This window comes from Pseudorca crassidens, chromosome 3, assembly GCF_039906515.1.
Source record: "Pseudorca crassidens isolate mPseCra1 chromosome 3, mPseCra1.hap1, whole genome shotgun sequence".
NCBI lineage: Eukaryota > Metazoa > Chordata > Mammalia > Artiodactyla > Delphinidae > Pseudorca > Pseudorca crassidens.
Genome location: NC_090298.1, coordinates 128679254 through 128751342, shown reverse-complemented (window position 1 = coordinate 128751342; position 72089 = coordinate 128679254).

The following is a 72089-nucleotide window of genomic DNA, read 5'->3' as shown; positions in this document are numbered from 1 at the left end:
ATGTGAGCGACAGCATTGAGGTGGGGGTGACTGAAGCAGCTAAGCAGGGGTGAGAGTACTCAGAGAAGGGATCAGACAGCACTTGGAAGTAGGATTGCAGGATCATATGGGAGTTCCATTTTTAGCTTTTTGAGGAAACTCCATGCTCTTTTCTTTAGTGGCCATACCAATTGACATTCCCACTAACAGTACACCAGTGTTCCCTTTTCTCCGTATCCTCACAAACACTTGGTATCTCTTATCTTTTTGATAATACCCATATTCCAACAGGTATGTGGTGGTATCTCACTGTGGTTTTGATTTGCATTTCCCTGATGACTAGCGACGTTGAACACCTTTTAATGTACTTGTTAGTACATTTGTATGTTGACTTTGGAAAAATGTCTCTTCAAGTCCTTTGCCCATTTTTTTTTTTTGCAGTACGCAGGCCTCTCACTGTTGTGGCCTCTCCCATTGCGGAGCACAGGCTCCGGATGCGCAGGCTCAGCGGCCATGGCTCACGGGCCCAGCTGCTCCATGGCATGTGGGATCTTCCCGGACCGGGGCACAAACCCACGTCCCCTGCATTGGCAGGCAGACTCTCAACCACTGTGCCACCAGGGAAGCCCCTTTGCCCATTTTTTAATCACATCTTTTTTTCTTTTTTAATGCTTTTGAGTTGTATGAGTTCCTTATATATTTTGAATATTGATCCCTTATCAGATATATGATATGCAAATATTTTCTCCCATTCTGCATTGATTATTTCTTTTGCTGTGCAGAAGATTTTTAGTTTGATGTAATTCCACTTATTTATTTTTGCTTTTATTGCTAATGCTTTTGGTGTCATATCCAAAAACTTGTTGCCAACACCCGTGTCAAAAAGCTTTTCCCCTATGTTTTCTTCTAAGAGCTTTACAGTTTCAAGTCTTATGTATATGTCTTTCATTTATTTTAAGTTAATTTATGTGAGTGGTGTAAGATAGGGATCTAATGTTATTTTTCTGCTTAAGGTTATCCAGTTTTCCCAACACCATTTATTAAAGAGACTGTGCTTTCCCCATTGAATATTCTTGGCTCCACTTTCAAATATTAGTTGACTGTATATGTGTAAGTTTATTTCTGGGATCTTGATTCTGTTCCATTTGTATATGTGTCTATTTTTATGCTAGCACCATACTGTTTTGATTACTATAGCTTTGTAGTATGTTTGAAATCAGGAAGTTTGATGCCTCCAGTCTTCTACTTCTTCCTCAGAATTGCTTTGGCTATTTGGGGTCTTTTATGGTTCCTTACAAATTTTAAGATTGTTTTTTTCTATGTCTGTGAAAAATGCCATTGGAATTACGATAGGGATTGCATCGAATCTATAGGTGACTTTGGGTAGTATGGACATTTTAACAATGTTAACTCTTCTGATCCATGAACGTGAGATATTTTTCTATTTATTTGTGTCTTCTTTAATTTCATATTGGTGTATATGAAACTTCCTTGGTTTAATTTATTATTTTTGATGCTATTATAAATAGAATTTTCTTTATTTTTTCAGATACTTTATTATTAGCATATAGAAATACAAATGATTTTTGTATATTGATTTTGTGCCCTGCAACTTTACTTAGTTTATTTGTTCTAACAATTTTTTGCTAGAGTCTTTAAGATTTTCTATATAAAAGATCATGCCATCAACATACAGAGACAATTTTATTTCTTCCTTTCCAATGTGGAGACCTTTTATTTCTTTTTCTTGCCTAATTACTCTGGCTAGGATTTCCAGAACTATGTTGAATAGCAGTGATGGAAGTCAACACCCTTGTTTTGTCCCTGATCCTAAAGGAAAGGCTTTTAAACTTTCATTCTTGAGTATAATGTTAACTGTGGATTTGTCATATATGACCTTGATTACATTGAGGTATGTTACTTTTAAATCCAATTTGTTGTTAAAAAAAAAATTAGTGGAGTATCGTTGATTTACAATATTGTGTTAGCTTCAGGTGTACATCAAAGTGAATCAGTTATACATATACACATATCCATTCTTTTTTAGATTCTTCTCGCATGTAGGTTATTACAGAATATTGAGTGGAGTTCCTTGTGCTATACATTAGGCCCTTATTAGTTACCTATTTTATTTATTTTTTTTTATCATGAATGGAACTTAAGTTTTGTCAAATGCTTTTCCTTCATCTACTGAGATAATGATAAATTTTTTGTTTTTAACTCTATTTATGTCTTCTATCACACTGAATATGTTGCAGCATTCTTACATCCCAGGGATAAATCCCTCTTGATCATGGTGTATGATCCTTTAATGTGCTATTGAATTCAGTTTGTTAGTATTTTCTTGAGAATTTTTGTATCTATATTTATCAGGTACACTGCTCTGTAGTTATATTTTCTTATAGTATTTGTGTCTGGCCTTGATATTAGGGTAATTCTGGCATTATAAAATGAGTTTGGGAGCATTATCTCCTCTTCAATTTTTTAGAACAGTTTAAAAGAATTGGCATTAAATATTTGGCAGAATTCACCTGTGAAATCAAATTGTCCTAGGCTTTCCTTTGTTGGGAGGTTTTTGGTTATTGTTTTAATTTCCTTACTTCTTTTTGGTCTGTTCAGATTTTCTTTTTCTTTATGACTCAAACCTCTTAGTTTGTATATTTCTAGGAATTTATCCATTTCTCTAAGGTTGTCCAATTTGTTGGCATATAATTTTTCATAGCTGTCCCTTATGATCCTTTGTATTTGTGTGATGTCAGTTGTAATGTCTTCTTTTTCATTTTTAATTTTCATGTATTTGAGTTTTCTTTAATATTTCAAAAAGTATATCTTAGTTTTGTTGATCTATTGTATCAAAACAAAACAATATTGTTTTCCTATTCTCTACTTCATTTATTTCTGCCATGCTCTTTGCTATCTCCTTCCTTCTGCTAACTTCAGACTCCCTTTTTTTCTACTTTTATAGTTCTTTGATGTGTAAAGTTAAGCTGAGATTTTATTTTTTAACATAGGCATTTATTAGTGTAAATTCCCCTCTTAGCACTACTTCCTTAGCACTACTGCTATATTCCATATGTTTTGGGTATGTTGTATTTCCATTTTTGTTTGTTTCAAAAATATTTTTATTTCCCTTTAGGGTTTATCATGGACCCTCTGAATGTTTAGAAGCATGTAGTTTAATTTCCACAATTTGTTAATTTTCCAGTTTTCCTCCTGTTACTGATTTCTAGCTTTAAACCATTATGGTCAGAAATATTTGGTAAAATATTAATTTCAATATTTAAAAAAAAGTTTAGACTGTCTTATGACCTAACATATAATCTATTCTAAAGAATGTTCCATGTGCACTTGAGAAGACTGCATTCTACTGCTGTTGGATGGAATGTTCTGTGTATTTCTGTTAGATCCATTGTCTAAAGTGTAGTTCAAGACCAAGGTTTTCATTTTGTCTGGATGATATATCTATTGTTGAAAATAAGGTATTGAAGTCTTCTACTCTTATTGAAAGTTGTCTTCTACTCCCTTTAAATCTGTTAATATTTGCTTACTATATTTAGATGTTCCAGTGTTGTGTGTGTATATATTTACAATTGTTATATCCTTTTGAGTTGATCCCTTTATCATTATATAACAACTTTTTGTCTCTTATTATAGTTTTTGACTTAAAGTCTATTTTGTCTGATATAAGTATAGCTACTCCTGCTTTCTTTTGCTTTCCATTTGTGTGGAATATCTTTTTCTCTCTTCATTTTGAGTCTATATGTGTTCTTGAAACTGCAGTGACTCTTTTATTGTCTGCATATAGTTGCAGCTTGTCTCTCTCTTTTTAAATTCAATCATCCACTCTGTGATTTTCAATTAGAGAATTTGATCCATTTATATTTAAAGTAATTACTTATAGATAAGGACTTACTATTGCCATCTTGTCCATCATTTTTTGGCTGTTTCATAGTGCCTTTTTTGCTTTCTTCCTTTCCTCCTGCCTGCCTTTGTGAATAGATGATTTTCTGTAATACTCTAACTTCCCCTTCTCTTTATTTTGTGTGTGTCAACTATTGGTTTTTGTTTTGTACTTACTTTGAGGCTTGCTTGAAATATCTTATCAATATAACAGTCTATTTTAAGCTGATAACATTCCACTGTCCTTTGTATAACCTGAAAACTGGGAGGTGGATCCGGAGATATATATGTTTTCAGGATATACAAAGGACAGTGGAAATTATCAGCTTGATTAAACTCAGGTTTGACCCCTTATGAATGATTATTTGTGGTTTTAAGTTCTTTTACTGGGAGATACCTAATATCTAGTTTTTGTTCTTTCTTATGTTAGCATCTATTGATGCTTAATACCAGCATACATTAATTCACTGCAGTCGTAAAATATAATCTTAATTATGTTATGTTTTGTGATATACTTGGAGTATAATTTTATAACAGAATGTTTCCTCTCATCCACTAGTTACTAATAAAAGAATTCATATAGGAAAGACAAGATACATGCATGTTACTTTTCTTTTACATATCTAGATTTTAAAATATGACAAAATGTTGTCTGTCACTCTCATAGAGTGAACATTACTATTACAGATGGTCCCTGACTTTTGCTGGTTTGACTTGGGATTTTTTGAGTTTACGATGGTGCAAAAGAGATATACCTTCAGTAGAAACTGCACTTTGAATTCTGAATTTTGACCTTTTCCTGGGCTAGCATTATGAGGTACTATCCTCCCTCATGATGCTGGGCAATAGCAGTGAGCCACAGCTCCCAGTCAACCATGCAATCACAACCGAAACGTTGGAACCATTCTGTGCTCAACCATTCTGTTTTTCACTTTTAGTACAGTAGTCAATAAACTGCATGAGATATTCAACAACTTTATTATAAAATAGGATTCTTATTAGATGATTTTACCCAAGAGTAGGCTAACATAAGTGTTCTGAGCACATTTAAGGGAGATGAGGCTAAGACATGATGTTCTGTGGTGTATCAAGTGCATTTTCAATTTGTATTTTCAATTTGTGTTGAGATTATCAGGACATAACCCCATCATAAGTTAAGGAAGATCTGTATAAAATTGTGAATACAACACATTTGAAAACCTACAAGAAATGTCTAATTTCCTAGAAACATAACTTGCCCAAACAGGTCCTTGTGAAGATAGAAAGGTTTAGCAGATAATTTTCCATGGCGGGGGGTGGGGGAAGTAACAATGAGATCCTTATAGAAAATAAAACAACATAAAACATTGAGCACAAAGGATTTTACAGAATTTTAATAACCATTTAGAATACTAAAGCCTAAACTATTTCTGACCATAATAAATACAAATGAACAAAGTTTATCAGTGATAGTAAAGCCTGATTTTTTTCAAGTTCACAAGATACTACAAACCTCGTGCTTAAAATAACAATGCAAAAAAACCTAAATAAAATATTATTAAGCAAAATTTAATTAGAAATCATATATCATGACCTGGTAAGGTTTATTTTAGGAATGCAGTAATAATGTGATGTTAGGAAACCCTGCCCATTTAATCCATCATTGTAATAGAAATAAGGATAAAAAATTATATGATCATCTCCATAGATGCTAAAAACATCTGTTTACAAAATTTAACATCAATTCCTGATAAATTACTTATTAAAAAGATGTTAATCGGTGTCCTTAACGTGATAAAAATGTATACATTACATTCTCAAAGTCAGCATGTATTCACAGTTTATATCTCAAGAAAAATAAAAGACAGCATTTGAATTTACAATTTTGTCAAAAATAAAAAAAACACCAAAGAATACATTTAGCAAGACACATGCAAGACTACTGTAGTGTAAACTGTAAAACCCTGTTGAGTGAAATAAAGGAAGCTCTAAATAAATGGAGAGTTATATAATATTCATGAAGTTTAAATTTCAGTGTTATTAAAATATCAATTCTCCCCAAAATGACCTGTAGCCAGGTTTCTTAACCTCAGCACTCTAGACAGTTTGGACTAAATAATTTTTTGTTTTCAGGGGAGTGGGTTGGTGTCCGGTGCATTGTGCAATATTTAGCAATATCCCTGGACTCTGCTTACCACATACTTCCCCCAGTTAGGACAACAAAAACTGTCCTTAGACATTGTTAAATGTCCCCTGGGGAGTGAAATCACCCCAGCTGAAAATCACTTATCTCTAGGTCAATGCAATTTCAAACATAATACCAGCAGAATGTTTGTATAAATTAACAACATTAAAAAATTTATATGGATAAACAAAGCACCTAGACTAACAAAGCACTTACCCGCCAACCCCACAATAAGATTAGTTAACATCCATCACCATACACGGTTAAAATTTTTTTTCTTGTGATGAGAACTTTTAAGAGCTACTCTTTTAGCAACTTTCAAACATGCAATATAGTATTATTAACTATAGTCACCATTTTGTATATTACATCCCTATAACTTATTTATTTTATAATTGGAAGTTTGTACCTTTTGACCCTCTTTACCCATTTTGCCCACCCCCTAACCCCAATCTCCACCTCTGACAACCACCAATCAGTTCTCTATATCCGTGACCTCTCTGTCTCTTTTTTTTGGTTCCACATATAAATGTGATAATACAATATTTGTCTCTCACTCTCTGACTTATTTTACTTACCATAATACCCTCGAGGTCCACCCATGTTGTCACAAATGGCAAGATTTCTTTCTTTTTTAATGACTGAATAATATTTCAGCAAGCATGTGTGCAACTAATATATATATATATATATATATATATAAAAATCACATTTTCTTTATCCCTTCTTCCACTGATGGCCACTTAGGTTGTTTCCATTATCTTGGCTATTGTAAATAATGCTGCAATGAACATTAGTGATTTTGTTCCTTAAGATAGATACCTAGAAGAATTGCTGGATCATATGGTAGTTATGTTTTTAATTTTTTTGAGCCATCTCCATACTGTTTTCCATAGTGGCGGCACCAACTTACATTCCCACCAACAGTGCACAAGGGTTCCCTTTTCTCTCCATCCTCTCTGACATTTGTCATTTCTTGTTTTTTTGATAATACTCATTCTAATGGGTGTGGGGTAATATCTTGCAGTGGTTATGACTTGTATTTCCCTGATGATTAGTGATACTGAGCACCTTTTCATGTACCTGTTGACCAGCAATATCTATTCACATCCTCTGCCCATTTTTTTGCTATTTAATTGTAATCCAAAGCTCTCTCGAAAAAGAAGGACTACCTTACTACAAACCTTTCTATAAAAATATAGTAATCAAGATGATGTGGTAGTGGAATAAGTTTTTTTTTTTTTTTTTGCGGCACGTGAGCCTCTCACTGTTGTGGCCTCTCCCATTGTGGAGCACAGGCTCCAGACGCGCAGGCTCAGCGGCCATGGTGCACAGGCCTAGCTGCTCCGCGGCATGTGGGATTTTCTCGGACCGGGGCACGAACCCATGTCCCCTGCATCGGCAGGCGGACTCTCAACCACTGAGCCACCAGGGAAGCCCTGGAATAAGTATTGACAAATGGATTAGTAGAACAAGATCAAATCAACTCAGTCTTATATGGCCATTTGAGTATTGACAAAGATGCCAAAGAATTCCAATGAGGAAAGAAGTGTCTTTTCAACAAACTTTCCTGATACAACTAGATCTCCATAAAGCAAAAAGATGAACAAGATGAACCTTGACCCCATCTTACACCAAACAAACACAAAATCACCTAAATTAAGAGTCAAATAGCATGTTTTTAGGGGAAAAAAAGAAAAATATTTTCAAACAGGAAAATATTTTCTTACTTAAAAATACTGAAGTTTCTTGGATGGAACATAGAGGAAAATATCATAAAAGTAAAAATTGATACAATGGACATCTTTAAAATATTTTTCATCAAAAGATGTTATTAAAAAATGAGTAGGTACAACACAGGTTCTGAGAAAATATTCACAAAACATATATCTAACAAAAGACTAGTATCCAGGACACGTAAAGAACTCCTACAAATTAATAAGACAATCTAATTTTTAAAAAAGGGCAAAAAATATGAAGAAGGCGATATAGCAAGTGGGAGTATAAAATAGTACAACCGGGGCTTCCCTGGTGGCGCAGTGGTTGAGAGTCTGCCTGCTGATGCAGGGGACGCGGGTTCGTGCCCCGGTCCGGGAGGATCCTGCGTGCCGCGGAGCAGCTGGGCCCGTGAGCCATGGCCGTTGAGCCTGCGCGTCCAGAGCCCGTACTGCACAACGGGAGAGGCCATGGCAGTGAGAGGCCCACACACCATAAAAAAAAACAAACAAAAAAGTAGTGCAACCACTTTGAGAAATGTCTGGTTCTTTCCTATACAACTAACGATTTACTTAGACTAAGACCCCACAATTCCACTCCCAGATTTACCCATTAAAAAAAAGAAAACTAATGTCAACAAAAAGATTTATGTGTAAATTTTCATAGTACCTTCATTCATAGTAACAAAAAGGGCAAACAACCCAGGTGCCCATCAATAGAAGAATGAATAAACAAACTGTGATATATTCATGTAATGTAATACCATTCAGCAATGAAAAGGAGCACAATACAACTACATGAAACAACGTAAGTGAATATTATGTAAAATATATACAGTTTAATTCTATATAAATGATGTTCCAGAATAGTGAACACTAGGAAGGATTGGTGAAGATTTACTAGAAATAGATATAAGGAAAAATTCTGGGTGATAATAATATTCTACATCTTAACAGTTGTTTGGGTTACACACATATATGCATTTGTAGAAATTCAGTAAACATACACTTAAAATGTGTTCATTCAGTATGTTAATTTATATAAACAAAAAAATGAACATTAATGAAATGCATGCTTAAATATTGAGACAGGTGTCTCTGTCTTCAATTTAACTTGAAATCCATCAAAAATGTTACTTTCATAGAGGAGGATAAGGGTAAATGTGGTAAAAAGTGTAGAAAATGTTAATAGTAGAATCTAGGTGGCAGCTATACTGAGGTTCATTATAAAATTCAACTTTTCTGTTTATCTGAACCTTTACTTGATAGCATGTTGAGGAAAAAATTAATGGAGTAACGTATATAAAATATTCAAGAAAAGAAAACATGACCCTCAGGTTTTCTTTTCAACCAGTCTGAGCTTCAGTATAAAGACCGAGAGAAATCATGAATATGCGGAATATTTTTCCTTTAAGCACTTTATGAGAGTCTATTGGAGAACAGGCTCAGACATCTAGAATAACTAGAGAAGTGAGAACATAAGGGTTAATGTAGAATTATAGCTATGAATTTTAAGAGAAATGATATCATCACAATCTTACAACCTATAATAAATTAATTGACCTAAGTTAACCATTCTCAAAATGTAGTGTACCTAATAATCATGTGGGAAATCTGTTAAAACAAAAAATTCTTGGCCACACCTCCAGAGACCCTGATTTATGTGTCTGCAGGAGAACCTATTAACTTGCATTTCTAATGAGCTTTCAGGTGGTACTGATGTCACTGGTCTACAGAATACACATTAAGTAGCACTGATATAGACCATGGCTGTTAACATCAGAAAAGGAAAGACAATCAAATATGGGCCTGCTAACTGAAATGCACTATGCCACCTGTGGAATTGTTGTGCAAAAGCAAATGGAGCTAGAATCGAAATAAGTCTCTATATCTTATTTCCATTATATTGAAAATATAAGAGCTATAGAAACGTATTAAACAGTGCCATGGAAATAATTTCAGCCAAGTCGAGACTATGGGAAACTCTACAGGACCAAGGACCTAGTTACTTTCACAAAAATTTGCAAGGAAATAAAAGAGATGAAGAGAGAAAAACATAGTTTAAAAGAGAGTCAAAATTCATATCAACCTATTACAATATCTGGACCTTATTTAGACCCTAACGTGGAAACAAATGATAAGGAAAAGTGATAATACAAGTGAGGGAATTTGAACACTGGCTTTGTGTGAGGCTATTAAGAAAGAGCTGTTATTTTTTAGGCATACCACAGATTCATTATGATCTTAAAGAAAACAGGTCCCATCTTTTCTAGATATATTAAAAATATTTACATATGAAATTATATACTGTCTGAAAACTTCTTTAACTTTGCTGAGGTGGCAAGTGTGGGGTAGATTAAACAGAGTTAAGTATGAGTTACTGAAGTTGCGTAATGGATGCATGGAAACTCATCATACTACTCTCCCTACTCTGGTAAACATTTGATCTTTCCACAATAAATGTTTTAATTATTTTTAAAAATTATAATAACAAAAGAATAACTCATTACTTTGCAAATCATCGGGCAGTGTTGTTAAGAGATTCAGTCATTAAATGACAAATATAGGGTGAACCATTGCATAATGGGCAGATTGAAAACAACTGTCCGAGTCTATTTCATGTTGTAAAAAATTCCTCATAGAATTCTTAGAAAAGGTTAATTTACCAGTCAGCAGGAAATACCCAAGAAGCATAGGCTGAAAGAAATTTGAAAAATAAGCTTACACCTAGATCGACAAGAAAATCATTGAAATTTCATTAAAACAAAACAAAACACTGCTGCTCCCCTCCATTCTTCCATTTAGGTCTGGAAAATGTTATAGCAAATTCCCTGTCTCCAGTTCAACATTGCAGTTATTTTTTAATGTATTACCTACTATTATTTGCTTCCTGGCTAGGTTAAGGGAATTAGTTTGCACTGCAAATTTTGATTTTTTTAGGGTAAAGATAGCCAAGTAAAATGAAAAAATTCTTTTTACCTAACTTAATATTAGAAGTTTAAATAACATGGGTTTTTTTTTTTCTTCATATTTAGGTAAGGCTGCTTTTCACTTGATGATAGATACTTATACATTCTTTTTTACTTTTCACTTGCAAGAGGATTTATTTTATTTTATTTTTGACCATCTTTATTGGAATAAAATTGCTTTACATTGTTCTGTTAGTTTCTGCTGTATAACAAAGTGCATCAGCTATACGTATAAATATATCCCCAAATCCCCTCCCTCTTCCATCAACCACCTATCGTACCCCACTAGGTGGTCACAAAGCACCAAGCTAATCTCCCTGTACTATGCGGCTACTCCCCACTAGCTATCTATTTTACATTTGGTAGTACATATAAGACCATGCCACTCTTTCACTTTCTCCCAGCTTACCCTTCCCCCTCCCCAAGTCCTCAAGTCCATTCTCTACCTCTGCGTCTTTATTCCTATCGTGGCCCTAGGTTCTTCAGAACCATTTTTTTTTTCTTTTTCTTTTTCTTTAGATTCTATATATATGTTCTAGTATAAGGTATTCGTTTTTCTCTTTCTGACTTACTTCACTCTGTATGACAGACTCTAGGTCCATCTACTTCAAAACAACTCAATTTCGTTTCTTTTTATGGCTGAGTAACATTCCATTGTATATATGTGCCACAACTTCTTTATCCATTCATCTGTTGATGGACAGTTAGGTTGCTTCCATGTCCTGGCTATTGTAAATAGAGCTGCAATGAACATAGTGGTACATGACTCTTTTTGAATTCTGGTTTTCTCAGGGTATATGCTCAATTGATTGCTGAGTCATATGCTAGTTCTATTTTAGTTTAGTTTTTTTTTTTTTTAACCTCGTTATTGGAGTATCATTGCTTTACAATGGTGTGTTAGTTTCTGCTTTATAACAAAGTGAATCAGCCATACATATACATATATCCCCATATCTCCTCCCTCTAGCATCTCCCTCCCACCCTTCCTATTCCACCCCTCTAGGTGGTCACAAAGCGCTGAGCTGATCTCCCTGTGTTATGTGGCTGCTTCCCACTAGCTATCTATTTTACATTTGGTAGTGTATATATGTCCATGCCACTCTCTCACTTCGTCCCAGCTTACCCTTCCCACTCCCCGTGTCTTTAAGCCCACTCTCTAAGTCTGTGTCTTTATTCCTGTCCTGCCCCTATGTTCTCCAGAACCATTTTTTTTTTTAAGATTCCATACATATGTGTTAGCATAGGGTATTTGTTTTTTTCTTTCTGACTTGCTTCACTCTGTATGACAGACTCTAGGTCCATCCACCTCACTACAAATAACTCAATTTCGTTTCTTTTTATGGCTGAGAAATATTCCATTGTATATATGTGCCACATCTTCTTTATAGATTCATTTGTCAGTGGACATTTAGGTTGCCTCCATGTCCAGGTTATTGTAAATAAAGCTGCAATGAATATTGTAGTACATGATTCTTTTTGAATTATGGTTTTCTCAGGGTATTTGCCCTGTAGTGGGATTGCTGGGCCGTAGGGTAGTTCTATTTTTAGTTATCTAAGGAAACGCCATACTGTTCTCCATAGTGGCTCTATCAATTTACATTCGCACCAACAGTGCAAGTGGGTTCCCTTTTCTCCACACCCTCTCCAGCATTTACTGTTTGTAGATTTTTTGATGATGGCCAATCTAACCAGTGTGAGGTGATACCTCATTGTAGTTTTGATTTGCATTTCTCTAATGATTAATGATGTTCAGCATTCTTTCATGTGTTTGTTTGCAATCTATATATCTTCTTTGGAGAAATGTCTATTTAGATCTTCCGCCCATTTTTGGATTGGGTTTGTTTTTTTGATACTGAGCTGCATGTAAATTTTGGAGATTAATCCTTTGTCAGTTGCTTCATTTGCAAATATTTTCTCCCATTCTGAGGGTTGTCTTTTCATCTTGTTTATGGTTTCCTTGGCTGTGCAAAAGATTTTAAGTTTCATTTGGTCCCATTTATTTATTTTCCTTTTTATTTCCATTTCTTTAGAAGGTGGGTCAAAAGAAGGATCTTGCTGTGATTTATGTCATACAGTGTTCTGCCTACGTTTTCCTCTAAGAGATTTATAGTGTCCAGCCTTACTTTTATGTCTTTAATCCATTTTGAGTTTATTTTTGTGTATGGTGTTAGGGAGTGTTCTAATTTCATTCTTTTACATGTAGCTGTCCAGTTTTCCCAGCACCACTTATTGAAGAGGCTGTCTTTTCTCCATTGTATATCTGTGCTTCCTTTATCAAAGAAAAGGTGACCGTATGTGTGTGGGTTTATTTCTGGGCTCTCTATCCTGTTCCATTGATCTATATTTCTGTTTATGTGCCATTACCATAGTGTCTTGATTACTGTAGCTTCTAGTATGGTCTGAAATCCAGGAGCCTGATTCCTCCAGCTCCAATTTTCTTTCTCAAGATTGCTTTAGCTATTCGGGGAATTTTGTGTTTCCATACAAATTGTGGAATTTTTTGCTCTAGTTCTGTGAAAAATGCCATTGGTAGTTTGATAGGGATTGCATTGAATCTGTAGACCGCTTTGGGTAGTAGAGTCATTTTCACAATGTTGATTCTTCCAATCCAAGAACACGGTATATCTCTCCATCTGTGTGTATCATCTTTCATTTCTTTCATCAGTGTCTTATAGTTTTCTGCATAGAGGTCTTTTGTCTCCTTAGGTAGGTTTATTCTAGGTGTTTTATTCTTTTTGTTGCAGTGGTAAATGGGAGTGTTTCCTTAATTTCTCTTCCAGATTTTTCATCATTAGTGTATAGGAATACAAGAGATTTCTGTGCATTAATTTTGTATCCTTCTACTCTACCAAATTCATTGATTAGCTCCAGTAGTTTTCTGGTTGCATCTTTAGGATTCTTTATGTATAGTATCATGTCATCTGCAAACAGTGACAATTTTACTTCTTCTTTTCTGATTTGGATTCCTTTATTTCTTTTTCTTCTCTGATTGCTGTGGCTAAAACTTCCAAAACTATGTTGAATAATAGTGGTGAGAGTGGGCAACCTTGTCTTGTTCCTGATCTTCGTGGAAATTGTTTCAGTTTTTCAACATTGAGAGTGATATTGGCTGTGAGTTTGTCATATATGGCCCTTATTATGTTGCAGTAAGTTCACTCTAAGCCTACTTCTGGACAGCTTCTATTATAAATGGGTGTTGAATTTTGTCTGCATCTCAATCGATGCAGACTTTTTCTGCATCTATTGAGATTATCATATGGTTTTTATCCTTCATTTTAGTATGGTGTATCACATTGATTTGCATATTTTGAAGAATCCTTGCATTCCTGGGATAAACCCCACTTGATCATGGTATATAATCCTTTTAATGTTCCACTGAATTCTGTTTGCTAATATTTTGTTGAGGAATTTTGCATCTGTGTTCATCAGTGATATTGGCCTGCCGTTTTCTTTTTTGTGACAACTTTGTATGGTTTTGGTATCATGGTGATGGTGACCTCATAGAATGAGTTTGGGAGTGTTCCTCCCTCTGCTATATTTTGGAAGAGTTTGAGAAGGATAGGTGTTAGCTCTTTCCTAAATATTTGACAGAATTCCCCTGTGAAGCCATCTGGTTCTGGGCTTTTGTTGGCTGGACGATTTTTAGTCAGAGTCTTAATTTCAGTGCTTGTGATTGGTCTGCTTATATTTTCTATTTCTTCCTGGTTCAGTCTTGGAAGGTTGTGCTTTTCTAAGAATTTGTCCATTTCTTCCAGGTTGTCCATTTTATTGGCATAGGGTTGCTTGTAGTAATCTCTCATGATCCTTGTATTTCTGCAGTGCCAGTTGTTACTTCTTCTTTTTCATTTCTAATTCTATTGATTTGAGTTTCTCCCTTTTTTTCTTGATGAGTCTCGCTATTCTTTATCAATTTTGTTTATCTTTTCAAAGAACCAGCTTTCAGTTTTGACCTTTGCTGTCATTTCCTTCATTTCTTTTTCATTTATTTCTGATCTGATCTTTATGATTTCCTTCCTTTTGCTAACTTTGGGGTGTTTAGTTCTTTCTCTAATTGCTTTAGGTGTAAGGTTTGGTTGTTTGAGATGTTTCTTGTTTCTTGAGGTAGGATTGTATTGCTATAAACTTCCCTCTTAGAACTGCTTTTGCTTCATCCAGTAGGCTTTGTGTCATTGTGTTTTATTTGTCGTTTGTTTCTAGGTATCTTTTGATTTCCTCTTTGATGTCTTCAGTGATCTCTTGGTTATTTAGTACTGTATTGTTTAGTCTCCATGTGTTTGTATTTTTTACAGTTTGTTTTCCTGTAATTGATATCTAGTCTTATAGCATTGTGGTCAGAAAACATACTTGATACAAATTCAATTTTCTTAAATTTACCAGTGCATGATTTGTGACCCCAAGATAAGATCTATCCTGGAGAGTGTTCCACAAGCACTTGAGAAGAAAGTGTATTCTTCTGTTTTGGATGGAATGTCCTATAAATATCAATTAAGTCCATCTTGTCTAATGTGTCATTTAAAGCTTGTGCTTCCTTATTTATTTTCTGTTTGGATGATCTGTTCATTCGTGAAAGTGGGGTGTTACAGTCCCTCCTATGATTGTGTTACTGTCAGTTTCCTCTTTTATGGCTATTAGCTTTTGCCTTATGTATTGAGGTGCTCCTATGTTGGGTGCATAAATATTTACAATTGTTATATCTTCTTCTTGGATTGATCCCTTGATCATTATGTAGTGTCCTTCTTTGTTTCTTGTAATAGTCTTTTTTTTAGGTTTATTTTATCTGATATGAGAATTACTACTCAAGTTTTCTTTTGATTTCCATTTGCATGAAATATCTTTTCCCTTCCCCTCACTTTCAGTCTGAATGTGTCCCTAGGTCTAAAGTGGGTCTCTTGTAGACAGCATATATATGGGTCTTGTTTTTGTATCCATTCAGCCAGCCTATGTCTTGGAACATTTAATCCATTTACATTTAAGGTAATTATCAATATGTTTGTTCATATTACCATTTTCTTAATCATTTTGGGTTTGTTATCGTAGATCTTTTTCTTCTCTTGTGTCTCCTGCCTAGAGAAGTTCCGTTAGCATTTGTTGTAAAGCTGGTTTGGGTGGTGCTGAATCTTCTTAGCTTTTGCTTGTCTGTAAAGGTTTTAGTATCTCCATCAAATCTGAATGAGATCCTTGCTGGGTCGAGTAATCTTGGTTGCAGGTTTTTCTCCATCACTTTAAATATGTCCTGCCACTTCCTTCTGGCTTGCAGTGTTTCTGCTGAAATATCAGCTAGTGACCTCATGGGGATTCCCTTGTATGTTATTTGTTGCTTTTCCCTTGTGCTTTTAATACTTTTTCTTTCTATTTAATTTTTGATAGTTTGATTAATATGTGTCTTGGTGTGTTTCTCCTTGGATTTATCCTGTATGGGACTCTCTGTGCTTCCTGGACTTGATTGACTATTTCCTTTCCCGTATTAGGGAAGTTTTCAACTATAATCTCTTCAAATATTTTCTGAGTCCCTTTCTTTTTCTCTTCTTCTTCTGGGACCCTTATAACTCGAATGTTGGTGTGTTTAATATTGTCCCAGAGGTCTCTGAGACTGTCCTCAATTCTTTTCATTCTTTTTTCTTTACTCTGCTCTGTGGTAGTTATTTCCTTTTTTTTTTTTTTTTTTTTTATCTTTCAGGTCACTTATCCATCCTTCTGCCTCAGTTATTCTGTATTGATTCCTTCTAGAGAATTTTTCATTTCATTTATTGTGTTGTTCACCATTGTTTGTTTGCTCTTCAGTTCTTCTAGGTCCTTGTGAAAAGTTTTTTGTATTTTCTCCATTGTATTTCCAAGATTTTGGATCATCTTTACTATCATTACTCTGAATTCTTTTTCAGGTAGACTGCCTATTTCCTCTTCATTTGTTTGGTCTGTTGGGTTATTTCTTTGCTCCTTCATCTGCTGTATATTTCTCTGTCTTCTCATTTTCCTTCACTTACTGTGTTTGGGGTTTCCTTTTCGCAGGCTGCAGGTTCGTAGTTCCCATTGTTTTTATTCTGCCCCCAGTGGGTAAGGTTGGTTCAGTAGCTTGTGTAGGCTTCCTGGTGGAGGGGACTGGTGCCAGTGTTCTGGTGGATGAGGCTAGCTCTTGTCTTTCTGGTGGGCAGGACCATGTCCAGTGGTATGTTTTGGGGTGTCTGTGAACTTAGTATGATTTTAGGCAGCCTCTCTGCCAATGGGTGAGGTTGTGTTCCTGTCTTGCTAGTTGTTTCTCATGGTGTGTCCAGCACTGGAACTTGCTGTTCGTTGAGTGGAGCTGGGTCTTAGTATTGAGACGGAGATCTCTGGGAGAGCTCTCGCCAATTGATATTATGTGGGGCCAGGAAGTCTCTGCTGGTCCAATGTCCTGATCTCAGCTCTCAAACTTCAGCAGCTGAAGCCTGACACCCTGCCAGAGCACCAAGACCCTGTCAGCCACACAGCTCAGCGAAAAGTGAGAAAAATAAAGAAAGAGAAAAATAAAATAACATAAGGTTATTAAAATATGTTTAAAAATTATTAAAAGAAAAAGAAGAGAGCAACGAAACCAACATAAAATCCACTAATAATAACAAGTGCGGGGCTTCCCTGGTGGCGCAGTAGTTGAGAGTCCGCCTGCCGATGCAGGGGACACGGGTTCGTGCCCCGGTCCGGGAAGATCCCACATGCCTCGGAGCAGCTGGACCCGTGAGCCACGGCCACTGAGCCTGCGCGTCCGGAGCCTGTGCTCCACAACGGGAGAGGCCACAACAGTGAGAGGCCCGCGTACCGACAAAAAAAAAAAAAAAAAAAAAACAAAGTGCTAAAAACTAATCTAAGATAAACATATAAAGCAGAAAGTAGTCAGTTGCATACAGCAAACCCCAAGTCTAAAATTGCTCCCAAAGTCAATTTTCAGATGCTTTATTGTCTATTCAGGTATTCCACAGATGCAGGGTACATCCATTTGATTGTGGACATTTAAGCCACTGCTTCTGAGGCTGCATGGAGAAATTTCCCTTTCTCTCCTTTTTTTCTGCACAGCTCCTGGGGTTCAGCTTTGTAATTGGCTCTGCCTCTACCTTTACGTCGCCTTCTGGCATCTGTTCTTCACCCAGACGTGATGGAGTTAAAGCGACGGCTGTTTAGGGGGCCCTGGCTCACTCAGGCCGGGGGGAGGGAGGAGTACAGAATGCAGGGTGAGCCTGCGGCAGCAGAGACTGCCATGATGTTGCAACAGCCTGAGGCGTACCTTGCGTTCTCCCGGGGAAGTTTTCCCTGGATCACAGGACCCTGGCAGTGGCGGGCTGCACAGGCTCCCGGGAGGGGAGGTGTGGATAGTTACCTGTGCTTGCACACAGGATTCTGGGTGGCTGCAGCAGCAGCATTAGAGTTCCATTTCCATCTCTGCTGTCTGTGCTGGCTGCCGCAGCTCACGCCTGTCTCTGAAGCTCATTTAGGCAGTGCTCTGAATCCCCTCTCCTCGTGCACCCTGAAACAAAGGTCTCTTGCCTCTTAGGCAGGTCCAGACATTTCCCCAGACTCCTTCCTGGTTAGCTGTGATGCCCAACCCCCTTCAGGCTGTGTTCACGCAGCCAACCCCAGTCCTCTCCCTGGGATCTGACCTCCGAAGCCGAGCTTCAGCTCCCAGCCCCCGCCCGCCCTGGCGGGTGAGCAGACAAGCCTCTCGGCCTGGTGAGTGCTGGTCGGCACCGATCCTCTGTTCAGGAACCTCTCCGCTTTGCCCTCCGCACCCCTGTTGCTGTGTTCTCCTCCATGGCTCTGAAACGTTCCCCCCGCCCACCCTCCTGTCTCTGCCAGTGAAGGGGCTTCCTAGTGTGTGAAAACTTTTCCTCCTTTATGGCTTCCTCCCAGAGGTGCAGGTCCCGTCCCTATTGTTTTGTCTCTGTTTTTTCTTTTTCTTTTGCCCTACCCTGGTACATGGGGGGTTTCTTGCATTTTGGGAAGTCTGAGGTCTTCTGCCAGTGTTCAGTAGGTGTTCTGTAGGAGTTGTTCCACGTGTAGATGTATTTTTGATGTATTTGTGGGGAGGAAGGTGATATCCATGTCTTACTTCTCCACCATCTTGAAGGTCCCCTGCCAGTTATACATTCCTGAGTTGCTTTGCATAATAAAATGTATACTAAACAGTTGTTTTAAGATACACAATTGTATAATGTGTCAGTTGTTCTCCAGAGGGACAGTTTATACCATCATGAGCGCTACATAAACAGACATTTTCCAGGCCATCACAATTAACTGATATTATCAAAGTATTTCATAATTGTCAGTTTACTGGGGGGGGAAATGTTCTGCAACTGTATATCTTTAATTCCCAATGATGCTGAGAATTATTTATTTTATTTTTAATCACATTTATTTTATTTATTTATTTATGTTTGTGTTGGGTCTTCATTGCAGGGCACAGGCTTCTCATTGTGGTGGCTTGTCTTGTTGCAGGTGTGAGAGCTTCAGTAGTTGTGGCATGTGGGCTCAGTAGTTGTGGCTTGCAGGATCTAGGGCGCAGGCTCAGTAGTTGTGGTGCACAGGCTTGGTTGTTCCACGGCATGTGGGATCTTCCTGGACCAGGGCTCAAACCCGTGTTCCCTGCATTGACAGGCAGATTCTTAACCACTACGCCACCTGGGAAGTCCATGCTGAGAATTATTTAGTGTGTACGTTTGCACTGGTCTTTAGTGAGTTGGTTTTTCATAGCCTTTGTCTCTTTTTTTAATGGATCACTTGCCCATTTTCATTGATTTGCGGGTCTTACTGATGTATTCTGAGTTCTTAATTTGTTAGATAAATTGCAAATGTATTCTCCCAACTGGTTGCTCTCCTTTGAAATGTGTCTTTTTTAAAAGTTTTTATTTTTGAAGTACAGTTGATTTTTAATGTTGTGTTAGTTTCAGGTATACAGCAAAGTGACTCAGTTATAAATACAAATGTATATCCAGTTTTTTCAGATTCTTTTTCTCATTTAGGTTATTATAGAATATTGTGTAGAGTTCCCTGTACTATACAGTAGGCCCTTATTAGTTATCTATTTTATATTTAGTAGTGTGGGTATGTTAATCCCCATCTCCTAATTTATCACTTCCCCTCACGTTTCCCCTTTGGTAACCATAAGTTTGATTTCAACAGATCTGTGAGTCTGTTTCTGTTTTGTAAATAAGTTCATTTGTATCATTTTTTATTAGAATCCACATATAAGTGATATCATATGATATTTGTCTTTCTTTATCTGACTTACTTCACTTGGTATGATAATTTCTAGGTCCATTCATGTTGCTACAAATGGCATTATTTCATTCTTTTTACAGCTGAGTAATATTCCACTGTATATTTGTACCACATCATCTTTATCCATTCATCTGTCAATGGACATTTTGGTTGCTTCCATGTCGTTGCTATCATAAACAGTGTTGCAGTGAACACTGGGGTGTGTGTATCATTTCAAATTATACGCCCAGGAGTGGGGATTGCTGGATCATATGGTCATTCTATATTTAGTTTTATAAGAAACCTCCATACTGTTCTCCATAGTGGCTGTACCAATTTACATTCCCACCAACAGCATAGGAGGGTTCCGTTTTCTCCATACCTTCTCCAACATTTATTGTTTGTAGATTTTTTGATGATGGCCTTTCTGACTGGTGTGAGGTGATACCTTGTTGTAGTTTTGATTTGAATGTCTCTAATAATTAGTGATGTTAAGCATCTTTCCATGTGATTTTGGCAATCTGTCTGTCTTCTTTGGAGAAATGTCTATTTAGATCTTCTACCCATTTTTTGATTGGGTTGTTTGTTTTTTTAACACTGAGCTGCATGAGCTATTTGTATATTTTGGGGATTAATCCCTTGTCGGTCAGTTTATTTGCAAGTATTTTCTCCCATTCTGTGGATTGTCTTTTCATTTTGTTTATGGTTTCCTTTGCTGTGCAGAAGCTTATAAGTTTAATTAGGTCCCATTTGTTTATTTTTGTTTTTATTTTCATTACTCTAGGAGGTGGATCAAAAAGACATTTGCTGCAATTTATGTCAGAGAGTCTTCTGCCTATGTTTTTCTCTAAGAGTTTTATAGTGTGTGGCCTTACATTTAGGTCTTTAATCCATTTTGAGTTTATTTTTGTGTATGGTGTTAAGAGGTGTTCTAATTTCATTCTTTTAACATATAGCTGTCCAGTTTTCCCAACACCACTTATTGAAGAGGCTGTCGTTTCTCCGTTGTAGATTAATTGACCATAGGTGCATGTGTTCAGGCCTCCCAAAAAGAGGGGCTGTGTAGATATTCTTGCTTTCAGTCGAAGACCCTGAAGAACTAAGCCATTATGAGTGAGCAAACCAAAATAGAGCAGGGCTTACAAGACGAAAGCTCAGCCATGAAAAATTGTCATTCCTGATTGGATTCAGGTGCTTGTGCCTCTAGTCTAACTTCCTGCCAATAAGAGAACTAATTCATGTCTGGAAAAAGACATCGCCATCCTGAATCTCTGAAATTTTCAATATGAAATGTCTGGCATTCAATAAAAACTTACTAGGTTCATAGTGAGACAAAGGGATATCTTCAGGTGAAACAAAAATAAACTCAGAAGTACAGGAAGAGATGAAGAACACAAGAAAGTGTAAATATATAAACAAAACTATATGAACACTGATAAGTTAAAACAACAATGATAAAGTATTCTGGAGTTTTAAATATGTAAAGTTTAATTTAAATATATGATAGCAACAGCACAAAAGGTATGAAGGGGCTAAAGGTAAGAAGGGGTTAAATGATACCTAAATGTTTTAAGGTACTTTGGAAATTGGAAAAAAGCCTGAATTTATGATAAATGCTAATAAGTTAATAAGGCATAGTAGCATATCTCGAGTAATTAAAATAATTTAAAAGTGTGACAAGTGACAAAATGAAAAGGAAAAATCAGTGAGTAAAGCAATAATAGATTAATTTTTGAATAGAAAGAAAAGGCAGAGTAACATGAGGAAAGTAACTTGAGATAGCTGACTTAACTATTTGGACTTAAATGTATCATTCTACTCACTGTTTAAGTGTTCATACTGAATCTTACTGGACTACATATTCCACTTAAAAGATTAAGTTTGTCAGACTGGACTTAAATTACGTTATATTGCTTACAAGAGACACAATTTAAGTAATAGGAACACAGAAAAAATTGAAATTAAAGGTACATAAGAAAGTGTACTATGTAAACCCTAAATGATGAGAACTAGTATGATTGATTATACTAATATCAAAAAGTGTAAAATTTAAAAGAATTACTAGAGATTATGTGAAACATATCATTATGATAAAATACTTAATCCACACACATACACTCACAAAATAAACATAACTCCAAACTATAAAACTAGTGAAAGAACCTGGCATATGTTTAAAATGGATAACCAGCAAGGACAGGGAACTCTGCTCAATATTCTGTACCAACCTAATTGGGAAAAGAATTTGAAAAAGAATAGATACATTTATATGTATAACTGAATCACTTTGTTGTAAACCTGAAACTAACACAACATTGTTAATCAACTATACTCCAATATAAAATAAAAAGGTAAAAGAAAAAAGAACCTGGCATAAGGAAAAGAACTAGTCAAATCAATAATCATTACAAGAGATTTTTAGTATCTCTCAGTAACTGACAGAACAGAAAGGGCAATAATGATGCAAAGATTTTTAAAATACAGCTAACGAAACGGATCACACACAGACACATATATGTAAAAAACAACTGCAAAATGTGTAAGTCTACATGGAATAGTTATCAATATTGACCAATTGCTAAGCCATTTAATCAACTGTGAACAAATTTGAAGTTTTAAACACACATAGTAGGTTTTTTTAACTAGGCAGAATTAGACAAAAATTAGTAAAAAAAAAATTAACTAATTTTAAGTTAACTAAGTTAACTTTAAAAATCCTTAAATGTTTAGAAATTAATCAGAACATCTGAGTAACAGTACTTGACAAAAGTCAACTTAGTACTTGACAAAAGTCAACACCCTTTCATGATAAAAACACTCAACAATTTAGGAATAAAATGAAATTTCCTCAACTTGATGATGGACATCTATGAAAAACTATGGCTATCATCAGACTTAAGTGTGAATGTCTGAAACGTTTCCTTCTAAAATCAGGAACAGGACACAAATATTTATTCTCATTGCTTCTACTTAACATTGTACTGGAGCTTCTAACTAGGTCAGTTAGCAAGAAAAAAAAAAGTGATTCAGATTGGAAAAGAAGTAAAAATCACTATTTGCAAAAAACATGATTTTATATAGAGAGAACCCCAAAGACTCGACCAAAAAAAACTATTAGTGCTAATAAATTACTCAAAAGATGCAGATACAGATCAATAGAAAAAAATTAGTTACATTTTTAAGAACTAACAATGAACAATCTGAAAAGGAAATTGGGGAAACAATTCTATTTAGAATAAAATGCGTGAAAATATCTTTTTAAAATAAGTGCAATACTCGTACACTAAAGCCCGTAATACATTGTTGAAAAAAAATTGAGGCAGATCTAATAAATGAAAATTGCTTCATGATCATGGATTGGAAGACTTGACATTGTTTAGATAGCAATTTCCCCCAAATTGATCTTCAGATTCAATGTGATCCCAGTCACATTCCCAACTGCCTTTTTTGGAGAAATAAATAAGCTCATCATAAAACTCATAAGAAAATACAAGGAGCCCTGAATAGCCAAAATAATATTGAGAACGAAGAACAAAGTTGGAGGATTTACACTTCCTTATTTCAAAACTTACAATAAAGTTACAGTAATCAAGACAGACAGTATGGTACTAGCATAAGGACAGACATATAGACCAATGCATTAGAATTGAGAATCCAGAAATAACCCCATACATCCATGGTCAACTGACTTTTTGACAAGGGTACTCAGACCATTCAATGGGGAAAGAATAGTTTTTTCAACAAATGGTGCTGAGACAACTGCAAAAGAATGCAAAAAAAAAAAAAAAAAATGAATTTGGGCCCCTATCTCACACCATTACAAAAATTAGATCAAAGTGGATCAAAAGTCTAAGAGCTAGAACTAAAAACTCCTTAGAAATAAATACAGATATAAATCTATGTTACTGCAGACTAGGCAACAGTTTCTTAGTTATAATAGCAAAAAGCACAAGGAATAAAAGATAAAATAGATACGTGGAATTTCATCAAAATTAAAAACTTTTGAGCATCAAAGGATACTACCAAGAAAGCAAAAGTACAATACACAGAATGGGAGAAAATACTTGGTGGACTTCCCTGGTAGCGCAGTGGTTGAGAGTCCGCCTGCCGATGCAGGGGACACGGGTTCGTGCCCCGGTCCGGGAAGATCCCACATACCGCGGAGCGGCTGCGCCCGTGAGCCATGGCCGCTGAGCCTGCGCGTCCGGAGCCTGTGCTCCGCAACGGGAGAGGCCACAACAGTGAGAGGCCCGTGTACCGCAAAAAAAAAAAAAAAAAAAAAAGTTATTCTTTTAAATTTTTTCTCCTTTTTGCTAATATGGTAGGAAACAACCTCCCTTTCTCATTTTGTTACTCCACCTTTCATCCAGACAACGTGAAAAAGACTAGTGTTGATGATTATTTCTTGATTATTAGCAAGAAAGTTCTGAAATCAAATAATGCATAATTATGACTGTGTGCTATAAAGTTCTAAAATGCATTTAAGTGTTCAGAAATCTCCTTCAGAATCTCTGCAAAAGGTATCTACTTCCTGCACTTCCTCTAATTAAATTCACTTTTCTTCAAGTACCAGTAATCAGTATTTTTCAAAAACTTATTCTGATTAAATTTCATTTTTATTAACTTTCACTTCTAGTACCTCCTGGTATAACAATGTTTTCTACAATTTTGCCATATAGATAATATATCGTACTATACATATATACACGTGCACATATACATTTATACTTATGTGTATGTATATATACTATGTGTGTGTATATATATATATATGGTATTTCTAATACAGTTCAGATTAAACAGGTTTTTACCAGAATGTACCTTCTAAAATAGTATTCGCTGGAAAACACGTTCTATGTTTTAAAGTATAGACTATTAAAAATGGGCTTCATGAATGTATGAATGTAACTGTATATCCAAAAAAAAAACAAGTTTAAGATAGGCAAGTACAAATGTGGTTTAAAAATTCTTCTCAATTATTTGCTACTTGTACTATTTTACTATTTATCCATATGTTTTTCTTTAAAAACTACTCCATGATGAACCAGGGCAGGAATTATTTTTTATATTTTATACCTGAGGAAAGTGAAGCTCAGAAAAGTTACATGATTGTCTCAGGTTCACAAAGTTAAATAAGCTTCAGATTCAAGGGAAAAAACAAAACCCCAAATGCCCAGGTCTTCTTTTTCTAATTAAACCTTTTTTTTTTTTTTTTTGTCCCCTGGACTCCAGTCTCCCTCCCCACACGCAACCAGTTCCTCTCTACTGCTTTGTGTATGCCATGTACTGAGAATAAGGAAGGCCCATGTGGGTGCTAAGACTATACAGAGAAGTTGCTAAGAATACAGGTGAATCTTAAGAATATGATCTTTGAAGTACAGTTAGGGTTTGGATTAATGTTGAGTAGAGAGAAGTGCTATATTAATGGGGGAAGGTACCACCAAACAGGGCATATGGAGCTGGTGATGAGCAAACTGAACTACTGAGAATGCACTGCCAGTGTTAAGATGGGGAGAGATGAGGTTAGAAACGATTACAAGTAATTCAGCTCAAAGAATCAGTATTAGTTAATGAAACTCTCCAGCAGTCTATTGGACTTCAAGGGCATGTTTTTGTTTCCTGTTTAGCTCAGTTAGGAATAGAGAAGGTAAGACTTCCTAGATGGGAATTTGCCTCATGTAGCAAAACCTTAAGCACATTTCAAATGACATGTTTATCTTGACCCATTCAAATCTCTTTAGTGCAATTTGCCTTAGTAAATTTATTTTCATATATTTTTTAAAAATTTCATTCAAAAGAGTTTCACAGTTTTAAAAGTGCTCCATGTAGGGCGAGGGAAACACACAAAAAAAGTGTTCTTTATTGGGCCGGAATGGGGGAGGAAAACTATAGGAAAAAGAACTCTTATTTTGTTATAGTTCTTTTAAGTCATTCTGGTGTTCCCTTCCTTCTGTGTCTGAATTTGATCCTACACCCAGTCCTGTCATTTTCCATCCTGAATATATTGTGACTTGTTTTGTTCCAGTTATCACCTGGAATTTACCTATATCTTTCTATTGGTCCATTTGCCCTCTTACCTCTCTCCCATCTGTCAAGATAGCATTACTTACCTTTCAGATTGGCAAAGATCCAACAAGTCTGACAACATTCTCTTCAGAAAAAGAAAAAAGGAAGGTTACTCTTACATTCTGTTAGTGGGAATGTAAACTGCTACAATCCCTATGGAGAGCTTATTGGCAATAGGAACATTTCTTATACATGTACATTTTTACCCAGCAATGCACCTCTAGCATTCGGTCTTCAAGTTATTCAAGTCAAGAATATGAAAAGATACATGCATCATCCTATGAACTGTAGTACTTTGCAATTGCAAGACTGGAAACCAGTAGGGGACTGTTTGAATAAACAGTGATGCATTTGTCTTTTGGAATACTGTAAGAAGGATAAGACATGTCTCTGTATACTACCATAGCATGATCTTCACCACTTATCCAAGGGAAGAGGGAGACACAAATATAACTGCATATTTGCTGATAATTTTCCATTTAAAATCATTAACATTAAACATTAAATTAAAAATTTAACATTAAAATCATTAACAGAAATCATTAACTATAGGGGAAGAGAGGGAATACAGTGGAGGAAGTTGTTTGTAGATTTGACTTTGTATACATATAATTACATAAAAATAAAAGTAAAAAGCAATATGGAAAATCTAAAGCAAGATGAAACAAGTGAACCTGTGCATCACAGTGGATGCATTAATAGTGGAGAGGAACTATTCCAAATTACATTAAAAGCAAAGTGATTTGACCACATATTTCCAGTGGGATATACCCTATGGACAAAATGGGCTGTAAAGAGACTTAAATAGTTTTAAGCACTTATCTTTATGGTGGTCATGTTCGTATTTTTATTCAGAGACTTAGTTAGGTGTGTGTTGTCTAACAGAACAGAGTGTTTGTTAGTGCCATGGAAACCAGGATTGTCATGAGAGAAAGGAGATACAGATGAAAGATTGTTTCAGTAAAAATCCTGAGATCTTAAATTTGAATTTAAAGCATGAGCTCAAGATATATTACATCTTTAAAACAAAGCTCTGTCTTTGAAAAGTCCTAAAAACAGTGACAAACCCTGGGGCAGTGAGTACCATTATTACTTGTACTGTGGTCTCCAAACATTACTTCCTGTAGAGGAGCTGGGATTTCTTGGTGAAAAGTTCAATTCCAAGTCTAATGCAGTAAATGTACATACTGAACCTGGAGTACCTTCTCATACCTGAAAGAAAGGAAATTACCACAGATTACTACTTGGAGACCCTCTCCCTGATCAAAAATGGAAAAATTTGAGTATTAATCAGTTGATAACTTCAGTAGGTTGAAATACAAATATGTTTATATCTGAGTTTTTAATGATATTTTAAAAGCACTCATTTATCATTATTTTGACAGTATCATTATTTGTAAATTAAAGGGAAATAGCAGTCATGTATCCTCTTTCCTTTCATCAGCTGTACCCCAGGGACAAAATAGTTAATGGAGGAATATTTTTTAATAGAAATATTTTAGCTAATAAGTGAGTATAGAATGACTGAATTTGGCGATTACTTTGTAACTCCTGATGAACTAGTGGATCTAGGCCATGATCATCAGTGGCAGATAACACCACAAAGATAGAGACAATCTCCTGAAATACACGATGTCACTAATGAGGACTTCTTAACAAAGAGTCAATCCATAACCTAACTAATTATCTACTGATTTACAGAAAATACAGGAGACAGAGGAACATATTAAATAACACAATGGATTTTCAATCAGCGAAGTTCAGGTCACAAGAAGTTCTCAGGAAAAAATATATAGTTTCACCAACAAATCAAGTTTAAGGAATGTAAAAAGGATAGAGGTGGAAACCACAGAGATAAGAAGACTTAAAGAGACCTATTAAACTGTTATAATGCATGGACCTTATTTAGATTCTAGTAAAATTTTATCCACACACATGCATATACATATAATATATATATTTAATGTATACACATATATATTTTATGTATATTTATATATTTTGGAGAAATTTTAAAACTGAACAGATTTAATGATATTAAGACACTTTTGTGTTTTTTTGGCGGTACGCAGGCCTCTGACTGTTGTGGCCTCTCCCGTTGCGGAGCACAGGCTGCGGACGCGCAGGCTCAGCGGCCAAGGCTCACGGGCCCCGCCGCTCCGATGCATGTGGGATCTTCCCGGACCAGGGCACGAACCCGTGTCCCCTGCATCTGGAGGCGGACTCTCAACCACTGCACCACCAGGGAAGCCCTATGCTGCTTATTTTTTAAGTATGAAAATTTTTTTGTTGTTAAGTATGCAAAAGGAGTCATTATTTGAGAAATAAAAACTGAAATAGTTAGAGGAAAGAATATGATATCTTAGATTTGCTTCAAAATAAGGTGGATAGGGCTTCCCTAGTGGCGCAGTGGTTGAGAGTCCGCCAGCTGATGCAGGGGACACGGGTTTGTGCCCTGGTCTGGGAAGATCCCACGTGCTGCAGAGCGGCTGGGCCGGTGAGCCATGGCCGCTGAGCCTGCGTGTCTGGAGCCTGTGCTCCGCAGCGGGAGAGGCCACAGCAGTGAGAGGCCCAAGTACTGCAAAAAAAAACCCCACAAAAAACAAAAAAAAAAAATGGTGGATAGGGAGCAGGTGTAGGTGAGGACTGGATAAAACAAGTAGGGACTCAAGTTGATAATGGCTGAAGCTAGGTGATAGATACATGAAAGTTCACTATAGTATTTTCTCTACTTTTTTTTTTTTTTTACATCTTTATTGGAGTATAATTGCTTTACAATGGTGTGCTAGTTTCTGCTTTATAACAAAGTGAATCAGTTATACATATACATATGTTCCCATATCTCTTCCCTCTTGCGTCTCCCTCCCTCCCACCCCAGCTATCCCAGCCCTCTAGGTGGTCACAAAGCACTGAGCTGATCTCCCTGTGCTATGCGGCTGCTTCCCACTAGCTATCTACGTTACGTTTGGTAGTGTACATATGTCCATGCCACTCTCTCGCTATCTCACAGCTTACCCTTCCCCCTCCCCATATCCTCAAGTCCATTCTCTAGTAGGTCTGTGTCTTCATTCCCATCTTGCCCCTAGGTTCTTCATGACCATTTTTTTTCTAACATTCCATATATATGTGTTATCATACGGTATTTGTTTATCTCTTTCTGACTTCACTGTATGACAGACTCTAGGTCCGTGCACCTCACTACAAATAACTCAATTTCGTTTCTTTTTATGGCTGAGTAATATTCCATTGTATATATGTGCCACATCTTCTTTATCCATTCATCCAATGATGGACACTTAGGTTGTTTCTGTCTCCTGGCTATTGTAAATAGAGCTGCAATGAACATTTTGGTACATGACTCTTTTTGAATTATGGTTTTTTCAGGGTATATGCCCAGTAGTGGGATTGCTGGGTCATATGGTGATTCTATTTTTAGTTTTTTAAGGACCCTCCATACTGCTCTCCATAGTGGCTGTACCAATTCACATTCCCACCAGCAGTGCAAGAGTGTTCCCTTTTCTCCACACCCTCTCCAGCATTTATTGTCTCTAGATTTTTTGATGATGGCCATTCTGACTGGTGTGAGATGATATCTCATTGTAGTTTTGATTTGCATTTCTCTAATGATTAATGATGTTGAGCATTCTTTCATGTGTTTGTTGGCAGTCTGTATATCTTCTTTGGAGAAATGTCTATTTAGGTCTTCTACCCATTTTTGCATTGGGTTTTTTGTTTTTTTGTTATTCAGCTGCATGAGCTGCTTGTAAATTTTTGAAATTAATCCTCTGTCAGTTGCTGTATTTGCAAATATTTTCTCCCATTCTGAGGGTTGTCTTTTGGTCTTGTTTATGGTTTCCGTTGCTGTGCAAAAGCTTTGAAGTTTCATTAGGTCTCATTTGTTTATTTTGTTTTCATTTCCCTTTCTCTAGGAGGTGGGTCAAAAAGGATCTTGCTGTGATTTATGTCATAGAGTGTTCTGCCTATGTTTTCCTCTAAGAGTTTTAGAGTGTCTGGCCTTCCATTTAGGTCTGTAATCGATTTTGAGTTTACTTTTGTGTATGGTGTTAGGGAGTGAGCCAATCTCATACTTTTACATGTACCTGTCCAGTTTTCCCAGCACCACTTATTGAAGAGGCTGTCCTGTCTCCACTGTACATTCCTGCCTCCTTTATCAAAGATAAGGTGACCATATGTGCGTGGGTTTATCTATGAGCTTTCTATCCTGTTCCATTGATCTATATTTCTGTTTTTGTGCCAGTACCATACTGCCTTGATTACTGAAGCTTTGTAGTATAGTCTGAAGTCAGGGAGCCTAATGCCTCCAGCTCAGTATTTCATTCTCAAGATGTCTTTGGCTATTCAGGGTCTTTTGTGTTTCCATACAAATTGTGAAAAATTTTGTTCTAGTTCTGTGAAAAATGCCAGTGGTAGTTTGATAGGGATTGCATTGAATCTGTAGATTGCTTTGGGTAGTAGAGTCATTCTCATAATGTTGATTTTTCCCATCCAAGAACATGGTATATCTCTCCATCTATTTGTATCATCTTTAATTTCTTTCATCAGTGTCTTATAATTTTCTGCATACAGGTCTTTTGTCTCCTTAGGTAGGTTTATTCCTAGATATTTTATTCTTTTTGTTGCAATTGTTAATGGGAGTGTTTTCTTAATTTCACTTTCAGATTTTTCATCATTAGTGTATAGGAATGCCAGAGATTTCTGTGCATTAATTTTGTATCCTGCTACATTACCAAATTCATTGATTAGCTCTAGTAGTTTTCTGGTAGCATCTTTAGGATTCTCTATGTATAGTATCATGTCATCTGCAATCAGTGACAGCTTTACCTCTTCTTTTCCGATTTGGATTCCGTTTATTTCCTTTTCTTCTCTGATTGCTGTGGCTAAAACGTCCAAAACTATGTTGAATAGGAGTGGTGAGAGTGGGCAACGTTGTCTTGTTCCTGATCTTACTGGAAATGCTTTCAGCTTTTAACCACTGAGGACGATGTTGGCTGTGGGTTTCTCATATATGGCCTTTATTATATTGAGGAAAGTTCACTCTATGCCTACTCTCTGCAGGGTTTTTATCATATATGGGTGTTGAATTTTGTCAAAAGCTTTCTCTGCATCTATTGAGATGATCATATGGTTTTTCTCGTTTAATTTGTTAATATGGTGTATCACGTGGATTGATTTGTGTATATTGAAGAATCCTTGCATTCCTGGAATAAACTCCACTTGATCATGGTGTATGATCCTTTTAATGTGCTGTTGGAATCTGTTTGCTAGTATTTTGTTCAGGATTTTTGCATCTATGTTCATAAGTGATAATTGGCCTGTAGTTTTCTTTCTTTGTGACATCATTGTCTGGTTTTGCGATCAAGGTGATGGTGTCGTTGTAGAATGAATTTGGAAGTGTTCCTCCCTCTGCTATATTTTGGAAGAGTTTGAGAAGGATAGGTGTTAGCTTTCTCTAAATGTGTGATGGAATTCGCCTGTGAGGCCATGTGGTCCTGGGCTTTTGTTTGTTGGAAGATTTTTATTCACAGTTTCAATTTCAGTGCTTGTGATGGTCTGTTCATATTTTCTATTTCTTCCTGATTCAGTCTTGGAAGGTTGTGCTTTTCTAAGAATTTGTCCATTTCATTGTCATAGAGTTGCTTGTAGTAATCTCTCATGATCCTTTGTATTTCTGCAGTGTCAGCTGTTACTTCTCCTTTTTCATTTCTAATTCTATTGATTTGAGCCTTCTCCCTTTTTTTCTTTATGAGCCTGGCTAATGGTTTATCAATTTTGTTTATCTTCTCAAAGAACCAGCTTTTAGTTTTATTGATCTTTGCTATCATTTCCTTCATTTCTTTTTCATTTACTTCTGATCTGATCTTTATGATCCCTTTCCTTCTGCTAACTTTGGGGTTTTTTTGTTCTTCTTTCACAATTGCTTTAGGTGCAAGATTAGGTTGTTTATTCCAGATGTTTCCTGTTTCTTAAGGTAGGATTGTATTGCTCTAAACTTCCCTCGTAGAACTGCTTTTGCTGCATCCCATTGGTTTTGCGTCGTGTCTCCATTGTCGTTTGTTTCTAGGTATTTTTTGATTTCCTCTTTGATTTCTTCAGTGATAACTTCGTTATTAAGTAGTGTGTTGTTTTGCCTCCATGTGTTTGTATTTCTTACAGATTTTGTCCTGTAATTGATATCTAGTCTTACAGCTTTGTGGTTGGAAAAGATACTTGATACAATTTCAATTTTCTTAAATTTACCAAGGCTTGATTTGTGACCCAAGATATGATCTATCCTTGGGAATGTTCCATGAGCACTTGAGAAAAATGTGTATTCTGTAGTTTTTGGATGGAATGTCCTATGAATATCAATTAAGTCCATCTTGTATCATTTCAACCTTGTGTTTCCTCATTTATTTTCATTTTGGATGATCTGTCCATTGGTGAAAGTGGGGTGTTAAACTCCCCTACTATGAGTGTGTTACTGCCGATTTCCCCTTTTATGGCTGTTATGTATGAGGTTTATGTATTGAGGTGCTTTATGTATTGAGGTGCTCCTATGTTGGGTGCATAAATATTGACAATTGTTATATCTTCTTGGATCGATCCCTTGATCAGTATGTAGTGTCCTTCTTTGTCTCTTCTAAGAATCTTTATTTTAAAATCTATTTTGTCTGATATGAGAATTGCTACTCCAGCTTTCTTTTGATTTCCATTTGCATGGAATATCTTTTTCCATCCCCTTACTTTCAGTCTGTATGTGTCTCTAGGTCTGAAGTGAGTCTCCTGTAGACAGCATATATATGGATCTTGTTTTTGTATCCATTCAGCCAGTCTGTGTCTTCTGGTGGGAGCATTTAATCCATTTACATTTAAGGTAATTATTAATATGTATGTTCCTTTTCCCATTTTCTTAATTGTTTTGGGTTTGTTATTGTAGGTCTTTTCCTTCTCTTGTGTTTCTTGCCTAGAGAAGTTCCTTTAGCATTTGTTGTAAAGCTGGTTTGGTGGTGCTGAACTCTGTCAGCTTTTGCTTGTTTGTAAAGGTTTTAATTTCTCCATCAAATCTGAATGAGATTCTTGCTGGGTAGAGTAGTCTTGGTTGTAGGTTTTTCTCCTTCATCTCTTTAAATATGTCCTGCCAGTCCCTTCTGGCTTGCAGAGTTTCTGCTGAAAGATCAGCTGTTAACCTTATGGGGATTCCCTTGTGTGTTATTTGTTGTTTTTCCCTTGCTGCTTTTAATATGTTTTCTTTGTATTTAATTTTTGACAGTTTGATTAATATGTGTCTTGGTGTGTTTCTCCTTGGATTTATCCTGTATGGGACTCTCTGTGCTTCCTGGACTTGACTAGCTATTTCCTTTCACATATTAGGGAAGTTTTCAAGTATAATCTCTTCAAACATTTTGTCAGTCCCTTTCTTTTTCGCTTCTTCTGGGACCCCTATAATTCGAATGTTGGTGTGTTTAATGTTGTCCCAGAGGTCTCTGAGACTGTCCTCAGTTCTTTTCATTCTTTTTTCTTTATTCTGCTCTGCAGTAGTTATTTCCACCATTTTATTTTCCAGGTCACTTATCCGTTCTTCTGCCTCAGTTATCCTGCTATTGATCCCATCTAGAGTATTTTTCATTTCATTTATTGTGTTGTTCATCGTTGTTTGTTTCCTCTTTAGTTCTTCTAGGTTCTTGTTAAATGTTTCTTGCATTTTGTCTATTCTATTTCCAAGATTTTGGATCATCTTTACTATCATTATTCTGAATTCTTTTTCAGGTAGACTGCCTATTTCCTCTTCATTTGTTAGGTCTGGTGGGTTTTTATCTTGCTCCTTCATCTGCTGTGTGTTTTTCTGTCTTCTCATTTTGCTTGTCTTACTGTGTTTGGGGTCTCCTTTTTGCAGGCTGGAGGTTCATAGTTCCCGTTGTTTTGGGTGCCTGTCCCCAGTGGCTAAAGTTGGTTCAGTGGGTTGTGTAGGCTTCCTGGTGGAGGGGACTAGTGCCTGTGTTCTGGTGGATGAGGCTGGATCTTGTCTTTCTGGTGGGCAGGTCCACGTCTTGTGGTGTGTTTTGGGGTGTCTGTCTTTGGCTTTATTATGATTTTAGGCAGCCTCTCTGCTAATGGGTGGGGTTGTGTTCCTGTCTTGCTAGTTGTTTGGCACAGGATGTCCAGCACTGTAGGTTGCTGGTCATTGAGTGAAGCTGGGTGCTGGTGTTGAGATGGAGATCTCTGGGAGATTTTTGCTGTTTGATATTATGTGGAGCTGGGAGGTCTCTTGTGGACCAGTGTCTGGAAGTTGGCTCTCCCACCTCAGAGGCACAGCAGTGACTCCTGGCTGCAGCACCAAGAGCCTTTCATGCACACAGCTCAGAATAAAAGGGAGAAAAAATAAGAAAGAAAGAAGGAGAGAGAGAGAGAGAGAGAGAGAGAGAGGGAGGGAGGGAGGGAGAGAGGGAGAGAGAGAGAGAGAGGGAGAGAGAAAGGAAGGAAGGAAGGAAAGAAAGAGGACAAAATAAAGTAAGATAAAATAAAATAAAGTTTTTAAAAATAATTAAGAAAAAAAAATTTTAAAAAGAAAAATTAACGGACAGATAGAACCCTAGGACAAATGGTGAAAGCAAAGCTATAGAGACAAAATCACACACAGAAGCATACATATACACACTCACAAAAAGAGGAAAAGGGGAAAAAATAATAAATCTTGCTCTCAAAGTCCACCTCCTCAATTTGGGATGATTTGTTGTCTATTCATGTATTCCACAGATGCAGGGTACATCAGGTTGATTGTGGAGGGTTTTTTTTTATATCTTTATTAGAGTATAATTGCTTTACAATGGTGTGTTAGTTTCTGCTTTATAACAAAGTGAATCAGTTATACATACACATATGTTCCCATATCTCTTCCCGCTTGCGTCTCCCTCCCTCCCACCCTCCCTATCCCACCCTTCTAGGCGGTCACAAAGCACCGAGCTGATCTCCCTCTGCTATGCGGCTGCTTCCCACTAGTTATCTACCTTACATTTGGTAGTGTATACATGTCCATGCCTGTCTCTCGCTTTGTCACAGCTTACCCTAATCTGCTGCTCCTGAGGCTGGTGGGAGAGATTTCCCTTTCTCTTCTTTGTTCTCACAGCTCCTGGGGCTCAGCTTTAGATTTGGCCCCGCCTCTGCGTGTAGGTTGCTGGAGGGCGTCTGTTCTTTGTTCAGACATGACGCGGTTAAAGGAACTGCAGATTCGGGGGCTCTGGCTCACTCAGGTGGGGTGGAGGGAGGGGTGCGGATGCCGGGTGAGCCTGCGGCGGCTGAGGCTGGTGGGACGTTGCACCAGCCTGAGGCGCGCTGTGTGTTCTCCCGGGGGAGTTGTCCCTGGATCCCGGGACCCTGGCAGTGGCGGCCTGCACAGGCTCCCCGGAAGGGGGGTGTGGATAGTGACCTGTGCTTGCACACAGGCTTCTTGGTGGTGGCAGCAGCAGCCTTAGCGTCTCATGCCCGTCTCTAGGGTCCGCGCTGTTAGCCGCAGCTTGCGCCCATCTCTGGAGTTCCTTTAAGCGGCGCTCTTAATTCCCTCCCCTCGCGCACCAGCAAACAAAGAGGGAAGAAAAAGTCTCTTGCCTCTTCGGCAGGTCCAGACTTTTCCCTGGACTGCCTCCCGGCTAGCCGTGGCGCACTAACCCCTTCAGGCTGTGTTCACGCCGCCAGTCCTCTCCCTGCGCTCCAACCGAAGCCCGAGCCTCAACTCCCAGCCCCGCCCGCCCCGGCGGGTGAGCAGACAAGCCTCTTGGGCTGGTGAGTGCTGGTCGGCACTGATCCTCTGTGCGGGAATCTGTCCACTTTGCCCTCCACACCCCTGTGGCTGTGCGCTCTCCTCCGCGGCTCCGAAGGTTCCCCCTCCGCCACCCGCAGTCTCCGCCCGCGAAGGGGCTTCCTAGTGTGTGGAAACCTTTCCTCCTGCACGGCTCCCTCCCACTGGTGCAGGTCCTGTCCCCATCCTTTTGTCTCCGTTTATTCTTTTTTCTTTTGCCCTACCCAGGTACATGGGGGAGTTTCTTGCCTTTTGGGAGGTCTGAGGTCTTCTGCCAGCATTCAGTAGGTGTTCTGTAGGAGTTGTTCCACGTGTAGATGCATTTCTGGTGTATATGTGGGGAGGAAGGTGGTCACCGCGTCTTAGTCTTCCGCCATCTTCCCCTGGATCTCTCTACTTTTTTATGTGTCTTAATTTCCCATAAGAATTAAAAAGATGATAGAAAAGGAAGCCCTGAGTGGATTGGCCTTACAATAGTGTATCCCACTTCTCCTTGGGTCCTTGTACTCATGCTTGAGTCACCCTATCCATGTTTATCTTCTACATCCTTTCTCAGCACCTCTCCTGCCCAAGACTTGTCTGTGCTGTTTCCTGTGTGTGCAGTACTCTTCCTTACCCCTTTGTGCCTTCCTAACTCCTACTCCATCCTTAAGACTTTGGCACAGTTTTTCACTTCCTCAAGGATACCTCTGATTTGGTCAGATCTCCATGATGTATGCTATTGTGGTACCAGCTACCTCTCCTTCCTAGCAATCATCACACTTATAGTTTTACATTCACAGGCCCCTAAAGATAGAATCCACACCCATTTTATTTAACACAGTACACCAGTACCTGTCTCAGTTTACAGTACTCTTGTTAACGAAAAATTTTGCATGGGACACTTTTTCAAAATGTCAAGACAGATTTTATTCAGTACTACTGCCGTCGGAGACAGTGTCTTCAGGTGAACTGAGCTCAACTCCAATCTTTGTAGAGGTGACTCAGCATTTTAAAGGAACAAGTGAAGTCACATGGAAGGAGAATGTGCAAGGCTTTAGCAGAGAAAGAAATTAGAAAATTGCAAAACGCAGGTGTGGGACTGTTCAATTTGAAAAGACTGTGTCTGCTAACCAGGGCTTATTGAAGTTAGGCTCCTACTCTCCTACAGAGACTGGGAGACAGGATTCCTACCTGTACTGATGATGACATTTCAAGGGGATGGCTCTCAGGTTCTTGAGAAAGACATTCCTGGGTTAAAGAAGATTTGACACATCTCAAAGAGAAAAGAATTTATGATTTACAATTTCTAAAGTACATGCTCTAATAAAAGGGGTCTGTAGTCAGGGTTTTGGATGGAACAAACAGCAAATTGTTTTTCAGCTCTCTCAGGCAGGCATCGAAGGACGCTGAGGTAATCATCCTAGGAACACGGCCTTGAGCTGACAGAAATGATGGCAGTGTTTGTTGACTCTTAGTGTGGGGGGTGTGAAATCATTTGTGCTGAGGGTTGCTGTTCTTATAGATGTAGGCTGATGCCTAGTTGAGAAGAGGTCCCAGAGGAGCGTGCCTGGACTTCAGTCAATGAGAGAGTCTTTGTCACTCTATAAATATTTGCTGAATGTTTTACCATATAGGTGAGAAAAAAGTGTACTGGAAATAAGAAGCCAGAGTTGTTCACACTGGGGATCAAAAGAGCTCAAGTTTCAGTAAGTGTGAAAGAGAAAAAGTGCTTACTCTAGGTGGAGAAAGCTGGAGCAAGGTTTTCTGATTTTATCCATTGATATAAAAATAAAAAATAATAAACACTTCCTAGTGTTATGGGATTTGTCCATTTCCAGTCCTAAGGATAGACATGATTCTAAGTAGAGAAGATAAAGTGAGATATAGTTCTCTGTGTCCATCTCTGCTTTAGGCTTTAAAACTAAGAGAACATTTTTATTGTAATATTACTATGAGCTTCTACAAAGTTATCAATAACTGAATCCACATATAGCTATAATTTGCTATAGGGTGAAGCGACCACCTCTAAATAGAAAGCACTGGGTGGATTCCTAGGTGCTTTATGATCCTGACAGCTAAAAGAAACTGATAGGCGTGATCAACAAGCTCTGAACCATTTACCTCAGTGGTTATTTTTGTCTCTTTCTGGAAGGCTCTGCAGTGTGCCTGTATTAACTGGAGCATAAGGAATGTGGCCTTCTCAAAAATTCATAATTCAGAGCACAGAACGTTGCTAATTACAGAAATAATGAATACATAAGGTTTCCTATCTCCTTAATTATTTTATGTTTTCTTCTTTTGCAAAACACAAGCCAGTTGCCTGCCGAGATGCAATTCCTCACTCACAGAGGAAACCAAATTGTCAGCTCCAGCTAGTTGGGATCAGTAAATCTTCCTGGGTTAATACTTGGAAAGGAAGCATGCCATAAAAATTAAGGTAGATGTATTTGATCTGGGGGAGGGGATCATTTTTATCCTTTTGCTTTAAGTGGAGCCACGTGGACCTGTAAGATCAACTTCACTGTGGAATGGTCCTGTGGAGCAAGCTGTAGAAACTTGGAAATTCTTAAAGAAACATATAAATATTTCTCATTTCTTTCTAAGATAGGTCACTCACAGAGGAGTTCTACCAGAGGCAAGATGTGGAATTTATGGTATTCAATAGAAAAAAAGTTACCTAATAATAATGTGGATGAAAATGTTAGTAGTTTAGAAGATGTCCTCAGAAGCATTTGATGGGTGAAAAAAACTGAGATTTTATGCAAGTCTTCTAGACCATTTCTCTGCCCACCTTTTTTATAATAAACTGCTCAAAAGTTTCCCCAAATGGCTTATCATCTTAGGAGTATAGTTTATTACAGTGGTTCTGTAGCTTTAGTGCAAGCAAAGTTTACCCCAGGGAACTTCTTGTAGGTTGCTGGACCTCTTTGCTAGTGAATCTGTCTGATTCAGGAAGTCTGGATTGGGTTGCAGAATCCATAGTTTTAACTAAGCACTCAGGTAGTTATGACACACATCTTCCACGGGCCACAATTTGAAAACACTGATGATATAAAACCTGCCAGCGTATATGGCTAGAAACTCTTGAGTTGTGTTTATAATTACTATGACGATAAAACTAAATAATGTCAAGCACAGAGTTGATAATCAATATATACTTGATTAATACCTCTTAATATGAGTTTTAATGCAAGTATAAAATTGTTGTTTTAATTAGATTACAGTCCTATGAGCACCATCAGCCTCTGGTTTTAGCCCCCTGTTTCAAGAAAACAGGGTTAGTACTGCTGTCCTACACACTGCTGTAGGGTTCAATACTGGGTGTAGGATAGGACAATATAATGTTGCACAGAAGAGCAGGGGCTTCAGACACAGGTTTTCACAGTCCCTATCCTAGGGACTCTCTGTATACCTTTGAGAAATTCATTTAACTTCTTAGGCTTAGTTTGCTCATTCTTGAAATAATGTCGATATCTACTTTCTAGGATTATGTGATATTTAGATGAGAAAATATAAAGTAGTTAGTGCAGTTCCTGGAATATTTGTAAGTGTTTAAATGAAGAATGAAATAATTTTTTTATCCACATAACAATTCGACTTTATTGTCAAGAGGAAAGCAGTGACACCCTGGGGAATAGGGTTCTTCTATAAGCCTAGAAGCTGAAAGTTGAAGGTTTCAAGTGCACTGAGGCATATTGCCTCTAATATTATGAGAAATAGTGATTGTCTCACCACATGGCTTTGGTTAAAAACCCATAAATAAAGAGATTTGAAACATAATTTTGAACAGTTTGGACAGGGTTAGGAAATAGCAGAGGCTACAAGAAATGAGAGAAGCCATACAAATTACTGGGCCTATACATGGTACATATTACTAAAAATTTAGCATTGCTGGGAGTGAGGCAGGTTATTTTTGCCTTGGTTCTATACCTGCTCTCTACTTTCTGGTGAAGAGCCCCAAACAAAAGCCAGATTCTATGCTCATGATCTCAAGGGAACTTTATTAAATTCTCTCTTCACCAGTGAAGAACTACTCCTCTAAATTCTAACAATCATATGGTTATCAGCATTTAATCATATGAGATAATACATGTATAAACATTATCCCAGCGCCTAGTGCATAATAGGCACTCAGAAAATGTTGGCTATTATCATTAATACTTTTCATTGCAGTTTCACTTCCTAGATTTTAACAGTGTCTCCCTAAAAACACTGAAAACTAGGGAATAATGCTAGAACTTAGAAATATCAGTCTACTATTCATTAATGAGTGGAGATTGGTTATCTAAATGGTGCTCCATTTCACTTTATCAGCACTCCCTTGTCTTCTGGCTTACGTAGCTTCTCATGAGGAGTATGTTCTGATTTTTTGTTTCTTTGTATGTACTGTCTGCCTTTAAGATTTTCTCTTTATATGTGGTTTATAGCAACTTGAATATGATGTCTAGGTTTACGTTTGTGCTTTTATTTGTTGTTTCAGTATTTATTCTGTTTAGGCTTCTCTGAACCCTTAAATCTGTGGTTTGATGCCTTTCATTGTGTTTGAAAATTCTTGAGCAATATATTTATACACATTTGTTCTACCACCTTCTCATTCTTCTCTTCTTCTCTTCTTCTCACCTTCTCTTCTTCTAGGATTCCAATTACGTATAAGTTAGACAATTTCATATTTTTTACTGATATTGAATTTTCTGTACTACCCCCCACTCTTATTTCTTATTGGGTTTTAGTCTGAGTAATATCTATTGATTGATTGTGAAGGTCACTGATTCTTTTCTTAACCAAGTTGAGTCAGCTGATGAGCATGGAGGCATTCTTTATCTCTGTTACTGTGTTAATTATTCCTAGGATTTCCAGTTATTCTTTCTTCTTTTACTAAGGTATAATTGACATATAGCATTATATTAGTATCAGGCATACAGCATAAAGATTCTATATTTGTTTATATTGTGAAATGATCACCAAAATATGTGTAGTTATCATCCATCATCATTACAAATCCATCACAGCTAATGTTTTTTTGTGTGTGCACATGATGACAACTTATAAGATCTACTCTCTTAGCAACTTTCATACATGCAATACAGTATTTTTAACTAGTCACCATGCTGTACATTACATTCCCATTATTTAGTTATTTTATATCTGGAGCTTTGTACCCTTTGACCACCTTCAGCCATTTTGCATACCCCCTCTGGCAACCACCAATATGTTCTCTGTATATGAGGTTTCTCTCTCTCTCTCTAAGATTTCACATATGAGATCATACAGAATATGTCTTTCTTTGTCTGATTTACTTCACTTAGCACAATGCCCTCGAGACCCATCCATATTGTTGCAAATTTTATTTTAATGGCTGACTAATATTCCATTGTATATATAGACCACATTTTAAAAAATATTTATTTGGCTGTGCCGAATCTTAGTTGAGGCATGCGGGATCTTCATTGCGGCATGCAGGATCTTTAGTCATGGTATGCAAACTCTTAGTTGTGGCATTTGGGATCTAGTTCCCTGACAAGGGATCGAACTCGGGCCCCCTGCATTGGAAGCATGGAGGCTTAGACACTGGACCACCAGGGACATCCCAAGACCACATTTTCCTAATCCACTTATCCATCAATGGACACTTAGATTCTTTCCATATTTTGTCCATTGTAAATAAGGCTTCAGGAAACAAAGGGGTACATATATAATTTTGAGGTAGAGTTTTTGTTTTCTTCAGATAAATACCCAGAAGTGGAATTGCTAGATCATATGTTAGTTCTTATTTAATTTATTATGATCCTCCATACTGTTTTCCATGGTGGCTGCATGAATTAATATTCCTACCAAAAGTGCACAAGGTTTCCCTTTTATCTGCAGTCTTACCAACACTTGTTATCACCTGTCTTTTTGATAATAGCCATTCTAACAGGTGTAGGTGACATCTTATTGTGGTTTTGATTTACATTTACCTGATGATTAGTGATGTTGAGCATCTATTCCAGTGTCTTTTGGCCACCTGTATGTCTTCTTTGGAAACATGAAGATTTAGATCCTCTTCCCATTTTTTAATTGGATTGAGTTTTTATTGAGCTGTATGAGTTCTTTATCTATTTTGGATATTGTCCTCTTATCTGATACATGATTTGCAAATATCTTCTCCCATTCAGTGGGCTGCCTTTTTATTTTGGTGATGGTTTCCTTCCTGTACAGAAGCTTTTTAGTTTGGTATAATCTAGTTTGGTATAATCCCATTTGTTTATTTTTGCTTTTGTTGCCATTGGAGTCAGATCCAAAAAAAAATCTCTCTAAGACCAATATCAAAGAGGTTTTCACCTCTGTTTTTGCATAAGAGTTTTATAGTTGCTGGTCTTACATTCAAGTTTTTAATCCAGTTTCATTTTTCTGCATATGGCTGTCAAGTTTTTTCAACACCACTTATTGAAGAGACTGTTATTTACCATTGTAAATTCTTGCCTCTTTCGTTGTAGATTAATTGGCCATCTATGCATGGGTTTGTTTCTGGGCTCTTGGTTCAGTTCCATTAATCTATGTGTCTGTTTTTATGTCAATACTATGCTGCTTTAATTACCATAGCTTTGTAGTAGTTGGGAATCAGGGTGCATGATGCCTTCAGCTTTGTTCTTATTTTTACTTTTTATAGTTTTACCTCTTCTTTTTCGAGACTGCTTCTACTATTCAGAATTTTTTGTGGTTGCATACAAATTTTAGGATTGTTCTAGTTCTGTGAAAAATGCCATTGAAAGTTTGGTAGGGATTGCATTGAATCTGTAGATTGCTTTTGATATAATGAACATTTTAACAGCATTAATTCTTCCCAATCCATGAGCATGGGCTATCTTTGTATTTACTTTTGTCTTTTTCAATTTTTTCATCAGTATCTTACGATTTTTAGTGTACAGTTCTTTCACCTCCTTGATTAAATTTATTTCTAGGTATTTTATTCTTTTGGATGCAATTGTAAGTGGGATTGTTTTCTTAATTTCTCTTTCTGATATTTTATTGTTTCTGAATAAAAATGCAACAGATTTTTGTATATTGATTTTTGTACCTTGCCAATTTACTGAATTCATTTATTAGTTCTAACATGCTTTTTGATGTAGTCTTTGGGGTTTTCTATACATAAAAACCATGTCATCCGCAGATAGTGATAGTTTTACTTCTTCCTTTCCAATGTATATGTTTTTTGTTTCTTTTTCTTGCTTAACAGTTGTGGCTAGGACTTCTAATACTGTGTTGAATAAAAGTGGCAAGAGTGAGCATCCTTGTCTTCTTCCTGATCTTAGAAGAAAAGCTTTCAGGTTTCCACCATTGAGAATGATGTTAGCTCTGGGCTTGCCATATATGACCTTTATTATGTTGAGGTACATTCCCTCTATACCTACTTTTTTGAGAGTTTTTATTGTAAATGAATGTTGAATTTGATCAAATGATTTTTATGTATTTATTGAGATGATAATATTTTTATCAAGGTGAATTAGCACATTGATTTGGAGATGTTAAACCATCTTTACATACCTGAAATAAATCCTACTTGATCATGGTATATGATCCTTTTAATGAATTATTTAATTCTGTTTCCTAACGTTTTGTTGATGATTTTGGTGTCTATATTCATCAGGGATACTGGCCTATAATTTTCTTCCCTTGTGACATCCTTGTCTGCTTTTGTGATCAGGGTAATGCTGGCCTCATAAAAGGAGTTTGAAAGTGTTCCCTCCTCTTCTAGTTTTTGGAGGAGTTTAAAAAGGACTGGTATTAATTCTTCTTTGAATGTTTGATATAATTCATTAGTGAAGTTGTTTTGTCCTGGACTTTGTTTTTTTGGGAGGTTTTTGATTGCTGATTCAATATCCTTACTAGTAATCAGTCTGTTCAGATTTTCTGTTTCTTCATGACTCAGTCTTGGTAGGCTTTACGTTTCTAGGAATTTATCCATTTCTGCTAGATTGTCCAGTTTGTTGGCATCTAATTGTTCATAGTAGTCTCTTATTATCCTTTGTATTTCTGTGGTATTAGTTGTAATGTCTCCTCTTTCATTTCTGATTTTATGTGAGTTCTCTCTTTTTTCCCCCCTGTGGTGACACTAGCTAAAGGTTTGCCAATTTGGTTTATGTCTTTAAAGAAAGATCCGGCTCTTAGTTTCATTCATCTTTTCAATTGTCTTTTAGTCTCTATTTCATTTATTTGCACTCTGATCTATGTTATTCCCTTTCGTCTACTAACTTTGGGCTTCATTTGTTCTTGTTTTTCTAGTTATTTGAGGTGTAAAGTTAGGTTGGTTATCTGGGATCCTTCTTGTTTAGGAATTCATACCCTCAGGTGATGGCCTTTAAATATGCAAATATAAACAGTCCTGTGTGACCATAAGTGTAAATCCTGCTGGCCGTCAGGGCCAGGCAATTCAGGCATCAGCTGCAAAACTAAGGGGGCCAGATGAGTGTACAAGCTCCTTTTCAGGAAATGCCAGTAACTGGAGTGAGGCAGAGGGAGACTGAAACTATGGAAACAACCATCCTCTATCCCGGGAGTGTATCTCAGTAGGCCCCTAAACGTGTGACAAACCAGAAGCCTGACCCTCAGGCTGAAACTCCAGGGCAGGCAAATAGGTGTCTTTCACAAAAAGACTGGGGATGTGTTTCAGTCTGTTCTCTGTGCAGTGCCCTGGGGATGATAACTGGTGAAGAACTGTCTCTCCTATTGTTACCATCCCTTGGGACCCAGTAATGAAAGCCCATTGGCCACCAGAGCCAGTACATTTTGAGGTGTCCCCTAGGTGGCAACCCCCAAAACCGGGGCACTAGATATAAAACACCAAACGTGTAAAAGATCCCCTCCAGAAGATACTGGCTCTCTGGAGCACAGCAGAGGGAGAGTGCAAAGAACATCCACTCTGGAAAAGATTATAGTGAGTCCTTAGATGTGTGTTTAATTAGAAGCCTGCCCCTCAGGCCTCAGCTATGAAGGTAAGTTAATAGGTCTCTTTCCCAGAAGGACTGTACTACTGGGACTATTGCCTCTTGCTTTTCCCTGGGGGTAGTGGCTGTTTAAGAACTCTTTTCTCCATTGGTTACTGTCCTGTGGGATTCATAAGCATAAGCCCCACTGGCCACCAGAGCCAGGCACTATAGAGGTGGCAGGCAGACACAGAAATCAGGGTGATACAAGAGGATGCAAGCTCCTTTCTAGGAGACACTGGGGAGCTGGAGTGAAGTAGAGGGAGAGCACAAAGATGGCACCCAGCAGCCTTCATCCCCAGAGGGTACCCCAGCCAGTACCCAGATGTGTGTTAAATTAGATGTCTGCCTCTCAGGCCAGCACTTTAAGATAAGCAAATAAGCCTCTTGTGCATGAGGTCTGGGCACCTCTCAACTGGCTGCCTCTTTTCTGGCCCCTGAGGCAAGTGAGTCTGCCTACAGGCCCTTTAAGAGCCATTTCTCCGTTTACTACAGCCCTTTAGGTCTTGTAGATGCAAGCCTCACTGGTTTTCAAAACCAGGTGTTTGTTTGTGGGGGGTGGGGGGCAACGTTGTCTCTTACCTTGACTCTTAGGCAAAGGTCTTTAAAGTCGGGGAGCCCAATATAGGGTTCAAAACTTTTGTTCCTCAGGGAGAGGAGCAAAAACTGGGTTTTGAGTTCCTCCCCGATTGTGGCTTGCATCACTGGGGGTAGTATTTATGGCAAGATTTTGTCTCACTCTCTCCCTCTCTGGTTTTTTTCTTGTGTATCCAACATGTAGGAGTCACCAGCTAGTTTTTAGGTTGTTTCCTCAAAGGAAATTTTTCCACATGTAGATTTGGTATATCTGTAGGAGGAAGTGAGTTCAGGATCTTCCTACATTGTCATCTTGTGCCAAAACCCCCATTTTTCTTCCTTACGGTTTCCATCTCTGCTGAAATTCTTAATGTGTTCATATTTGTTGTTCAACTTTTCCACTACAGCCTTTAACCTATTAATCATCGTTATATTTCCTGATAGTTCCAACATTTGGTTCTTGTTTAAACCTGGTTTTACTGTGTGTTTTGTCTCTTGACAGTGGGCTTTTTTCTTTCTTTTTCTTGTGTCTTAGACATCATCATCTGTAGAACCAAATAAACTGAGGCAAATAGTATTTATGCCCCAAACACACATGCTTCTCTTTTTGCTGGACTTTTAATGTTCAATCACTCTTGTTAAGAGTTGAACTGGGTTTGGGTTTTGTTGTTGCTATGGTTACTCCCAAATATATCTATTTCATATTCCTCTAGCTTTGTCTTGTATTGCAGGTGGTGGTTGGGTGTCATAAGATTTTTCTAAGTATTCTTGCTTTACCTCGATTTTAGGTTTTCTCAGTAAATTTATACCTCTGAGAGAATCTCTTTCTAGGTTTTTTCCCCTCTCCCAGAATTATACTGTTATAACTAACTTGTTAGCTGACTTTTTTATGGTCTGGTGGCAGAATTCAGAGGTGGGGTTCTATTGTCCGTAGCCATGCACTAAGTCCCTGAGTGTTGAGGGAGTGCCTTTGTCTGTGAACTTGCCCCTATCCCTGCAGGAGCCTGGGCCTTGGATAATTTTTCTGCCCTGCCTTAGGTAGAGAATTATTTTTATTCTCTTGCTTCAGCCACAACGGGTCTTTTGGTATTTTGCCATCCTTCTCCCAGTGGTTTAAGACTTTTTCCCCCATAGGACAGAAGGGTCCAGCCAGGGTTTTATCAGAGAGGACATGGCCACTCCCCTCCTTGAAGCCTGCAGCCTGTGGGAGGCTTTCTTCAATCATCTCTTCCCCAGACTCTAATCTTGCTCTAAGTACCCTGTGAAAGTCCATAAAGAACAATATGTGAGTGTCTGCATTCTAGGGGCTTCTAAATTCTAATGATGGTCCACCTAGCCTTAGCAATTAGCTAGAAATTTTGGCTAAAATATTGTCACCCACTTGAATGGTGGCTCTGTCTTCTTCCTATGCTCTTCCCCAGGAAAGCCAGTGCCTACAGCTCCTTACAGGTGCCTGCCTGTCTTTCCCTTATATTTCAGACTAGCTGGTTGCCCTGTGACCTCAGTTCTCTGAAGGGCTCACGAAAATTTATGCTTTCAGAAATTGTCACTTTTTCTTAATGTTTAAGTGAAAGCAACACTTTCTAGCTTTTGACATCTTGAGTGAAAGCCAGAAATTCACTTTAACTTCTTAAGCATATGTTAGGGTTTTCCCTCAGTAACGTAATCTTAATGTGAAACATCATCAATCCATTAATTACAATTAATAATATCTGATTAAAGTTTCTCTGTAGCAATTGGGTCCTGTTTTCACAGATGAAACTACTAGAAGCTTTTCTTATTTTACATGTGTCTGATTTGGAGGCCTCTAAAAGCAACTGATCTCATTTTAATCTTCACTGAATGTTGTATTAAAAAAAAACTTGCTAAAATTGTATCTGTTGCTTATCACATGTTCAGCATTTTGACAAATAACAGAGTTCTAAATCTCCTGGAGAAACTGTCTCTTCAGCTGCTGTTCTCCTTTCCTCTGATCATAATGTTCCTCCAACATTTTAAGATATTCTAGATTAATTCCCATCTCAAAACTTCTCACTGATCTCCAGTTTCTTCAAGACCTTAAAAGCCTGAGAATTTTGAGATTTAATTAGTGGAACCAAAGCTGCTTCATGTAAACTAGAAATTCACAGGGTTTAATTAAATGGATCAGCCCTTCCACGATAAACTCAAATATGTATCTCAAGAAATACCAGTTGTACAAGATGTGTTCTGCCTGGCATGCTTAGAAAGATATGGGGAAGGGAAGTTTCTGAAGACATCCTTGGCATTTTGTAGTAGCATTGGCCAACTACACCGAAAATAAAATTGATTTAGACCCAGAAAAAAAAAAGTCATTTTGACCAAAATCTTTATCCTAGATCTTAAGCCACCTGTATTGTAATAAACCATTTCCATTTGAATAAGTCTAAACAAGTACATTTTAAAGAATTAGCATGTATTAATTAGCTACTGGCACCAGACAGACACTCTGCTAAGAACATCAAATACGTGCTTCTATTTAATTTTCATAACATAATGAGATGATAGATAATATTTATCTCCATTTGACGACAGATGAACAAATTGAGGCTTTGAGAAGATAAGAAACATTCCTAGGTTCCCAGAGCTAGTGAGCGGAGGAGGAGCCAACTCTATTTGTCTCCACATGCCACTCAACTATACATCATGCTGTGTCTATAGCAGCATTTCAGCATTTTAATATCTGGAGCAGCACGGCATTGAAAGGAAGAGAACTGTACTGAGATTCCTCCTACTTGAGTTCCAAACCTGATTATAAAACTAGCTGTGGCTTCCTGATCAAATCATTCCCGTCTCCTAGCCTCAATGACTTAGTCCTGTTGTAAGAGATTGGATTAGGTGATCTTTCAGACTCTTCTAATTCAGGAACTTGCCCAGAACATAGGGAACAAACTGCATAAACTAAGTCACACTAAGCTATGAATGACCGTCTCTTGACCCTTCAGGGCATTTGCATTTTCAAAGAGGAAATAAAAGACTTTGCCATCCCTTATTTCGCCTGTAGTGCCTGTCCTGTCTTTCGTAATCTTTGCCAGCCTTTCTTTTTCATTTGTTCATTTTGTTTATTGTTCAACTAAAGGTTCTACAAGCCATGTGCTAAAATCTAGGAGAGATGTGAGATCATTTTGGGAACATATGTATATGTATAACTGATTCACTTTGTTATAAAGCAGAAAATAACAAAAAAAAAAAAAATCCAAAACACCAAAGTTGAAAACAAACCTAGTGAAAGAGTAGGGGAAAAGACCTTACTGTGAGTCTATATTAAGAGATGTATTTGAGTAAACTTATTTATCCCATCAGTCAGGGTTACCCATTTCTTAGCACCTGTTTTCATCCTAGTGTCCAAATGACACTAGAAATGGCCAATTTTGTATTTCTCCATAGGACACAGTCAGTATAGTAGAACTTATTTAGTATTTTTCAGCAACCTTACAAGCAGACTGAAAAACTTGGATGGGGCAGTTGAAGAGCTGCGAATACCTCTGTTCTCTCTTAGACAAAGAAAAAAGGTGCTGTCATCGCGGTGCATACCTGAGTTACTGATCTTTCACAAACAGTTTTCTAGGGTAAATTTACCTGCTCCAGTTGTCTCTTGACTAAACCTCAGTTTTAGCAGAATCATTTCTACAATAAGTCAAAGAGAAATACTAGAGAGTTTTCAGCTCTTCAGCATGAGACATAGCTGGATTTGAAATTGCACTGTCCTTTACTAGTTGTGTGTCCTTGAGATGTTTAGTTAATTTACTTAAAGTTCAGTTCCCTCCTCTGTAAAATAATGGAAGCAGGATGGTGTTAAAGAACACTTCAACTGAATAAATGTTAAAGATGTTATTGGCTCTATTCAACAATTCATGAATTGGGCAGCATCCGATCTAGCAGATAATAGAAAGGAGCTCTGAGGAGCAGTATACAGAATGGAAGACTCTTCTAGGCACAAGGGAGCAGAAGCAAGCAAGTTATACTAAGCAAAAAAAGCAGACTGGTTGTTCCAAGCGTACTCTCCTTTCGGTGTTTGCAGGGGTCTATCAGGCAGATTATCTAACTAATGCTGAGGGGGTGATTGCTGACTGACTGGTTTAAGACTGCATTTCTGAAGGAGTGGAAACTGTAATTAAGTTAAATCTCAGTTTGTTGATGTGGGGTTTAGCATAAATGACTCCATTTTGGGCCTGTTGTCTTGTTCCTACCAACAGATAATAATGCCACTTCATAGACTGTGAGGGTCAAGTAGGATATTGCGTTTAAAGCATTCTCTGTTGAACAACAATAATTATTTGGTATTTTAAAGTTGGTTTTGGTACTTTCTCAAGACATTCCACCTTTTCTTTTCCTCCCTCTACAATAATTTAAAAATTACGTCTAGAGCTGGAGGGGCTAACTAATTTAAATGCTTCCAATCCAAGATTAAAAGGGACAGGTGACATTTCTTTGACATCACAAATTCAATGGCAATCCCTAGACTAGATTTTACTTTACCTCTTCCTAGATCAATGCTCACCCTTCCTTTTTCACCCTCTAGTAATGGAAAAGTTTATATCCCAAAATATGTATTTTTATGGTCATGTAGCAGTAAAATTTCTTCGTCCTGGAAATAGATACAGCTAAGTTCAAATACCCCACCCAGGGCCCTAACTGTGTGACCATATGGAAGTTATGTTATCACTCTATACTTCAGTTTCTTCACCTGTAAAATAATGAAGACCGATACAGAGAGATCCCTAGCCAAGCTCTGAAGTGAGGCAGACAGTTAACAGGTATTTGGATGTGAGATCTGATGGAGGATGGCCTGGCTGCCATGAGATCAAGTGTGTGACAGATGGAAGAACATCATTCTGAGAGCAAAGGCAGTAGCTTCTGACTGTTGTGGTTGCAAGGCTGTCTTCACTGCTCACTGCCTGTGTAACCTTGGGCAAGGTGCTCAAGCGTTCTATCTGTGTCTCATCTTTGAAATGGGAGTTACAAGGATATCTACCACATAGAATTGATGTGAGGATTAAACAAGTCAAAGCACATAAAACTGAGGCTGCCACTTAGCTATAAATAACAGCTGTTATTAATTGGGTTTTGTTAAATCCTATGCCATTTTATTCATTAAAAAAAAAAGCTCATCTACTTTTCCAAAGTACATGCAAAACTTTGGACTTGGACCTTTTATCAAAGCTTCAAAATTCTATGGTCTACTCCCCACCAGACACTTCCATTTGCATGTCTTGCATTATAGTTTCGATGCCCCAAATTGATCTCGTCTTAAATTTAAGCCCTGTGATTTCTCCTATAGCTTTCTCTGTCTCAGTCAGTGGTAACTCCATCCACCCACGTGCCCAAGCTAGAGACATGGACACCCTCCTAGACGTTTCCTTCCTTCTCATCCTCACTCTCCTCATCTGAACAGCCACTGGATTCTGCCACTTTTCACCTCTTTGGTATCACATTCATCTGTCCACATTCAAAGGAGTGAGTCCTATGACTACAGGAACTACAGTTGTTTCACGTATACTCGGCAACTGTTTCTCTTAGAGCCGGAGATAATAATGAGCCAGCCAGCAGAACTTACAGTTTAATGGATGAGACAGGTATTTCATAAATAATTGGAGGTATTTCTCACCTAATTTTAAGTCATTATAAGTGCTAATGGAGACAAAGTACGGGATGCAATGCGAGTATATCAAGAGGGCATGACTTAAATGTGGGAAACCTGAGGCCCTGACTGGGCCCAACGGATTTACTGGCAGAGTCTGGAACCAACCGAATGTCTTCTGACCCCTTGAATTGGAGACTTTTACGCCAGTCACCTTGGTCTTGTCCAAACAAAAGCATGTCCTTGTCCACAGAGGAACCTGTGGCAGGAGATCTCCTCAAAGAACATGTTCTCAACAAGGCAGCAGCACCTCAACTCAGTTCGTATCCTCAAAACTGGAGCAGGAGTTAATCGGGGTCATGGTGGCATTTAGTGTCTGCAGGGTCACTAAGTCCTGTCGTTTTGACCCCCTCAGTATCTCTGGAATCCATCGATTTCTCTCCATTCTCATGGCCACTGATTGAACCCAAGGTAGCATTACTTCTTACCCAATTATTGCCAGTTACCTCCTCATTGCCCAACATCCTCTCTAGAGACCCCAATCCCTTCATTCTGTTTTAAATTTTTTAAATAAATATTTAACTATGCTCCTCCTTAGGCTAGATTTCTGCAGTGACTTAAGATCACATCTAAAATCCTTAACAATACTGACACGCCCCTGCCTCTGAAGTCCTGCCTCTCTCCATCGCTCTCCTTATTCTCCAGCCACAGAGGATTGTTTGCCTTCTTCCACTCACTTGGGACCTCTGTATGCCCTTACTTCTACACGGGAAGGTTGTGCCCAAGGCCCCTTACTTTAAGCCTCATCTTGCCCACACAGCATTTCTTCACAAAGGCCTTCTTTGAATTCTCTGCCCACTATCACCACACACTCACACACACCAAAGATTCTCAACTTCAGTGTGCAAAAGAAGGACCTAAGGAGTTTGTTTAAAATGTAGCTTTGGGACTTCCCTGGTGGCGCAGTGGTTAAGAATCCGCCTGCCAATGCAGGGGACATGGGTTCGAGCCCTGGTCCGGGAAGATCTCACATGCCGTGGAGCAACTAAGCCCGTGCGCCACAACTACTGAAGCCCATGTGCCTAGAGCCTGTGCTCCGCAACAAGAGAAGCCACTGCAACGAGAAGCCTGTGCACCATAATAAAGAGTAGCCCCTGCTCACCACAGCTAGAGAAATCCTGTGCACAGCAATGAAGACCCAATGCAGCCATAAATAAATAAGTAAGTTAAAAAAAAAAAAAAAAAAGTAGCTTCCCTAGGCCCATGTCCAGAGTATCTGGGGGTTGATCCAGGCATTTTGCATTTTTACTAACAAACAGCCCCAGCGGTTTCTGACCTGGCGGCCCTCAGACCACACTTAGAGAAACCCTGAGTGATGTTACCTTCTCTTACTAAATGATGTCAGAATACCTTTGTTGCCTTCTCCATGAACTTCCCACGTTACTTATTTTAGGCCTGTAGTCCCTGCTCATGTGTGTGCTATACTGCCAGGGCAGGGACCTCAGCTGGGTGGTTCAGCCATAATCCAGAGCAGAATGGATGCTTGACAAATGTTTGTTAAATTGATGATAATTCCTTCCTTTTGTAGAACACAGTAATTTATGAAGAACAATACATGTAAACCAGGAAACAGGCTTTGAGAATTAGACCGTGTATCCCAGTGCACAAGGCACCATGCCCGGCATCTTGGGAGGGCCCTGACTTCTGAAGGGTGGCTAATCTGCTTGTTAAAGCTCGCTGATTTCAGCTGTCTCCACTCAGTTCTCTTCCGTCTTCCTCGGCATGCTCTGGTGACACTTAAGCCTTAATTGAATAGTGAGGTTCCTGCTGCCTTCCAGTGACTCTGCTGATGAGCTGTCAAAATAGAAAACACTGGGGCCAAAATGCTGCCACCAGCAAAAAGCCTCCTGGTGATCCAAATGCTTCACTGGAGCTCTATGTTCTAAGGGGTCAGTTTTGGGGGGCAAAGGGTAGTTGATGAGGAAATTGAATGTTCATTCCCAAGGCCTCCTTTCCATTTCCGCAGAAACATTTAGCTAGGAAAGGACTGACCGACGCATAAAATCTCAAACCTGCCTCAGCTTACTAAGAGGCAGCAATGTTCCCAGATCACGCTGCCACCATGATGTGGTAGAAAGTGTAAAAGGCTCAAAATACCTGAGTTTAAATCCTGAATGAACCAAGGTATATGGCAGTGGTTAGTTAACGGAGAGCGAGGACTATCAAAAAATGAAAGTTCTGGGACCCAGCCCTACAGATTGTGATCCAGGAAATCCTGGGTTGGCCCTCCCAATTCCATTTACAAAAGCACCTCTCCTGGGCTTCCCTGGTGGCGCAGTGGTTGGGGGTCCGCCTGCTGTTGTGGGGGAGGCCGGTTCGTGACCCGGTCCGGGAGGATCCCACATGCTGCGGAGCGGCTGGGCCTGTGGGCCATGGCCGCTGAGCCTGCATGTCAGGAGCCTGTGCTCCGCGGCAGGAGCGGCCACGGCAGTGAGAGGCTCGCGTACCGCAAAAAAAAAAAAAAAAAAAAAAAAAAAAAAGCACCTCTCCTAATAATTCTAATGCACGTGCTCCTCAGACCACACCTTGAAAACCGGTGTTCTGACTTAGATGAGTCAGGTATTCTTTCTGAGCTTCAGTTTCCTTGCCTGCAAAATGGAGCTGAAAACCCCAACCTGACCTACTTCACAGGGTTCTTTTAGGGGATTGTGAATTTTGTGTAAGCTATAAACATATAGACATTTTGTTACTAGATTTGTTGATGACAGCATTATTCATTAATTCTAGGAAATATGTGAGTTATAATAGATGCTTTCTAAGTATAATTATGTAACCCAAAGGAATACCTAGCAATTGGAATTTAAAGATTTACTGAATTAATGACAGACAGGACATATATCTGTCTTGATGTATGTTCTGTCCCCAGAGCCTGACGTGGAATACATGCTCAAAAGAACTGTTGAAATAAGTAAAGGAAGTGCTGGCTCTTTTATAGCTAGTATATGAGTTACTAACCACCCAACTGCCTCCTGAGGTTTGCTCACTTTGGCTTCCTTCACCAGGACGAGCCCGGGATGTGCAAAGCATCAGGGACCCCCAGGAACACTGACTTTATTGACTCAAGACCCCTCCTTTCTGAGCACCAAGCTTCTGCTTAGCACTGTCCTAGGCCTGTGGTATCATTTGTGTTCTGGATTTGTCTTCTGGATAGATATCACAAGAGAGAACCACATTTAGGGGGACAGAGGAGAATTTTCTTGAAAAGCACCTCCTTGCAAATGCCTTGCTCCTTCAAGGAAAGGGGTGATGGGATCCCTAGCTATGTGGCAGAGATAACCTCCCCAAATCCTCTGAGATTATCAATCTCCTTTCTCCCCACAGCATCCTTTTATGCTTACTTACCTGTATTCTGGCATGTCTATTAGTCCATAGCATAGACAGTATTTCCCAGTCCCCCTTGTGTTCAATAAAAGGCAGTATGCTAGGTAGAAAACACAGAGAAAGAACAGGTGGGCGGTTCCAGTCTGCAGGGGCAGTCCTGGGAGACCTGCCAACTGCAGCAAGGGTGGCTAAATCGCCATGGCAACAAGCAAGCTGATCACTTAGGCACTGTCACCCACTCCATAGCCACAGCCTTTCATGGACAAAAGGAGCACATGTCCCTCCTGAGGGCTTTGATATCAATGCAGGGGCTGCCTTCTCTACAAGGTGCCTACATTTCTGGTCTATTTTAGAGTTTTGTTCAGGCTTTCAGGCTTCTTTGAAATCTCAAGGAAGCAATTAAACTGCAGATAATGCTTTTGTAAGAAAGAACAATCTTTTCCTTTTAAACCGTACAGCACTGTTTGTATTTGTTTATTTGATAACTATTTACTGAATATAAAATTAGAGATATATTCTATCCTCAAGTCCATGTAGTCTAGAAGGAAAATAAGACAGCAAAAATTACTGTGATTTGGAAAAAAAATATGCCCTGGAAGAGGTTCTGTAGATGCTTTGCATTCACAGATTTAATATTCATGATTTGGACAATTTAAAAGTCATTGCAGCTGCCCATGGCGTGATAGAATTCGAGATGACTGAATTCCTTGTGGGGTAAGACTGGTATTTGGAAATAAACCACATCACTGGTAAATGAACTAAGCTGCTTTCCCAATACCTCTACCTCAATGTGGCTTTGTTGCTTTCTCTTCACTGGCATCTACACAGCAACTATTATTAAGCATCCAAAGTGTTGAAAATATCTTAGTTCCCAATGTCTGACTTCTATGTGGACAGTGATAGGGTGGTATTCTTGAAGACATTATGGTCTCTTTCAAATATTAAAGATTTATTTCAGTGAGAAAGGATGTTATACATTTAAGAAAGGAAGAAGTTCATTTGGTAGAGAAGATGGATGTTTTGAGAGGTTCTTTAAGAAGTGGCACTGAAATTGGCTTTGAGTGGAAAGAGTTTTCCTATCATAAAGAAGGGTATAAACATGTGCATAGACTGAATCAACAATGAAATACCACTAACACATCTATTAAAATGGCTTAGGAAATGGCCATAGCAAATGCTGACAAGGATGTGGAACCATAGGGACTCTCGTTTATTGATGGCATGAATACGAAATGGTACAGCTACTTGGAAAGACAGTTTCTCCCAAAGCTAAATATAGTCAAAGTCCTAGGTTTTAGATGTTTAAAGCAGCTTTGTTAATAATTAGCAATAAATGGAAGCAACCAAGATGTCCTGCAGTAAGTGAACAAACCAGGATACATTCATCAAATGGCATGTTATTTAGTGACAAAAAAGAGATGAGCTATTAAGCTGCAAAAAGACAAGGGAGAACCTTAAATACATATTGCTAAGTAAAGAAACCATACGAAAAGGCTACATACTACATGATTCAAATTATATGACATTCTGGAAGAGGTAAAACTATACAGATAATGAAAAATCAGTGGTTGCCAGGATGTCAGCTGGATGGGACAGAGTTGAATAGATGAAACACAGGGTTTTCTTTGAGGGTAGTGAAAATATTCTGTATGATACCATAATTGTAGATACATGACATAATGAATTTGTCAAAGCCATGAAACTTTATAGCATAAAAGTTTATGAAGTGTAATGTAGGTAAATTAAAACAAATCATTTAGGAGGTGGAGTGATCCCAGAAGGTTGCAGACTTTGACAAGAAATCTGACTGTATGATGGATATATGAAACAACCTTACTGAAGAGGGTGGTGCCAAAAGGTACTGACCTAAGTAACCTAGGAAATGAGTCTGTAAGTCTAAAGACAAAAGGAACTACAAACGATGACTGTACTCTAGTTGATAAAGTTGTATCTCATAGGGATAGAGGTTAAGAATTATGATATCGTTATACATGTAAACTGGAAGCAAATGATTAAGTAGATGGCAAATGGTGGGAGCCAGGTCTCTCACTACAGGAGTAGGAGTTTATAGATAAGCAAGGGGAGAGAGCTAGAATGATCCATCTGGTGATGGACTAGAGTTGGAGACATCAATCTGAGCTAATAATTAACTTCATAAAGACACATATGGTTTCATATAGAAATAGTTTTAGATCTATGTATATTCACAGGTTAGTAAACAAACATGTAATTCCTTGCTCTGTCACCTCAGAAAATCTAGAAGCAATGACACCCCAGTAACAGTGAGCACAGCTACCACCCAGATCTTGGTTTCCAACACCATTCTCCAATAAGATGGACCAGGGCAGGAAATATGCAAGATGAGCCTGGAGCACTTTGCAGTGCCAAAAAGAAAACGCTCGAAGACTACAAAACTATATTGATGTGGGAATGTCAAAGGAACACAGAAGCCAACTAAAAGAGATTCCAATGGACAAAGCAGAATTAATTTGGCCAAAGAAATAAGGTATTAGACGTTAACCCACAGGGTAAAGTAAATATCAGTGTATCTATCTATGCTGATATACATAAATGAATGAATAAGCCAGGGAGAAGAGACAAATCCCCCGTGCACAAGAATTCCAAATAATTTATGTAGATACTCTACCTTCAAGGAGGGGAAGCATAACTTCTCACTCAAGTGTCAGCTGTGCATAATGACTTCCTTCTAAAGAACACAGTATGTAAAGGGTGGAAATGTATAATTTTACAACAGAGAAACCTGACATACACCTCATGTTGATAGTACACTTTTGATATGATTTGATGCAAGTGGCACTTGACCCCTGATCTTCTTCATAAAAACCTCGTAACTCCAATCTATGAGAAAAAATACCAGTCGAATTACAATAGAGGGACGTTCTACAAAGCCTGACCAATACTCCTCAAAACTGTCAAAGAGAGGGCTTCCCTGGTGGCGCAGTGGTTGAGAGTCTGCCTGCCGATGCAGGGGACACGGGTTCATGCCCTGGTCTGGGAGGATCCCACATGCCGCGGAGCGGCTGGGCCTGTGAGCCATGGCCGCCGAGCCTGCGTGTCCGGAGCCTGTGCTCCGCAACGGGAGAGGCCACAACAGTGAGAGGCCCACGTACCGCAATTAATAATAGGGAAATTGTGTGTGGGGTATATAAGAACTCCCAGTACTATCTTCTCATTTTTTCTGTAAATCTGAAACTGTTCTAAAAAATAAGTCTACAGTTCTTTAAAAGGTAGGCGGCAGAACTGTCAGGGGACCAGTAAACAGTTGAGTTGGGCCGGAACAGGGACTGTACAGTACAGCAATGGGAAATCCGGCAGGGGTCATATCATGGAAGACATTAAGTGACAGCCAGTAGAGGTTGACTTTATCAAAACCCATTCACAACCCACTTCTTCGTTGCCCACTTTCACCTTAAAGGCTGGGGAAGAAAAAAGAAAAAACACAAAACTTTCCTGCATTAAGAAATGAATAAATGGCACATTTATAATTAAAAGTCTCGTAGGAAAAGATACCTGGGAAAGCTCTTATTTTCCCGAAAAACAGGGGAGATGTTACTATTACCACCACTTCCACCTTCCCTGCCTTGAATATATATTAATACATGCATGCAGCTCTAAACCATCATGGTAAGAAGAGTGAGGATAACGATAGAAAGAGATTGTATCATCTTTGATACATCTTTTAGCACCTATTGAGTCAAGACTGCTTACCTCTGGCCTGCTTGTTGTAAAACTTAATTGAGTGTCTTTATTACTTAAACGACTGCTGATTATGTATGTTGTTAGTTGAATCTGAAAGTATCCCTAATAGAATGACTTTGGAGGCCAGAATAAAGAGACAGGGCTTCATTTACTAGACAGTGGTGCACTCATCTTAGCATTCTATTCATTCATTCATGCATGCGTGCATTCATTCATGCATTTGTCTTCTGTAATCATTAAGGCATTTAGGTTTTCCACTTCAGCCAATGTATTAACATCTATTGTGCGTCAGGCACAGTTCTAGGTTTTATGGACATATTAGGGAACTAAGCAAATTTCCTACTCTCATCAAGCTAATGTAGTTTGGGGAGACAGATAAATCAATGATTGGAGTGGTTTTAAATGCTAAGAAGAGAAATAAAGCAGGGCAGGAAGACAGGGATGGGTGTGTAGGTCGGTCAGGGATGTCCTCACTGATCAGTTCACATTTAACAAGAAACCTAAGTGAAATGAAGGAGAACACCATGTGCGTGCCTAGGGAAAAAACAGTTTAGACACAGGAAATGGCAAGGGCAAAAGCCTTCAAGTGCTTAAAGAGCAGCAAAGGGATAGTGGAGTTAGGTCAGAATGAAGGGAGAGGACAGGAGGCAGGATATAATGGCAGACAAAGAATGGGGCCAGGTCATAGATGGCCTTACCGGCCACGGTGGACTTCGGCTTTTCATGAGGTGAGGACGAAGCCACTGGGGAATTTTTAGGAAAGAATTGATGGGATATAAATGAGGTTTTATAACAAAGAGAGACAAAGGGACATTGGTTAGGGCTACTGATACTGCAATAATCCAGGCCAAAGGTAATGGTCATTTTAGCAGGAGTGATAAGGTGGCGGTAACGAGGAGTCAGAGTCTGGAAGAATTGCTTCTGTGTGTATTTCCTCTTGTAAAGTAAATTGCAAGGTCAGAGTGAACAGGGAACGTATTTTAAACTTCTTTCTCGTCTTCTCTAGTCCTGACACATTGTGTATGGTCATTCAGTAGAGGCTGAATAAAGAAATACACTTCAAAGGAGCACAGTTTCTTGAAGGGTAAAAACAGGGGAGGAGGAGGAAGAGAAGGTCGGCTTGAAGGATGGTCAGGATACCAGATGTAGGCACTGCCAAGCCTTTTCTTCCTTTGAGCCCTTCTAGCCAGCAGCCCCTGCACTCTGAGCCCAGCTCAGACGCATGTTCCATAAACCTGTTCCTAAGAGAGATGGGCGCCATCTCTAAGGCGAAGTGGAAGCAGCTCGGGCAAATGTTGTTTGACAAGTGTCAGCAGACACAATATCCCAGCACTTAGGGATTCACAATTGCTTGAAAATGCAGCCGAGAAAACCTATGGTCAATTTCCTGTAAGTGCGAATCGTGAGGGTTATTTGGGGGCAATCAACATATTATTCTGTAAGACTTCCTTCGTCGGGAGAACTCCAATTTTGTTTGATGAGAGTTTTTCTGAAGGCCCTTAGAATATAAACTCTTATTATGCAGGTAATCAGCAGAACCTGCTCATCCCTTAACGCAAGCAAGTGAGACCAAGAGCCAGAACAATGGAGATAAAATCAGAGCTTTACTACGTAGCCCATTAACTGGGTAGAAGCTGCATTCTGAGGTCATAAATAGTTATTAGCCAGTTAATGATGACTATAGTCAAATCATTACATTTACATCTGATGAATAGGGATGAGACCTTTTTGGGCTTTTCAGCACTCAGACCATTTACTATAGGGTTTTAATATTCTAGGCAGTAGAATTTCTAAAATTAAAAAAAACAGTCCTTCCACCTATCTTGAAGAAACACAGTAAATGAATACAAGTAAAGAATTATGTAAATGTTCCTAGACTATTCCACCTTATATTAATTTCTACCATCTTCATGTTCCTAAAGTGCTTCTATCTCATTGGAGGTTAAATTGAGGCTGGAACCGAGCCTCCTGCCCATGCCATTTTGTGACTCTGCTTGGGTCGTTTAACACTTGCAAGCTTCAGTCTTCTCACCTGTGACACAGGGAGATTGGACTAGCTTACCTCCAAGCTCTTTCTTACAGAAAATCCATGCCTATGGCACCAAGACTTTGTTCCAAAGTAACAGTAACACATTAAGATTTAGTTTTGGTATGTTCTCTCTTGTGCTATATATATATAAAAACAAAAAACCACAATATTTTATGTCTTATCCTATTTCCCTAAATGGTCCCTGAATATTGGTTAAAACTAGCAAAAACCCTTCTCCAGCAGTAGATGCAAATTAACCCACAATATATCATATTTGGTTGATTTGACACCCAAGGATACGTACTTTGAGCTTGTTTTCCACTTTGTTTAACTAAGGGTTTCTGCTTTAATTGGAGCTATTTGGACTAGGATAGAGTATTTGCTCTGGCAGGCTCCCTGATAAGCATAGAAAACAAAATGTGATCCACCAATATTACTGAAAGATATGAATTCAGAAGTCTTCAGTTTAGAAAGAAATTATTTCTGAAAACATCAGCTTTAGGAATTGAAGTTTAAACATTATATTAACAGTCAATTTGCAAATTCTCTTCCCTCATCAACAGTTGTTATTAGTCCAAATTTGAACTTATGTGCAGAGGCGGAGTGCTTGGGTATATGAGAGATGTGTCATTATGGGATGAAGTTTCACATGTACATTACAGCTAACAGGCATTTATTAAGGTTCATTTATCACTTACTATGTGTCCAGGCCCCATTAAGCTACAGATGGCATAAGATACAACAGGAAGAGAATGACAATGTGATCACTGCCTTCAAGGATTCTAAGGTTTATGTAAGATTCTAAGACTAAATAAATAGAGAATAATGGAATTGTGTGTAACCAATATTTGTTTGTTGAGTTCTGACGCTAAATGCTGTTGATGTTTTCTGAACAGACAGAAGAATTAGGGAAGGCTTCCTTGACATTAGGGGACCTTGAAGGAGGCAGGACACTTGGAATGGTGATGAGGAAGGGAAAGGAAGGGCATCCAAAGGCCGGGAAGCCTCATCCTCACATGTGTCCTTTAAAGAAATGTCTCATTACCAAAAAAGTTATAAATAATGACAGTCATTTCCTCAATTTCCTTCTTGCTTTACTTTCCAGAATGAAAAGAAACATAATTGGACCGATGGTGCCAGTTTGCATGGCCTACTCAGTTCGCTAGCACAATTGTAAGATGTTCCTTCCTCCCACTCCGTTCCCCCACAAAATACCAACCGAGACAGCTCCAGGAGCCCTGAACATTGATTTTTCCCTTTATCTTCCCAAATTGCTTGTCTTTCTCTTCCTACTTTGGCTTCTCCCACTTTACACTCCAGCATGTTAGAACAAAAGGACTTCTCAAGCAGTAGACACAATAGGATTCCACTGTGCATCACCCAGATCAAAGGGACGCTGGAACACAATAATCCTTGTGCTCTTTCCTCCTGAGATTATAACTGCCTTTCAAAGTTGGTGGCATTGTCACTTAGGTGGGGACTGGGGCGGGGGGGCGGTGTGGAGGAAGGGATAAGATAATAAGAATAGCATTCTTCTTTAATGTAGAAAGAATCCTGTATTCTTACTGACATTTATTTATGGTTAACTGAAGTGGAATTATAACCATATTTCCATGGTTACCCCTTACCATCTCTCCAGCCTCTTAAAGAGCTATCCCTTTAGGGGCTGCTGAGACTGTGGTATGTGAGACCCTCCCACAGTTACGGAACATTTAGGGATAGAAACGAAAAACCACATGTGTGAATCAAGCTAATTTTCCTGAGGGTGAGGCAGTTTTAGCCGAATAGGTAGGGACAGGTTAGTGTCATGTTTTAAAATTGCAGTAACCTGAAGACAGGGAATAGGTTACAGTCTCTCTGAGCTGCACTGTGCTAAACAGGGACAAGTCGGTACCCATCTCACAGGGTGTCTGTAATGATAATGCAGGAACGGCACTGTGCAGACCACCTGGCAGATACTTTACTAAGTGTTAGCTGCTGCCTTCAGTGACGGTGGTGGGTGTTAGCATCATGCAGGGAGATGCAAACAGCACAGGGTTTGGCGTCACAAAACCCCTGCTTCGAGTCTCAGCCTTGTCCATTACTGCATGGAGTCAGGCGAGTGACTATCTACGTGAACACAATTTTGAAAAACTAAAAAATGGGTATTAGAAGCATATTTCCTTTTAGTCTTACCTCATGGATTTGTTGAGAACCCCCGATGAAATCATGCACGTGAGTGTGCCTTGTAAACTGTGAAGTACTCTAAAATTGTGCTTGCTTTGCTCTTAGCCACACATTGAAGCCTGGGCCCACGCAGCCTGGGCTGCTTCTCGTGAGCATTTCCTATGGCTCCTTTCTGGAAGGTTGCCACTCCCCAGGGCCCCAGGAACTTCTCCGTGAAATGACTGATTAAAGGCGCCCAGTGATTGGCCTGGCTGACTGCATGCAGGATGGTATTTGGAAGGCATGGAAATCGAATCAGCTTTTCTGACTCGTGAGACTGAGCAGCTCCAAATACAATTTTTCGGAGCATCTCTCTGGAGCGGTTGATGGGCCAGTGGTGAGACGGTGTCAGCCTGGTGTCAAGAGCAGGTGGGGGTGGTGAGGTGGGGCAGAGGAGAGAGCAATCCATGAAAAAACTCAGGGAGCGAAGGCCTCTTGGCGGCCCGCTGACTGCTTTTACAGTTTCCCGGGCTCTGTGACACTAACCTCTGAAGAGGGACTCATTTTGGGAGAACGGTCAGCCACCCACCCAATTAGTAAGAGAGAGAGAGAGTGGAATTTAAATCCTCTCTACACAGTAAGGGTATTCAAAATGTAATATATATTTCAGCAGGTAATCTAATTCCCTCCAAACCCTGCCGCTTCTTGCCTTAGTGAGTGAGTGAAGAGAGCCCATTATTTTCTCCGAGAAGAAGGAAGGGGGTCGACAGATGTAAATTGCTTTGTCAGCTGACCGATTTGCAGGATCAACTGCTTCAGAGGGATAGCAGGGTTCCCTCCATATTAGTTTATGTGTCACAGTAAATTTCCTAAGCTTGGCCTGAACTCCCTGGATATTTTCAAGCCAGTAGCTGCTGTCAGACTCAGATTTATAGCACAAGAGAGGCTAGCTTCTAAGACTAAAGTTTTCTGTTTCTACACTTTGTGGTCTTTAAGAATAAAAGTTTCCTTCGGAGGCAGTGTTGTATCCTGGGCTGGAATGATGAGACCACTCATTTTACAGTGAACCCACTTATAACACTGAAAGTGGTTGTGCCATTCTGAGTTTTGGTACATTCCTCTTTTTATTGTTTTTAATTAATTAAGTTTTATTGGAGCATAGTTGCTTTACACTGTTGTGTTAGTTTCTACTGTATGGCGAAATGATTCAGCCATACGTATACATATATCCCCTCTCTTTTGGATTTCCTTCTCATTTAGGTCACCACAGTGCATTGAGTTCCCTGTGCTATACAGTAGGTTGTCATTAGTTATCTATTTTATATAGTATCAGTAGTGTATATGTGTCCCTCCCTCTATTTAAATCATGTCACTTAGAGGTCAAGAGTTCTACTGAGGTAGTCAGGAACCACTGTACGCTGGTCAGAGAAGGAAGAGAAAGGTCAAATAGTGTGGGAAGCCTCTGACTCCAGCTAGCCCCCAGCCCCTGTGGTAGCCACCGTAGCTCATATTCACTGTATTGGGGCTCTGAACAAGGTTTTCTGTAAAAGAAAGGAAAATCTTTTGATATTGATGCTAACAATGATCTTTGATAGTTCTTCTTTCTCAGTAGCATCTGCTAGTGCTTTCTGTGTTTTGTCTGGTCTAGCTCAATCATAGCAGCATCATGGCAGAGTGAAAAAAACACAGCCTAAGGAGTCAGAAGACCAGGCACTGATCGTCTTCCTGCCCCCGGTTATCATGTGACCTTGAAGAAATCCCTTCCCCTTTCTGCATCTGCCTCTAACCCAGTGGTCTCTAGGTGTCACTCTTCTGGGGCTCTTCTCAGGTGTAGGGCTATGGCATTGATAACAATGCCTTGAGTTGATGTGTAATTCCTAGTGTGTTCTGTAAAACTATTCATATCTGAAAAGTTATAAGTCCCTGATATTCCCTCACCACTCAAGATATGAGCTGTTGGAAAATATCAATGGACTTTAAATTTTTAAAATTTCCTAATAGCAGAGGCTATTTTTAATGGAATATCACATGAAAGCCTTTATCTCTTGCACAAGAACGTGAAGCTACTGTGTTTGGAAGGAGGTCGAGAAGATCCAAAGCTACTCCTCCTTCCCTTCTGATTTCCACAGATGCACAAGGCACCCTTAAGAAGAACCCAGGGCAACCAGAAAGATGTTTTAGCAATGACTCATGGGTGGTTTCCAGAGTCACTTCTAGTTATGAACCTATGAGGCAGTACACTAGGATCAGCTAAGCACAATGCCATAAGCATATCTAGGCTAATTAGGATCTCGTGGAGGGTATGACACCATGGAGGTATGTCACTCGGATCAGTCTAAAACAAAGAACTTGACATTCGGCTACAAAAAATGCAGATAGCTGATGACCTCCAGTCATCAGTTCCTTCAGGACCTGCCTCATTTTTCCAGCTGAGGCCACATGCCTCACCGCTAACCCCAGCCAATGGCTGAATATGATGAGGCTACTAGGGTCTGTCTATGTCTGCTCAATGTGCGTCACCCCTTTGTTCTACATTTCCCCATTGGGCTGGTCAAGATTTGCCAGATCTGCCTAATCCTATGTCTTCTTCCTTTTATCTTTACAGGTAGTAATCCCACTACCTCAGTAAACCTCTTGCACTACTAACTCATTACATCATATGTACAAAGCGTTCAGGTGACGAGCAAAACTGTTCTGAAAGAACAGCCTATATTGATTTATTAGGATAGAAACAAGACTCCCTCTTTATCAGAAGCAAATGAGAGAATGAGGGTGAGAGTGAGAAAATGGGATCGGGAGGAGAGGGAGAGAAAGGTCAAGCATTAATCACAGTATCTGGCAAATAGTTGGTAAATATTTCTCTTTTTGTCTGTGCCTTATTAGCTGTAACATGCAGAGTCAGAACTAAGGCTGGCCGGCCAAGTGCCTGGCTTCTCTGGTTGAAGTTATTATCTTCATCCTGTTTTCAGTAAATTCATCAGCGTCACAGCCTCTACCCAAGATCTGGCCCTACCATTTGGCTTTAGTACTAAAGAGCTTTCTTTTCCCAGACTCTCTATCCTCAGTACCTGCATCCCTTATTCCTTTGCTGTAGAATCTTTTGTTGTGAACCGACTTGTGCTCTTTCTTCCTCTCCTTTCACTTGTACCTGCATCCATCAACAAATTTCCTTATTAACTATCATGTACCAAATGCCATACTAACCAACAATGTGGCTAGAGCTCTCATTTAGACATGAACCTTGTCCTCAAGGAACTTACAGACACAATACATACCCACAAATTACATTCTGCTCTCTACTGTAGTTATAAATACTTGTAAAGAGAAGTTCAGATGATGTGCCATTAGCACTCAGAGGAGAAAATAAAAGACATAATTCCAAGTGGCGATATCAGGGATGACTTCCGGGAGAAAGTTGCATTTGTCATAAGGCTAAGGTATTCACAATTATTATTGGAAAATTTATAAATGAGCCAATATAATATGAATTGCTGTACGAGTCAATCATGTTTTCTTACTCCCTCTCCCAGGATGGCAGCTGAGGAGAGAAGCAGAGATGATAGATATGAGAAAAGGCTCATTAGAACCTTTATCGATGAAGCCAAAGCAGATGCAGAAGCTGGGAAAGTGTCACCACCACACACAGTTTTATTCTCACAGTTTCATCCTTTTTAGTTGTACAGGGTTATTGTCACAGACCATCGGCACAGCCTTTAGACTATTGAGTTATTTCTGTAAATTGGACATATGTTATTTTTTTCCCATATGGTACTTTAAGAGGGACAGAATGAGGGTAGGAGCTGGAAAAGTTGAATGAGTAAATCTGGACAGTGAGACATCCTAGAAGAGAGATGAACATGAAATTTCAAAAGTAAAAAATCAGAATTTTCAAAGTTGTACCCTTACTATAAGGGTAAAAGCTTAGTGGGTGAGTTGCAGGGCACATGGCACGTGGTTATATGGTTTTCGCATATAACCCAAGCATATATAAAAGAAGATGCTGTCTCTATTGTCCGCTCTGAAAGCCCCAAGTAGTCGGAGTTTAATGGAATGGAGGAAGGAGTGACTCCTAGCTCCTTTTCTCATTCTCAATAAAGGAGTAAGAGAGGAAGGAGACTGAAATGGCGCCCACATTACTTCCTCTAGAGATGAGCACCATGAATCCAAATGATCTTCCAAAGGCCGCTTAGGAGACAGAATGAGTTGGTGAAAGGGTGTGGAACTATTATACTTCCTAAAGGTGGGGTGGTAGGGAGAGATATGCAGAGTAGATCCGAAGAGGTAGCTCAATTCAGACAGAAAAGTATACACAAGTATCATTTGCCTAAAGTAGAAGAATGGACTAGTTGACATCAGTTTTTTTCTTTCAGGGTAGTAGCTATTTTAAAGATATAGTTGCTCGCTTGAGAGTTGAACGTAAAGGTATATCACAATGGAGATAATCATTTGCAGACAGAAAAACAAATACAGTTGACCCGTGAACAACATGGATTCAAACTGTGTCAATCAACTTAGAAGTGGATAGTTTCCTATAGTGAATACCACAGTACTCCCTGGTCAGGGGTTGGTTGAATCTGTGGATGAGGAACCGTGGATATGGAGGGCTGACTATAAATTATACTTAGATTAACTTCTGAACTGTTCAAGGGTCCATTGCAGGAAGTTATGAAATCAGGTAGTGTTAGCCCTTCAATTGGTTCTCCTTTTTCACAATTTTTTTGGCTATTCTAGGTCCTCTGCCTTTCTGTATACCTATTAGGGTCAACTTGTTAATCTATACAAAAGAAAAAAAAAAGCCTCTTGGGATTTTAATAGAAATTGCTGTGAGCCTTTAAATCAATTTGGGTAGAATAGCCATCTTGGCAATATTTAGTTTTCCAACACATGAATTTTATATGTTTCTCCGTTTACTGAGATCTTCTGTAACTATGGTTGGCAAATTTTTGTAGTTGTTTTCTTTGTTAAAAAAAACTTTATTTTATATTGGAATACAGTTGATTAACAAAGTATAACAAAGTGATTCAGTTATACATATACATGTATCTATTCATTTTCAAATTATTTTCCCATTTAGGTTATTACGGAGTATAGAGCAGAGTTCCCTGTGCTATACACTGGGTCCTTGTTAGTCAACTATTTTGAATATAGCAGTGTCTACATGTCAATCCCAAACTCCCAATCTACCCCTCCCCCCACTCTCCACCCCCAGTAACCATAAGTTTGTTCTCTAAGTCTGTGAGTCTGTTTCTGTTTTGTTAAAAAGTTCAATTGTATCATTTTTTTAGATTCTGCATATAAGAGATATCATATGATATTTGTCTTTCTCTGTCTGACTTACTTCACTCAGTATGATAATCTCTAGGTCCATCCATGTTGCTGCAAATGGCATTATTTCATTCTTTTTAATGGCTGAGTAACATTCCATTGTATATATTACCACATCTTCTCTATCCATTCCTCTGTCCACGGACATTTAGGTTGCTTCAATGACTTGGCTACTGTAAACAGTGCTGCAATGAACACTGGGGCGCTTGCATCCTTTCGAACCATGTTTTTTTCCATGCTGTTCTCTATAGTGGCTGGACCAATTTACATTCCCAGCAACAGAATAGGAGGGTTCCCTTTTCCCCACACCCTGTCCGTCATTTATTGTTTGTAGACTTTTTGATGATGGCCATTCTGACTCGTGTGAGGTGATATCTCATTATAGTATTGATTTCCATGTCTCTAATAATTAGCGATGTTGAGCATCTTTTCATGTGTCTCTTGGCTATCTGTATGTCTTCTTTGGAGAAATGTCTATATAGGTCTTCCAACCAACAGTGTAGGAGGGTTCCCTTTTCTCCACACTCTCTCCAGCAAATGTAGAGTTTTTGATGCTGGCCATTCTGATCAGTGTGAGGTGACATCTCATTGTAGTTTTGATTTGCATTTCTCTAATAGTTAGCGATGCTGAGCATCTTTTCGTGTTGAGCTTTTTGGCCATCTGTATGTCTTCTTTGGAGACATACCTATTTAGACCTTCTGCCCTTTTTTTTTTTTTTGATTTTTTTGATACTGAGTTTCATGAGCTGTTTCTGTGTTTTGGAGATTTATCCCTTGTCAGTCACTTCGTTTGCAAATGTTTTCTCCCATTTTGTGGGTTGCCTTTTCATTTTGTTTATGGTTTCCTTTGCTGTACAAAAGCTTTTAATTAGGTCCCATTTGTTTATTTTTGTTTTCATCTCCATTGCTCTAGGAGGTGGATCCAAAAAGAGATTGCTGTGACTTATGTCAAAGAGTGTTCTGCCTATGTTTTCCTCTAAGAGTTTTATAGTGCCTGGCCTTACATTTAGGTCTCTAATCCATTTTCAGTTTATTTTTGTGTATGGTGTTAGAGAATGTTCTAGTTTCATTCTTTTACATGTAGTTGTCCAGTTTTCCCAGCACCATTTATTGAAGAGACTGTCTTTTCTCCATTGTATATTCTTGCCTCCTTTATTGTAGATTAATTGACCATAGGTGCATGTGTTTATTTCTGGGCCTTCTATCTTGTTCCATTGATCTACATTTCTGTTTCTGTGCCAGTACTATATTGTATTGATGACTATAGCTTTGTAGTATAGCCTGAGTCAGGGAGTCTGATTCCTCCAGCTACATTTTTCTCAGCTCGGTTCTCTGTGACAACCTAGATGGGGGGAATGGGGGTGGGTGGGAGGGAGGTCCGAGAGGGAGGGGATATATGCATACTTATTCACTTCATTGTACAGCAGAAACTAACACAACATAGTAAAGCAATTATACTCCAATAAAAGATTGCTTTACTTATTCAGGGTCTTTTGTGTCTCCATACAAATTGTAAAATTTTTTGTTTGAGATCTATGAAAAATGCCATCGGTATTTTGATAGGGACTGCTTTGAATCTGTAGATTGCCTTGGGTAGTAGAGTCATTTTGACAATATTGATTCTTCTAATCCAAGAACGCAGTATATCTTTCCATCTGTTTGTGTCATCTTCGATTTCTTTCATCAGCATCATATAGTTTTCAGAGTACAGGTCTTTTGTCTCCTTAGGTAGGTTTATTCCTAGGTATTTTTTTCTTTTTGATGTGATGGTAATTGGGATTCTTTTCTTAATTTCTCTTTCCGATCTTTCATTGTTAGTGTACAGGAATGCAAGAGATTTCTGTGCATTAATTTTGTATCCTGCAACTTTACCGAATTCATTGATGAGCTCTAGTAGTTTTCTGGTAGCATTTTTAGAATTTTCTATGCATAGTATCATGTCATCTGCAAACAGTGACAGTTTTACTTCTTCTTTTCCAATGTGGATTCCTTTTATTTCTTTTTCTTTTCTGATTCCCGTGGCTAGGGCTCCCAAAGCTACATTGAATAACAGGGGTGAGAGTGGACATCCTTGTCTTGTTCCTGATCTTAGAGGAAATGCTTTTAGCTTTTCATCATTGAGTATGATGTTAGCTGTTCGTTTGTCATATATGGTCTTTATTATGTTGAGGTGTGTTCCCTCTGTGCCTACTTTCTGGAGGGTTTTTAGCATATATGGGTCTTGAATTTTGTCAAAAGCTTTTCCTGCATCCATTGAGGTGATCACATGATTTTTATTCTTCAATTTGTTGATGTGGTGCATCGCACTGATGGATTTGCAGATACTGAAAAATCCTGGCATCCCCGGGATAAAGCCCACTTGATCATGGTGTATGATCCTTTTAATGTGCTGTTGGATTCAGTCTGCTAGTATTTTGTTGAGGATTTCTGCATCTATGTTCATCAGTACTATTGGCCTGTAATTTTCTTTTTTTGTGGTATCTTTGGTTTTGGTATCAGGATGATGGTGGCCTCATAGAATGAGTTTGGGAATGTTCTTTCCTCTGCAATTTTTTGGAATAGTTTCAGAAGGATAGGTGTTAACGCTTCTCTAAATGTCTGATAGAATTCACCTGTGAAGCCATCTGGCTGGGAGTTTTTAATCGCAATCAGTACTTGTGATTGGTCTCTTCATATTTTCTTTCCCGGTTCAGTCTTGAGAGAGTGTACCTTTCTAAGAATCTGTCCATATCTTCTGGGTTGTCCATTTTATTGGCATAGAGTTGCTTGTAGTAGTCTCTTGTGACCCTTTGTGTTTCTGTAGTGTCCATTGTAACTTCACCTTTTTCATTTCTAATTTTATTGATTTGAGCCCTCTCTCTGTTTCTCTTAATGAGTCTGGCAGAAGGTTTATCAATTTTGTTTATCTTCTCAAAGAACCACCTTTTAGTTTCATTGATATTTTCTATTGTTTTTCTTTGGCTGTATTTCATTTATTTCTGCTCTAACTTTGGGTTTTGACTTAATTACATCCATTTCTCCTCCTTTCTAATGGCAGTATCTCTGCCTCACTGAGGAGAAAATGGACTTATTTTGTCTGACAATCTGATCAGCACCCTGCTCCCCAAATGATTTTCCCATTTCAATTGCAAAACTTCCTGAACCAGTGTAGAGGCAGCAACTTATTTGGTTTGTAGCTGAGCTAGAAAGGCTGCTTCAGTGGAAAATGGCTCTGACTTAGCTCACTAAGCTACTTGGCTCTTTTATTAACACTGGTCCAAAAAGGTTGCCGGCAGAGAGTAAGAGAGGAAAAGAGATTCTACCACCAGAGAAAAAACAGTGATGATGGAAAAGCTCAAAGCAGTTGATGTCCTGGAGAGATTTATGAAACACGGAACAAGCGGAATGAGGATGTTTGTGCCATATAAAATATGCAATTTTAACCCACTAAGCAGTTTATCTTTTCACACAGCTTAGTTTGCTGGGATAATTACCTTCCTGAGTAGTCCATGTCACGTACAAGACAAAGTGTGTGCAAAATACACAAATCTGTGTGTACCGTTGGAAAATATGGCAGAGGGAGGAGTATTAACTCAAATTTTAGAAAACGCATATACTGTAGACAGTTAATCGAGGAAACCTGCTGAAAGTTGTGCTTTTGTTGTTAGCAAAGCTGTTAAGCTTGATTTTACCTTAAAACAAGGATAGCTAATTGATCCCCATGCTGAGTATTTTTCAAGCCCCGCCAGAGGTTCAGAGAGGTTAAATAACTTATTCAAAGGTATTCAGTGACGGTATGTGGAGGCTAAGAGTTGACCCCCAGGAAATCTGTCCCCAGAGTCTGGATCTCCTTCCCTGAAATTAGCCCTCTGTACTTCCATCAAAGACCAGCACCTTGGACTTCCCTGGTGGCACAGTGGTTAAGAATCCCCCTGTCTGTCAGTGCAGGGGACATGGGTTTCAGCCCTGGGCTGGGAAGATCCCACATGCCGCACCGCAACTAAACCCATGCGCCACAACTACTGAGCCTGCTCGCCTAGGGCCCGTGCTCCACAACAAAAGAAGCCACTGCAATGAGAAGCCCGCATACTGCAATGAAGAGTAGCCCCTGCTCGCTGCAACTAGAGAAAGCCTGTGTGCAGCAACGAAGACCCAATGCAGCCGTTAAAAAAAAAAATGACCAGCACCTCCACTGGTACACTAGACCCCACCCCATCTTGCCCAATAAGGACGTAGCTCCAGCACCTCTCCCCCACTCCCTCCTGAGACGTTTATGTCCTTTTCTCTATTGGATCTTTCCCATGAGCATACACAACTGTTGCAGTTTCTTTCATCTTAAGGAACTATGGTTGACCTCATTTATCCTTCTAGTTATCACCCCATACCTCTGCTTTCCTTGATAACAAAACCACTTAAAAGATTTATTTATACTTATTGTCTCAACTTCTTCTAATTTTCTCCTGAACCCATTCTTCTTAGGCTTTTATCCCCCCAATTTGGACACTTGCTTTAATGATCTGTCCATTGCAGCATGTTACACTGATTACTCTTTCTTGAAACATTTTCTGTGTTTGGTTTCCAA